Source organism: Nansenia antarctica (assembly GCF_963989245.1).
Source record: "Nansenia antarctica genome assembly, chromosome: 4".
Lineage (NCBI taxonomy): Eukaryota > Metazoa > Chordata > Actinopteri > Argentiniformes > Microstomatidae > Nansenia > Nansenia antarctica.
This window is the reverse complement of record NC_137689.1, coordinates 21,393,335-21,454,282: the sequence shown is the minus strand read 5'-3', so window position 1 is coordinate 21,454,282 and position 60,948 is coordinate 21,393,335. Positions and strand designations below refer to the sequence as shown.

At 47.3% G+C, this 60,948-nt stretch overlaps 3 protein-coding genes across 3 annotated transcripts in view; all 3 read right to left on the bottom strand.

The window, feature by feature from the left end:
* Positions 1-242: 242 nt before the first annotated feature.
* On the bottom strand, positions 243-31,998 carry ksr1a (kinase suppressor of ras 1a; the record flags this gene model as incomplete). The annotated part of the gene is made up of 20 exons (XM_080528366.1): positions 243-389; positions 727-862; positions 1,071-1,202; positions 1,819-1,952; positions 2,047-2,143; positions 2,280-2,476; positions 2,737-3,027; positions 3,174-3,237; positions 3,344-3,392; positions 3,829-3,870; positions 4,327-4,495; positions 4,767-4,876; positions 4,993-5,054; positions 5,205-5,288; positions 5,444-5,513; positions 7,219-7,376; positions 10,004-10,529; positions 10,647-10,794; positions 19,087-19,227; positions 31,789-31,998. 20 exons carry the CDS (start codon positions 31,996-31,998, stop codon positions 243-245), a joined length of 2,967 nt encoding a protein of 988 aa, XP_080384492.1.
* A 6,461-nt stretch (positions 31,999-38,459) lies between these two features.
* Positions 38,460-46,601, bottom strand: LOC308155583 (CUE domain-containing protein 1-like; the record flags this gene model as incomplete). Its single annotated transcript, XM_080528942.1, has 9 exons — positions 38,460-38,595; positions 38,831-38,900; positions 39,083-39,141; positions 40,786-40,882; positions 41,690-41,779; positions 42,936-43,179; positions 43,781-43,931; positions 44,578-44,711; positions 46,272-46,601. Coding segments are annotated over 9 exons (1,176 nt in total). The 3' UTR covers positions 38,460-38,594.
* A 12,288-nt stretch (positions 46,602-58,889) lies between these two features.
* The window catches only part of LOC308155391 (vascular endothelial zinc finger 1-like), a gene marked incomplete at both ends in the record, with an annotated part of 12,915 nt that continues 10,856 nt past the window's right edge, over positions 58,890-60,948 (bottom strand). Inside the window, 2 exons of the mRNA XM_080528709.1 lie at positions 58,890-59,209; positions 60,158-60,193. Coding sequence (XP_080384835.1) covers positions 58,890-59,209; positions 60,158-60,193 — 356 coding nt within the window. The remainder of the gene's footprint in view (positions 59,210-60,157; positions 60,194-60,948) is intronic.

Below are 60,948 nucleotides of genomic sequence, written 5' to 3'. Positions count from 1 at the left end.
CCCCCTGAGACTTTTGGATTAAAGACAGGTGTTGTGAGAGAGAGAGAGAGAGAGAGAGAGAGAGAGAGAGTGGTACACAGAGGGGGGGGGGGGGTATCTGCAATTTAGTGTCAGTATAGATTGTGCATTCATGATGTGTTATGCTCATCCCTCTACCACTGCATAATCGTTCCCTATGTCTTCCAACTGAACCCCCTTTGTTTAACCAGGAGTCGTCTCTCCGCGGTGTCCAGCCTCCGTCTCTAGGATACGTACTCTGCAGACTTCCAGAAGTGCCCGGGGTGGGACAGCCTCCGGTTGAGTTTGGGCAGCTTCTCCAGCATGTCGGCCAGCTGGGTGAAGGTGGGCCGCTCTCTCAGGTCGTACGCCCAGCAAGCAGACAGGATCTCCTGGAGAGAGAGAGAGAGAGAGAGAGAGAGAGAGAAGGGGAGGAGAAGCCACGGGAGAGGGGGACATTAATGTCAACACTCCACACACCAAGCCCCTTCGCAGACATGGACATTTACAGTGAGCTCAGCATTAAATGTCTCGTCTGTATGAAACAAGGTCAACCCCTTTAAAACCTCAGCATCAGCAGGGGTGGAGAAACAAATGGCCTCATCTGCTGTGGAGGATTAATAAAGATACAATCCCACAGGGGATTACGGTGGTGTGTAGTATTTCCCCACAGTTTCCTATGTGTCCTGGCACATCATTGCCCCCCACCCAGCCCCTCCCCCTCCTCACCGTGACCTCCTTGCCCAGGCTGATCTCTGCCAGGACCTTCTTGATGCCCTCTCCACTCCCCACCTGCCAGATGGTAGCCTCCACAGGCTGGTTGGTGATAGGCCAGTCCCTGGCTTGGAGTTCGTACCAAATGGTGCTAAAAGGGGGCAACAGGCAATATGGTCATTTTCCCTTGAGGCCTGGAACTCTAACTGATGCTGTCTCTGAGAGAAAAGAAGGAAAGAAAGAAATGCTATCTAGATGAAAGATAAGGGGTTTGAGAGACAGGTTAGCATACAGGCTAATCATTGTGTGTGTGTGTGTGTGTGTGTGTGTGTGGAGTCGTAGGTGTGGAAAGAGCGTACCCAAAGGCGTACACGTCTGCCGCGTTGGAGAAGGGGAGGCGGTCTTCGTTGTTCCCGGGGCTCATCCTACGCACAATCTCGGGCGCCAGGTAACAGATCCAGCCATGTGGTAGCTTCAGCTCGTTATCACGTCTGTGAAGGCAGGACCGCACACGCACACACACACACACACACACACACACACACACACACACACACACAGTTCAGTGATTCAGTTGAATCATATCTCAAACGCACTACAAATAGAGCAAATACAATTATCTCTGACCCCTCCCACCCTGCTCACCACCACCTGTTTCAACAGTTACCGCTACCGATCCCTGGCCACCAAAACATCCCGTTTCAAAAACAGTTTTTTCCCCTCTCCTAGAAGGACTCTCAACACCTGACTCACTGCACTAACCCTGCCAGATGTACTGCACTTTAATCTTGTAAATATTGACTATAATTTTGTCTTGTGGTTAAGTGTGTACATTGTCCATTGTGATAGTCATGTGTAATGTTTGTATGTTTGATGTATTTGACACTGCTGTATTGAGTTTTTCCATCTGCACCGACAACAAATTCCACCGACCTTGGTCGTGTGGTCATTAAACGATTCATTCATTCATTCATTCACACGTGCGTTTAACTAACCACCATTGAGGACCAACCAACCCACGATTGCGAAACCACATCCATTACCACTTCCTGATGTTGTGGTTTCAACTCATTGACAATCAAAGAGATCAAGATGGCGGATCCTCACCTCCCCTCCTGAACCACTCCAGAGATCCCAAACAGGCCGAAGTCTGTGATGATCACCTTGTTGGTGTCGTGAAAGACGTTCTTCGACTTCAAGTCCTTGTGAACGATGCCCTTCGCATGCAGGTAGCCCATTCCCTATGGAGATGGGGAAAGAGAAAATATCCAGATTACGGAACTATACACATGCTGTAAATAAGGAGGGGGCATTGAACAGAGAGAGAGAGTTTACCTTTACAATCTCTTGAGCAATTTGTCTGGTCTTGTTGATATCCAGCGTGTTTTTGGTGTCTCGGACAACCGAATAGAGTGTCCGCCCTTTACAGAAACTGGTCAGAAACATGTTTGAATGAACACAATGTCGACGAACAGTCCGAGTCAACTTTTTAGTCGACAGTCAACACGTTTTTGATCGAGTAGACTCGAGTAAACAGGCCTTCGTTGGGGCGGTATCCCGTGGGTTACCTGGTGATGATGGCGAGGTGGGGCGGGGCCATGCAGGCGCCCATGAAGAGGACCACGTTCTCGTGGCGGGTCTGCCGGTAGTTCATCACCTCTTTCTTGAAGAGCTTCAAGTGGTCCTGGTTGTTGCCGTCGATCTCCAGCAGGCGGATGGCCACCTCGCCGTGCCAGCGACCCTTGTGGACCTTCCCCCAGCGACCCTGTCAGCAAAGCAAGCCGGCGACTGAATGACGACATTTCAGCGACTTTGTCACATGAGGCCATGAGGAGCCTGACGCTCCTCTGTTCATTGGGATTTATTTTTCAGAGTTGGTTGACAATGAAACAATATGGATCATGGGATTCTTTCCTTCCCACAATTGACAGATTGCGAAACAGTGAATTACCACCCACCCGCCCACCCACGCCCCCGAAACAAGGCACACAGAGTTCCATACAACGCCACAGCACGTCCCCTTACCTTCCCTATGAGCTCTCCCAGGTCCAGCTGTTCAAAGGGGATGTCCCACTCCTGGAGGTAGACACTGGTCTGGCTGGCCTTGCGGGAGATGGGACCCTTCCAGTGACCCCCCCGCGAGCTGGGCAGGTCATCCAACTCATCGCCGTCACACTCCCCGTCCGAACCCCCATTCATCTCACCCTCGTCCTCGTCATCTTCCTCCTCCTCCTCGTCTTCCTCCTCCACTACTGGGTCTGGGTCGATGTCAGGCTCAACATCCTCCTCCTCCTCCTCGTCCTCCTCCTCTTCCTCCTTTGGGACGTAAATGCGTGATCATAAGTCAAAGTTGCACACGCCTCATACGCACGCACAGGCAAAGGTAAGCGTACACACACACAGGCAAAGGTACGCACACGCACTCTCACGCAGACACACACACGCACACACAGTTGTTTTACCTCTCCATCTTCATCCTCAGCAAGCTCAGCATGAATGTCATCTCCTGATGGCTCAGACTCACTGCTGTAACACAGGGAGAATAGAGATCAGTGGGGGGGGGGGCAGCGCACACACACACACACTCGAAAAGGAAGTGAATGACACCGAAATAAAGAAGGATAAGGCTTACACTGTGTCCTGTAGGACCTCTGAATGCAGCGCAGTGGAACTCGACACATCTGTGACGAGAAAGAAAACAGAGAGTATTCAGTATGAAAATAAGTTCATCGCAACATCATGGCGACTTTTCCCCCAGTCGAGCCCAACAACACCATCTCTCTCCTTTACCAGCATCAACACCACCACCACCACCACAGTATGACCAGACATGCAACACTCAGACTCCCCAGCAGGTGGCGCACAGATCTCCACATGACGGCAAGCCCAATGCAAGGAAAAACACAATCCGCAATCTACTGTGTATCTGTGTAAATATGTAAACGGCACAGCGAACAGGTCGTTCGAAAATGTCTCATTGGTCATCTACTCCTGTGAGCCTCCTATGAGTGCATACATGCAGGAGATGGAGAGGGCTGGTAGGGGTCTACGGGGGCAGGGTTGGGGGGGACAGGTGGTGTGAGCGTAACACAGCAGTCTGGGAACCGTCAAACTCACCAGGGAAGATAAACTGCTGTCTATGCTGAAAGTAGCAGGCAGCTTAGTGGAGAAACAAAAAAGGAAGGGGAGAAAACCAACAAGCACGGAGAGGAGAGAGAGAGAGAGAGAGAGAGAGAGAGAGAGAGAGAGAGAGAGAGAGAGAGAGAGAGAGAGAGAGAGAGAGAGACACTCTGGGTTAAAGAAGCCATTAAAAACAACCCCAATTACCCCCCCCCCCCGTTCCCAGAGAAGCTCTTCAGTGTTAGTGGTATTAACGAACAGGGAGAGGGGGGCGAGGGTGCTCCTTCCATTCCGCCCCTCACTAAATAGGGAAAAAGGGACTCAGGGAGACGGTCTGTGTAATCAAGACCAACACAATGCAACCATGCATCTTGGTTTGAGGATGCTGGCCTATTCCTGTGTTTAAGCGTGTGTGTGTGTGTGTGTGTGTGTGTATGTATGTGTGTGTGTGTGTGTGTGTGAATGTGTGTGTATGTCCTCCCAAAGGAGCCTCACCTGGGAAGTGGAAGCGTCCGTCTCGGTGGCCCTTGGGCGAGGGGTTGGGGGGCGGGGTGGCACTGGGGGGGTTGCTCTGCTGGAAGGGGGCGGGGGAGGAGGGGGTGGAGGAGGTGGTGGAGGACGGGTTGCTACTGGAGTCCAGCTGATTCAGCACAGGGGGGTGATCCTGGGGGAGAGAGAGAGAGAGAGAGAGAGAGAGAGGGAGAGAGAGAGAGAGAGAGAGGGAGAGAGAGAAACAAAACACACACACACTCTGATCAGAGAAGAACACTGTGCCCATCTGTGCAAACTGCACCGTGGTGCAAATCCACCAAGCTGTTTGTGAGTAAACACACTCTCTCCCTCTCTCTCTCTCCCTCTCTCTCCCTCTCTCTCTCTCCCTCTCTCTCTCTCTCTCTCTCTCCCTCCCTCTCCCTCTCTCCCTCTCTCTGCTGTACCTTCTTAGTGATGGCCTTTGGCAGCGTGCCAAACTGCGGCGCCTCTGCCGGTCGGTCCACGGGGTTGTTGATGTCGGACGGCACAGACTCAGTCCTCCGGATTTTGGTGACTGTAAAAGTAGACATTGGGCTTGTTACATGATGGATGGATGGCTGGATGGGTCCTTAAATCCTTAGATGCTACCATGGAGTATCATGGAGGAGGGGGGGGGGGTTAGGGGCTTACTTGGCAGAAAGGAGATTCTGCAGGAGGGAGCTTCTTTCGTACATTTGTTGTGGCATTTTAACCTGCAGGGAGAAAAGAAAAAAAGGAAAACCTCCAATCAAGAGAGAGCAGCACAGGAGTACAGAGAGCCATTGCGGAGCCTCAGGCTCTCTGACAGCCCCGCCCCACCCGGCCCCACCCCGCCCCACTCGGCCCCGCCCCACCCCACTCACCGACAGTGTTTGCACTTCACCCCGAACATCATGTTCTTCTGACACACCTGACAGGTCTGGGACAGCCAGGACTTGGTGGAGAACCTTCACACATCACAACCAACACTGGTTAAGACTCACACACATACACATTGTTTCACAGAGGGTCACTCACTTGTTCGTCAGAAGTGTCTATTATCTTATGACACGATATGAAACTGAGTGAGGCCTTGAGCCCATATAGTGTGGTAGTAACGCACCTGTGTGTGACAGCTAGGCCTATGTCTCTCCTCACTGCCTGGGGAGAGTTGCGGTGCACTCCCATGTTATCTAGAGAGAGAGAGAGAGAGAGAGAGAATTAGGAGGCAGTGTACATTTTTTACATTTTTGGCATTTAGCAGACGCCTTATTCCAAAGCGACTTACAATCAATACATTTGACTAAGCAAGTGAATCATCAATCCACCAGTCATAGCAGGAAGAGTAATCTAGCTCAGGCCCGGGGCCATTGGCAGTCTCTGTGTAGGGGTGGATAGAAGAGACAGAAGGGTATTTAAAACTTGGTCCCATTCAGCCAACGTTGTGAAGTGGTCATACATATCTGAACGCTCCCTAACAACCCCCCCCCCCCCCTACCCCACACACACACACACACCTCCCCAGTGACATTCTCAGTGCCATTGCTTAACCCTGGCTTCGTACCATTCACCGTGGGTGAATCATGTTGAAAAACACGACTGTGTTAGTTAACAAGTCAGAACCAATTAGAAGTCAGAACCAATGACGGTGGTTTAGGACTTGACTCACCTACTCAGAAAATCATCATGACAACACATAACAACACACAACAGACACACACGCTAGAGCACGCACACACACGCACAAGCACAAGCCCACACGCACAAGCACACACACGCACAAGCCCACACGCACAAGAAAACACGCACAAACACACACAGCTATGTGGGAGTATTACATTTCTCCTGTCATATGAAGTGGAGGATTAGTGTTATTTATGCTGGAGCAATGAGGTCAGAGAGCCATAACCACATCCCAGACATCAGGGTGAGCAATCCCAGCAATCTGGGTTTCCTGCTGCTCTGACCCAAACACTCCCCCGGAGCTCCTACTGTTAGGGCTTTCTCACCGCCAAGGGAACCGTTCCGGTTCGCATTCACGAACCAAGTCTGAACCGGCCAGCATGTTCAGACCGAAAATAAATTGGTTCGGAGCCTGAAAAGTTGGATTCGGAGCTGGAACCAGAAAATAGTGCTCAGCGCGAAAAAGCAGAACCGTGACGTCGTCAGTGGGTGTGTCATATTCTAGGATGCAAAGACTAGCAAGAAGGAAAGAGTCAAAATGTAATGTAATCTAAATCTAATAATTTATTCTCTCTATCTTCCTCACATGCTCAGAAAACATGCACGAACGCGAACTTCGTAAGTGATTTCTATTCCAATAATGGAGCAGCTGGTTAGTAAGACAACGTGTTTAGAAAGTGTCTTTTCTTTTGTTTATTTGAGATACTGTAGTGGAAGATATTATCCTCATTTCCAGTGAAGTAGCTGCCATCTTGTTGCTGCCAACGTTGATGACGCTGATGGTCCCGGTTACACTGGTATGAACGCAGGCTGGTTCGCCAGAACGGTTCCGTGGCGGTGTGAAAGCCCTATGTGTGTGTGGACCGCCTACTGCATCCCTAAACTGAGAGAGTGCTACTGGGAAATACATCTGGCGCACACACACATACATACACACACATACACATACACATCATCATCATCATCATCATCATCATCATCATCATCATTAAACTATAAAAAACTGAAGTTGACTAATAAGCATCCAATCAGATACTGAACTGAACATTCATTTCACACAAGTGGGGAATGTACAACAGAAAGGTGTGTGTGTGTGTGTGTGTGTGTGTGTGTGTGAGAACTCACTCTTGAGGCCGCTGTGGTGCTCCTCCATGAGGGTGGGGGTGCCTGGGAGGGTGTAGGGGGCGGTGGCAGGGGTGGCCCCGGGGGTGCGGGCCGACATGAGGGTGGGGGTGCCTGGGAGGGTGTAGGGGGCGGTGGCAGGGGTGGCCCCGGGGGTGCGGGCCGACATGAGGGGGGAGCGGGAGGGCGAGTCCTCACAGCCGTTCCCATTGATCTGGACGTTCAGGAACAGCTTATTCTTCTTGGTACATCTGGAGGACGGGGGGGGGGGGCAGGAGCAGGCACTGGGGTGTCAGTCACATTACTATGGCAATACATACATACATACATACATACCTACCTACCTACAGTACATACATACCTACCTACCTACATACATACAGTGGGGAAAGTAAGTATTCAACACATCAACCATTTTTAAATTCAACATATTTCCATTGCAGCTATTCACATGACATTTTGACCAGACATTGGTATTAACTCAATAAAACTACACAGCTAAAGAAATTGTCCATAAAAAATCGATGTGCAATAAAGTGCAATGACGCAGGAAAAAAGTATTGAACACAGTAAGAAAAAGCTCTAAACCAGCTTATGCCACTAATGATTTCTCCTACCTCAGCTGGGTTAGTGCATGTTGGTGGGTAAGTACTCCCACTCTGAAAAAGGGTTTCTCACCTCTGAGTAAACAAATCATTTTGTCACCAAGCTTTCCGGCAAGAAACATTTCATGATGGGTAGAGGCAAAGAGCTCTCCCAAGACCTTTGCAACAAGATTGTTGAGAAGCATAATAATGCATGTCAAAGCCAAAATTTAAAAGGCAAGGACAACGCTCATTGGGAGCCATTTGGGGCTCAGTGTCTTGCCCAAGGACACCTCGACATGTGGCCAGCCGGGGTTCGAACCGTTGATCTGCTGACCTTTCGATCATTAGACGCCAGCTCTACCTCCTGTGCCACAGCCGCCCCCATAGTCCACATTCCATGTCTGGACAGATGGATAGATGGACACGGTACTATTGTCTTCTGGGAGGAACATTTGTTTCACAGCTAGACAAGAAACATGTCATGTCACAACACGTAACATCAATGGCTGACACTTCAAGCCAATTATTTATTTTATTGGACAGATACAGTGAAGACAGACAGGAAAGTAAGGAGAAGAAGGGAGAGAGAGGGCATGTCAGCAGGGCATGGGTCGGATTCAAACCCATGCCGACATGGGCATATGTGTGCACTGCAGACCACTGGACCACCCCAGGCCACGCCAACAGTTTTTTTTGCTGCCCAGAGACTAGACTACAGCATCATTTGATGGATACACGGTATGAGCCAGCTTATGTAAGTAAATGCCAGAGAGAGAGAGGGAGGTATGAGCCAGCTTATGTAAGTAAATGCCAGAGAGAGATAGAGATAGAGAGAGAGGGGAGCGGTGGAGAGGAGAGGAGAGGAGAGGAGGCAGGGAGGCAGCAGGCCTTGGCACATGGCAGGCCGAGCCCCACCCTCCACCCCAGCACACGGGCCAAAGGGCTTAGTGTCCTCTGCCCTCTGCCAGGCACCCACTCAGGAATGCAGAGTGCTGATCCAGCAGCAGACAGCCCCCACCATGGCTGATTCGCTCTCTTTTTAAGCCTCACGTTCAGCAACTAGTTAAAAAACCGAAGGTGAAATTGGGTCTTTACTTCACAGGAACAAGGTTGGTTTTTCGTTCGAGGCCAAAAAGAGACTTGCTGCTGCTGCCACCTTTGTGTCTGTGCTGGACTCTGGCGATGTGTTCTACCTCAAGGCATCCTGGCGTTGCCTCCACTCGCTGCATACTGTCTACCAGGGAGCACTGAGGGTCATCACTCACTTTAAAGCCCTTACCTCACCATTGTACTGGGCTTGCTTGGGTTGGATGGTCTGCCAGGTCTGCCCGCAGACGCAACCACTGGCACATCCTTATATACGAGGCTATTCTTGGGCTCCTACCAACTTATCTGCGGAACTACATCCTGCATAAAAGTGCGGGCAACTATGGATTTCGCTCACAGGACCTATTCCTATTGACTGACCCTCGAGTCCGTACTGAACTGGGAAAAAGGGCTTTCAGGTATGTTGATCCCTCCGCCTGGAACCAGCTGCACAACTACCTGAACCTTCGGGAGCTGGTTTCTCTGGCTGCTTTTAAAAACGCTCCTGGGTCATGGTCACATGCATCAGAAATGCATTGCTACCACATATGAACAGGATGTGGATGGCTGTGAGTGTGTGTGTGTGTGTGTGTGTGAGAGAGAGAGACACAGAGAGAGAGTGTGAGACTTGCCCTCCTTTGAGTACAGGCCTCAGAAATGCTTCCTGTTTTGACATGACTCATAATCTCTGGGAATCTGTGGGGGATAAACTCTGACCATATACGCAGAGTATGGGAGCAGGCGGCAGGATGTGTGTGTGTATGTGTGTGTGTGTGTGTGAGTGAGTGTGTGTGTATGTGTGTGTGTGTGTGTGTGTGTGTGAGACAGAGAAAAGCCTGGTCCTTCCACGCACACTTGTACCAGTGACTTAAGACGGAAGCGTGTCCTCTATTCAACTCTGTCCTAAGTCGTTGCGTAGCCTAGCGTGGCTAACGGCCCAGACAAGGTCATGACGACAGCATCAGTCACACGGGGGGGGGGGGGGGGGTGTGTGACTGATGCTGTCTCCAGCCATTATAATCCCTCAGATTATAATCTCTCGTCCACTAGCGTTGTACCGAAACTGGACCAGATTTAACGATTTAACGACTTAACAACTTGTGACGACCAGACAGCATCGACCCCTTGACTTCACAACTCTCAGTGGAGGCTAGAAAAAAACTAAAAAAACTAAAAGAACTCCAGGAAGAGAGGAAGTGACCTACTTGTTGGTGGGCGGGTCCTCTATGCGGTTGCCCAGCTGGGACTCGTGGCTCTTGCTGCGGGTCAGGGTGATGTTGGGCAGGAGGTGGAGCACCTTGCGGGAGGGCGGCGGGGGCGTGCACGGCGGCTTCAGGCGGTGGTGGTGCCTCCTCTTGGAGGGCGGGGTGACGGGCGGGGTGGAGGTGTGGCTGTAGAGTCGCCCCGGGCGGCCCGAGGAGAGGGGCCCGGCGAAGGGGTCGGCGAGGGGGCTGTCGGCATACACGTACGCCCCCCCGTGGGCCTCCGGGAGGAGGGGGGCCGCCGCCGCCGCTGACGACACCGAGCCGGAGCGGGGCTGGTGGGCACAGGTGGCGCACGGGGTGGATGGAGTGGAGGGGGTGGTGGAGGGCCGGGCCAGGGGGGAGGGGCTGTGGGAGCGGAGAGGGCCCCCCGGGCCGGTCAGCTGGTCCACGGGGAGGAGGAGAGAGCCGCTGTCCCTCCTGGTGGGCTCCGAAAACCAGGGACCCCCGTCCTCCCTCAGTTCGCCCCCTGTAGGGTAGAAAAAGATGACCGTTAAAACACCCCAAATTCTCCCCCCACACCCAGAGACTGCAGGCTGACAGGTCAGCTCAAGGGGCCTCTCCAGACACACACACACACACACACCTGATTCAGTGGCACTCTTCAGGCAGGAGAGGGCAGAGCTGAGCCTGGCACACTCCTCTGAGCTGGAGCCCAACCTCCTCATGGTCTCTCGCACCTGAGAGCCGGGCATCTGCAGTAAGGCATCCAAGGACAGCTTCTCTGGCACCGCCTGGGGGGGGGGGGGGGGGGGGGGAGACAGAGAGAGAGAGAGAGACACACTGAGTCTGCACATTCTGTGTGGCTTGGATTGGATACATCTTGCAATACATACATCACAACTCATGACATATGACACAACAATATGACATGACGCAGTGACTTGATTCCATGGAAGTTGTGTACAACTGTCCCAAGACTAGTGGCAAAAAAAGCTCAACATGACAGTTCTCACTGCCCTCAACAACATTGGCACCAACCACAACCAGTCTAGACATCCCTGAGCAACAATGTTGCCCCCCCCGCCCCTCCCTCTCAGACTAGGCCCAGCCAATGTATATGGCACGAGGAGGACACTTCGAACAATGAGGGTCTTTGAATAAGAATCCGCTCCCCAGGGCTGAATATAGAGTGATTCGCTTCCATCAGTAGGTGGTGTGGCCAGCGTGACTGTCTGTGAGTCAGTAGACGATCCCTCCGTCTGGGAAAGGCCGGTGACTGTGGCCTGTGGTGGCCTGTGGCGCTGCATACAAAGGGCTGATATAAAGGGACATGTTTTTATCTGTACGACACCGGATATCTGACTGTTTACAAGACACAGAGTGGACATGTTCAAGAGATATCCAGGGTTTCGGTCATGCAACTGATGCGCGTGATGCCCCCGCCGCCCCCGCCGCCCCCCCCCTCCCCACCTCCAATATGTGTGTGGGGCGGACGGGTGACAGGGACAAGAAGGGCAGCGCGTAGCAGGGAAGTTAAACAGCGGCCACACGTCCCATGCCACCACCCTCCACATGCCAGTCAGACTCTAACCCTAACCCTGATCCTGGAGAATCATAATCCACCGGGCCATTTGGAGGATTCCGCCCCACACACACACCGCGGCTGGACATGTGACCCTCTTAAAGTAATTAAGCCCCACAGATGATGTGATTAGCTCATTTACAGACCTGTATGAGACAGGAGAGTTGGTGTGTGGGTCCACCTACTGAACCCAGGCTGTAGTAGAGTGAGAGCCCATGACTCAGTACTACTGTCACGGTACCTACAGTTCAACTGGAGCCCCTCGAAAGCCTCTTCCCAATTGAGAGAGGGGGCAATGAGAGGGGAAACGTGATGGTAGAGTTTAGTAAACGTCCTATGGTCATTATTGGTCATAGTTCTTGCGGTATTGGGATTCAAATTCTTTGAAAGTGAAGTGGTATCTACCTCCATCTTCAAATCATATGCTTAGAGTATGCTGAGATAATAATAATATATGCCATTTAGCTGACGCTTTTATCCAAAGCGACTTACATCGCAGTGAGTGCATACATTTCAGTATATATGGTCCCGGCAGGAATCGAACCCACAACCTAAGCGTAGTTAGCGCCATGCTCTACCAACTGAGCCACAGAGGACCGCGGTGTTTAAAATATGTTTACCTTGTGATGCATTAGGTAAAAGCACAGCAAGGAATCGTTCCGTCTCATACGTTATGGCAACTGGTGAGACTGGGAACAAGTCGACAACGACAACCAATCAGATTGTTCAGACTTTTAGCCTTCCCGGTTCCATGGGAGCCGTATCTAACGTTGTATTGTATCTGTATTCATTTACAAAATCTCTTGACATCTGCTCTTTTCAAGTGATGCATAAAGAGTTCTTCACTCAAAAACACAAGAGAGATATCGGCACAAATTTTAAAATCGTTGTTGGCGATATCTATGGGGGTCCGTACATCTCTAGCGGGTGATAACCAGCCTATAGCTCGAACAAGTGACTAGAAGTCAAGTGAACAACAAACCAGTAGGAGAACTGACGGGAGCTCAAACAGCTGGGTCGTGTCCATGGTTTCGGTGGGAAAACGCTATCGTATATACAAACACGAACCTCCCGCCACTTCAGCTGAAACCTTACCCAAACAAACCCCCTTCCTTATTAGTCACAGCGTAAATCCTGAAAGAATAAGATAAATTAAACGACAACAGGATAAAACCGGTTCGGTATTACACGTGTTATTATTACAAAGACGTTGGAGAAGAGTCAGAATAGGAGGTCACTTCTGGTCATTTCCACCAGCGAGTCACGCTGCATGAAACAGCTGTGCTTTAACGAGTTTCCCTGCCTTCTTCCCGCCCCACTCTTAGCCACACAATGTCTCCTTCCCTCCCTCCCTCCCTCCCTCCCTGCCATTCCCCTCCACCTCCTTCTCCATCCTCCAGTGCAGGTCCAAGCACAGCACTGCCATCAGCCTATGAGGGAGCGCAGCCACAGGGAGAGGTGGTGAGGACCTGGGGGGGGGGGGGGGGGTGGTAGGGGGGCAGGTGCACAGACAGAAACCTTAATAATGACACAAGGAGGCTACCGTCTGCTCCGTAAATCCCCCCTCCCCCTCCACACATCATGCTCTGGGTCAGGGTGATGACATCAGCCCTACTGCCTCTAGGCTCAGTGACTCATTGGCCAGGTTGTAACCCTGGTTCAGGAGGGGGGACGGAGATCAAGACAGATGTGGTCAGAGAGCCAGGAAGGAGAAGTCAGCTGCTGCTGCTGCTGGCCTGAGGGCAGGCTGGCCCCCTCCCTCCCAGACCACTCCTCATCCTGCCCATAGGAATGAACAGGACCTTACCAGGGGAGACTGGTGGAGGTAGAAATCGGAGGACGGGGCTCATTGTACCGCATGGGGCCGAATGACGAAGGGTATCAATCACGTGTGTTGGATACTAGGGGTGCAACGGTTCTCGGTTTTATATTGAACCGTGCGGTTCGCCATCCACGGTTCAATACGCACTAGTGAATTGTCGGTTTTTCGGTTTATATTGCGTTCCATTGAAAGTCGGAGGTCGAGTTTGTCTGGTACGCGGTTGTTTCTGTAACTTGTACAAATGTTTGTTCATGGTGAGCGGAATTGAGACCATGGCAACAGTTTGAGGAAGCCCCGGATTGCGACAAATCTTCGTTGTGGGGTCATTTCGGTTTTGGCATTGAATACAATGATGAGGGAACGAAAACAGTGTAAGCATTGCTTCATGCGTAATGCGCATATGGTCTAGCGTAAAGTGCACTTTTACTTTTAATTCTTCCTCTCCTATACCAGTAGTCAAGCCTAAGAGGCACTTTTACATTTGAAAGTGTTTTAGTTTTGTGTTGTGTTTTTTGTTTATATTTTCATTTTTGATTTTATACTTAATATTATAATATATCAGTCATATTCTGGATTGTGGCTGAATGTTAAAGTTCCATAAGTATAAGCCAAATAAAGTAAAGTAACAGTTTGTAAATAAATAGTAGCATTTTTTTCTCCTTACGCACAAAACACGTACCGAAACCAAACCGTGACCCAAGAACCGAGGTTCATACCAAACCGTGGGCCAACTGAACCGTTGCACCCCTATTGGATACCATTCCTCATTCTATTCACGACAATGAGCCCCATCCTCCGATTTCTACCTCCACCAGCCTCCACTGGACCTTACACAGGCAAAACCACAGTCTCTCTACAACAAGAGGAAAGAGGACCGGATCCCTTCAGAGCCTCAGAGAAAGTCTAGTCAACCCCACCCTGCCAGTCTCCCCCTGAACATAATAAACAACCCCAAAAAAGGCTCTAGACATGTTTAAAACATCTGAGCTTTAAATGTGCTCTAAATGGCCACGCTCAATTGGTGGTGATCAAGGAATGAGAGAGCGTGACAAAGAACGATCAGTAGAGAGTGCTGTTTGGAGGTCAAACACCAGGCTTTACGTACCTAACTTAACGTTTCATTTGCCGACAAGGACAGGAGCATGTTTGCCGTGCGTCCACAGAGGGTAGCAATGCACAAAACTAAAAACTAACCCTAACTAACGTGACTGGTGACACGCAGCGTGTGTAGAGACAAGGCCCGCCCGGTTGGACACCTTCCAGTGAGTCCCGTCACAACGCCACAAATCGTCCGCCTTGCTTTACGTAACGTTATGCAAGCGTTGCTTACTGTTAACGAACACAAAAGACACTAGCACCACTGTTGGCTGAGCGAGTACACCGCCCACCAAACATGTGAGCAGCACTAGTGGATTCCAGGCCAGCGGTTTGCCGGCACAGTTCACGCCAGGGTCAGTGAAGTGGGTCACACTGACAGAGCAGTGAGGATCCAGTCCTCGTGGACGACACCATGAGGAGGGGGAGGAGTCCTATCTCCCACCACGTATCAGCTCTGACACCACTGGAACAACGTCAGCATGTCGGACGGCCGTAGTAGAATATCATGCAGCCCCACTATAAATCACACTCAACCAGCAAGCAGTCATCCCTGGCTCCTTCACATGGCCTGGCTGCCCCTGGTGTGCTCGTGTGGTGCTTTCACACTGGAGGCACAGACACATCACAAGCCAAAGAGAGAGAGAGAGACACACACACACACACACACACACACACACACACACACAGAGACAGAGAGAGACACAGACACACACACTCACTCACTCACTCACTCACACCCACAACCACACCCACAGAGACACAGAGACAAAGAGACAGACCAACAGACAGACAGACAGACAGACAGAGAGCGAGCGAGAGACACAGAGTCTGCACATTCTGTGTGGATTAGGGTTGGCGGTGGTGGTGCTATATCTGTGGACCATCCAGAGTGTCAGGAATGTGACTGGAGCCTCTCAGACAAAACAACAGTGGTAAGTAAGTAAGGTAAGCAGCAGCACCACCACCACCACCCTCCCCCTGGCCTCTCCAGACCCCGGCCAGACCACAGCTCCACAGCTTCAGCCCCACTAGCCACCCTGGCAGGACTGCTCCAGCCTGAGGGACTGGATGGCCCTAATGAGAGCTCCAGCCCCAGAGAGGGCAGAGAGGGCAGAGTGCAGCCTTGCTGGAGCAGTGGACCTAGCATCTCTGGACTCCTCCTCCTCCTCCTCCTCCTCCTCCTCCTCCTGCTGGCCCACAGACAGCACATATGCACAACGGCATGTTAAGGGGTTCTTCAATGTGCATCTCAGCTCTCAACAACACACCCATACTCATGACACATGCACGTACACACGCACGCACCCACACACTCACAAGCACATGCACGCACACTATGCAGAAAAATGCAGTTGTTAAGCCCCTGCTAAATAAGCGTAGCCTTGACCCCTCTATAATCAGCAACTACAGACCAATATCAAATCTTCCCTTTATAAGCAAAATACTCGAAAAAACTGTCTACCAACAACTCAATACCTTCCTATCCTCTAATGACCTCCTAGATCCTTTCCAATCAGGCTTCCGACCCCAACACAGCACCGAAACCGCGCTCATTAAAGTTATAAATGACATCCGAATGAACACGGATTCAGGTAAAATCTAAATTCTAGTGTTACTAGACCTTAGCGCTGCTTTCGATACGGTTGACCACAAAATTCTACTGGACAGACTGGAAAACTGGGTTGGGCTTTCTGGCACGGTCTTAGAGTGGTTCAGATCCTATCTGCAAGATAGGAAGTTGGAACTACTTTGTTTCCATTGGTAACTACACATCTGACCAAACCAATATGACATGTGGGGTACCCCAAGGCTCAATTCTAGGTCCTGTCCTATTTAACCTTTATATGCTCCCACTAGGCCTAATTATGCAAAAAAACTAAATAGCCTACCATAGCTATGCAGATGACACCCTCTCATCGGATGACTATGCTCCTATAGACGCACTGTGTCAGTGCCTTGAGCAAATAAATTATTGGATGTGCCAGAATTTCCTCCAACTAAATAAAGACAAAACAGAGATAATTGTCTTTGGTGCTAAAGAAGAAAGACTCAAAGCTACTGTTCATCTCCAATCCTTATCTCTGAAGCCAAAGGACCAGGTAAAAAGTCTTGGCATTATTATTGACTGATCTGAACTTTAACTCCCACATCAAGTTGATAAAAAAATCTACCTTTTATCATCTAAAAAATATAGCAAGGATTAGAGGCTATATGTCCAAACAAGATCTTGAAAAACTCATTCATGCCTTCATCTCTAGCAGGTTAGACTACTGCAACAGTCTTTTCAAAGGCCTTCCCAAAAAAGCTATCAAACAACTACAGCTCATTCAGAATGCGGCTGCTAGAGTTTTAACAAGAACCAAGAAAGTCGAACACATTACACCAGTTCTCAAATCTCTACATTGGCTACCAGTATGTCATAGAACAGACTTTAAAATTCTGCTAATAGTTTATAAATCTCTCAACGGGTCAGGCCCACATTACATCTCTGAATTGCTTCTTCACTATGAACCCTCCAGATCTCTTAGGCCATCAGGGACTGGTCTGCTAATTGTTCCCAGGACCAAAACAAAACATGGTGAAGCCGCGTTCTCCCACTATGCCTCCCATAGCTGGAATACACTCCCGGAAGACATTAGATCTGCCCCTCCTTTGCCCATTTTCAAATCCAAGTTAAAGACCTTTATGTTTACTTTTGCTTTTAACTGCTACTAAACTACTGAAGTTTACTTTTGTTTTTAACTGCTACTAAACTACTGAAGTTTTAATTCTACTCAATGTTATTATTAATGATCTGTGTGTTATGGAAGGTCTTTGTAAGTAGAAACAGTTAGATGAAGGTACGTGGATGTGATTACTAAGTGATGGAGAGAACGTTTTTTTAATCGAAGGATTTGAGTAAGTGAACCACTGTGATTATGAATGTTTGGAAATGAGTTGATTGAAGGCATGAGTGGAAGTGTTATAATGGAGTCTTATAAATGTTCATGTGTGTTTTTTGTGCTATGCACTAGGGCTGCACGATTTGGGGAAAAAATCGAATTGCGATTATTTGGACAGATATCGCGATTGCGATTAATTTGCGATTATTATTTTTTTAAATAGCAAAAAAAAAAAAAAAAAAAAAAAGGAAGTTTTTGTAAAGTGTGGCCATATCTCCGGCTAGGAAGGTCGTATCAACGTGCAGTTTGTTTGTACGTCTTCAGGGGACTTAGAGGCTCCCTCCTCTAGCACCCCCACAGCCCGAGCTACGAGTGAAAGAACTAAACTTACATTGGGTTGCTTTAAAGTTGGGTTGCTTTAAAATCAAGCTTCAGATTAAAACATGTGATGGAGCATTACTAACCTGACTCAGGTGGTTTGTTTCACACAACCATCTAGGAAAGCTTAATTGGAAGCTGTTTGGAAAAGGGCAGGTACTTTCACGTGCGATGTTGTTGGTGTGCGTTCATTGACGTTGACGTTCATTGACGTTCACGTTCATTGTTGACGTTCATTGACGTTGACGTTCATTGACGTTGAATCCGACGCGCTGTATGACGTATCCCATACGGGTAGTGGTGGTCTAGTGAGTTGGACTTGTGATCGGAAGGTTGTGAGTTCAAATCCCGCCTGAAACCACACCACTACTAGTGTGCCCTTGAGTAAGGCACTTAGCCCTCAGTTACTCCAGGGGGAATGTCCCTGTAATTCGTAATTGTAAATCGCTTTGGATTAAAAGCGTCTGCTAAATAGCAAAAAAAAAAAAAAAAAAAAAAAAAAATCGCAGGCAAATCGCAGGCTTTGCGATTAGCTAATCGCATCATTTCAAATCGCGATTTCGATTTAAATTCGATTAATCGTGCAGCCCTACTATGCACTGCTTTGCTGCTTGTCTTCCAATGATTTTTTTTGTAAAGCACCTTGAATTGCCTTTGTGTATGAAAAGTGCTATATAAATAAATGTCACTTCACTATACTCTAGCCATTAGCCCCTCCTACAGCCCTGGCATGGCACAATAGGACAGATTCCATGTCACGTCACGAGAGCTTGAAGGACAAACATCTCTCCTTTGTTTGGTCCGTCGGCCTTTGGGTTGGCTAGTCTCTAGAACATTGGCATTGTGGAACATTCTTGGTCTGTGGCGCAAAAATTGAGATGTAAACATCTCTGTGCCTCGTACATCTGCCATTTCTAATTGCTGTTGGTTGCAACAGTACAATATAATTCCTGAGGAAACCAAATTGCATAATTTAAGACGTATGTCGCTGCAAAGCCATAAAACCAACCCCAAAACGTTTCAGTTTTCCCAAAAAGGGTCATTTGTAGGCGAGAAATCACCAATACTGCACTGTTAGCCCTTAAGCCACCATGATTCAGGCAATATACTAAGGAATTGATCAAACATATTTTCTTTTCAGCACTCTCACACACTGGCATTACCGACACAACAAAGACAAGACAACCCCCAACACAGATACAGCACTTGCATTGCACACGGATCAGAATTTTTACACTAACATCCTACACACCAGACCCACACCCACACCCACACCCAGACCCAGACCCAGACCCAGACCCAGACCCAGACCCACACCCACCTTTATGAGCTCCGGTCGCAGGTTGATGGTGCGCAGCCAGTCCACCAGCCGTGGGTAGCTGTCCAAGGCCTGAGGCCTCTCAGTCTCTGGCACCTTCTGCTTGCACTGCAGCTGCTTATAGATGTACTTCATCAGCTTCACCTGCAGGGGGCAACAGAGCACACACCAGAGATGGGAGGGGCAGGTTAGTGAGGAGGCCAGCAGTCTACAGACAGTATGCTGGGAATGGGGTTGAGGCATGCAGGGTGTCTCCAACACTTCTTGGGGTTGTGACAACCGAACATGACAAACAAACATGGCTGCCTTTTCGTGTCTTTTCTGGTGTGTGTGTGTGTGTGTGTGTCGTGTGTGAGGGCCGTGGTGGAAGACTGGTGCTGCAGCTCAGCCCTCTTCCCTCATCTCCCCAGACACACACCCACCCAGACCATCCTTCTAGAGCCTTCTCTCCAGACACACACCCAGCCAGACCATCCTTCTAGAGCCTTCTCTCCAGACACACACCCAGCCAGACCATCCTTCTAGAGCCTTCTCTCCAGACACACACACCCACCCAGACCATCCTTCTAGAGCCTTCTCTCCAGACACACACCCAGCCAGACCATCCTTCTAGAGCCTTCTCTCCAGACACACACACCCACCCAGACCATCCTTCTAGAGCCTTCTCTCCAGACACACACACCCACCCAGACCATCCTTCTAGAGCCTTCTCTCCAGACACACACACCCACCCAGACCATCCTTCTAGAGCCTTCTCTCCAGACACACACACCCACCCAGACCATCCTTCTAGAGCCTTCTCTCCACACACACACACCCAGACCATCCTTCTAGAGCCTTCTCTCCACACACACACACCCAGACCATCCTTCTAGAGCCTTCTCTCCAGACACACACACACCCAGACCTTCCTTCTAGAGCCTTCTCTCCAGACACACACACACCCAGACCATCCTTCTAGAGCAGGGGTCGGCAATAGGCGGCCCGTGGGCCATTGCTGGCCCGTCACCAATAATATTTGGCCCAGCAGATTATTTTGAGAATCCACTTTTTTTTTAATAAATAATAATATCGGACCGACAGTCCCACATATAGCGCCTATAATGTCCGAATAGAGAATCGAACTCCACCTGAATAATGCTTATTGTACTTTTATCCATGTTGAGAGTGAATGACACAGGGACAGACAATCAGGCAGCAAGGTGCACCGAAGCGCACTGACGCTGAACCCCTCAGAGTGAATCATAAGCAGGTGGACAACGCGTCACGGTGCTGAAATAGCCGACATACCGTGTGTGGTTTGAACAAAATAACACGAGCTCAGTAAGCCATTCAAACGTAATGTTTACGTATATGTGACTGCCACACACATATGAACAGTAACAACGCAAATTCTGTTTAATTTTCTGAAAAACATTGAAAACAAAATCGGCGAAAACAAAAAGCATCTCCCATCGGTCAGTATTTGCTTGATATCTGGTGATATTGACGTCACTTTAATCCACAGGCAGTTCTCAAGGTTTTTATGCATCCATCGATTCCTCTCGTGCGTCTTTATCGCATTCATTGACGAAAAGGACGACTCGCATGTATAGAAAGGGAACATTGTGAGCACGGAAAATGTCTCACAACGGCTTTGCATTGATGAAACCAGGTAGGATGAACGTATAGTTCACTGTCCATTCCTCTTTAAATGCCCTGTTTCCACCGTCAACTTTCCTCTTTAGACCTTTGGAGAGTGACATTATGTTTCTCTTGCTAGCAGGTTAAATGTTTGGCTAACTTCACCCGGCACGCAAACAACCAATCCAATAATAATAATGTGACCTTGTCTGGGAGGAGGGGGGAATAATTATCAGAATGAAACTATGTTACCTAATTATTAGAATAAGTTAGGCTATGCTACATCGTCAGTCCACACATTTATTATTCAAAAATATGGAAAAGTGTGAAACTACGTTTCAACGTTGTTGAGAATCACAACACAAACTCGCTAGTCAAGCCAAAATACTGCAACATAATGGATTGGACAGCTACCTAGTTAACTAGAACACTACTTTACATTGTTAGCAGGTTCACAAAACAAGCTGTGTTAGTTGACTAGCGATGTGTACAGTCGAAAGAAAAGTCAAAGCATTAGAACGTGTCACATTTTTAAACAATCAATTACTGAAATTAGCCTTTGATTATGTTCGGGCCCGCCATCTAGTGGCTCCCAAAAAAATTGGCCCGAGGCCAAACCTAATTGCCGACCCCTGTTCTAGAGCCTTCTCTCCAGACACACACACACCCAGACCATCCTTCTAGAGCCTTCTCTCCAGACACACACACACCCAGACCATCCTTCTAGAGCCTTCTCTCCAGACACACACACACCCAGACCTTCCTTCTAGAGCCTTCTCTCCAGACACACACACACCCAGACCATCCTTCTAGAGCCTTCTCTCCAGACACACACACACCCAGACCTTCCTTCTAGAGCCTTCTCTCCAGACACACACCCAGCCAGACCATCCTTCTAGAGCCTTCTCCCATAATGTGAGGAGAGGCCAATCTGACACATAAATTACTCCAATCATGCGAAGGCACATTTATTCATCCTCCAACGTGGCGCCTCCTCTCTCTCCCATGTTCTAGGCAGACAGAAATTCAACTGGATTGCTTTTCTCTTTTTTTTAACCCTCCTTTTTGTATGTGTGTGTGTGTGTGTCTGTGTGTGTGTGTGTGTGTGTGTGTGTCTGTGTGCTTTCGCCTCCAGCGAGCAGGGCTGTCAAACAGATATAAATAGCTGTTATTATTATATGGAAGGGAACAGCGAGCAGGCCTTCTCATGAGGGCGTCTGCAGCGCTGGCATGGCAACCAAGTGTCATTGGACCATCGCAGCCTGCTGAAGGCAGGGGCGCAGTGACATCACAGTCCTGGAAGACGCAAAGTTCACAGCGAGGGTAGCAGACAGCCACCCTGCCTCTCCCCCTGCATCAGCCCACCCTGTCGAAAGAAATAGCAGCCCCCTCCCCCCCTTCCCATCTCCTCCCCAGAGACCATGTACTGTCTATCAGTGTGTATCTGCTGTTCAAACGCTTTTCTTAGCGATAACCTAGGTATTAAATTAGATTTAGGTTCAACTTTATTGTCATTGCAGAGTACCAGACGATGACATTTAGCATCTAACCAGAAGTGTTAAATAGTGACAGTGCAAAGACACAATAGTGTAGACAAAAATAGGATAGTGTTACAGTTATGAAATGCTAAGTACAGTATCAGTACGAGTACATACTGTAGTGAGTACAGTAACAATTTCTTTCTGTACACCTTTCGGGAACCGTGGGATCACATTTATTTGTATGTCCGTGTCAAGACGTCATGAGGCTGTTCCCATAACAAACAGAACAGGGAGTGAAAAGCTTACATGGCAGAATGTGTGAAGGCAATCCACCGTGATTCCACTACAAACAAACAGAGCGTTTTGGCGACCGCATGGATTTTCCAGCTCTGGAGAGGCCGGACACAGGCTCAGGGTGAGAAGGATCTGGCCCCTCACAAGGAGGCAAGAACACCATCCAACTAGGCTTGGAATGTCTCCCACCCTCCTACTCTTCTCTCCTCTCCTCTCCTCTCCTCTGTCCCTGTCCCCCTCCCTCCCTCCCTCCCCCTCACTGAGAACAGGCTGTGGCAGTATCAGAGGGTTGTTGTGGCTGGTGATGATGATGCACGCAGACGGGGAGAGGGAGGACAGAGAGAGAGAGAGAGAGAGAGATGGACACAGACAGAGGGAGGGGGAGGGAGGATGAGAGAGGGGTGGAGGGAGAGAAAGAGAGCGAGAGAGAGAGGAGAGAGAGAAGGAGAGAGTGAAGGAAAGTGAGGGGTAAGAGAGAGGAGAGGGAAAGAGGAGGAGGGAGAGAGAGAGGAGAGAGTGAAGGAAAGAGAGGGATGAGAGAGAAGGAGAGGGAGAGAGAGGAGGAGGGAGAGAGAGAGAGAGGAGAGTAAATGAAAGAGAGGGATAAGAGATGGAGAGGGAGAGAGAGGAGGAGTGAGAGAGAGAGAGAGAGAGAAGGAGAGAGTAAATGAAAGAGAGGGATAAGAGAGAGATGGAGATAGAGGAGGAGGAGGACACCGGGGAGGGCTGGCCCACCAGCGCGCAGGACAGCAGCTCGCTGACGCACAGCATGCCCTGTTACCAGGCGGCCGCTGGCCATAAAGCCACACACACACACACACACACACACCAGCCCTTCCCCGCCTGCGTCTGTGTTAATCAGCACTTTAATGAGTGAAGCCTCAGTCAGCTAGGCTCAGGGATGCCAAGTCCACCTTGCCCACTGACCCACCCACCCACACCCACACCCACACACACACACACACACACACACACACACACACACACACACACACGGCCGCTAGGAGACAAGGTCCACACCCATTAAGTTACTCACCTGATACGCGCCGTACTGATAAGCACCGCTCACTCCACCTGTCTAAACAACCCAGCTGATACCACCGCTAAGATGGAGGCGCTGTGGAAACGATGACCAGACCTCAGGGGTGTCTGGGAGGCTTTCTAAACGGACATGACGGGAGATATTAGAGAGAAGAACCCATATCAGAAACCAACCAGAGAGATGGAGGAGCGAATGGGAGTGTTGTGGACGCACAGATGGCAACAGTCTGGATGACTGGAATCTAAACTCCCTCCCGCCATACCCCCCCCCCCCCCCCCCACACACACACACACACACACACACACACACACACACAAATACCAGGCTCCTCCCCATTGGCCCCACCCCTTTTCCAGGCCCACTATCAGATACACGGGGTCCGGTGAGTAACTCTTACAAAGCCGCGGTGTTGGCTTGCAGTGATCTGTGGCGCGGTGTATAGTGTGTCCTCCTTATCTGCCTCTCCATCTGTGAGTGTCCATTACCGCGCGCCGCCTCGGGGGCAGGGCCACCCGGCATTCAGATGGAGCGGCTTCACCGCCGGCTACCAGCTACCTCCGCACACACACCACTCACCTCTCGAGTGCCTGAGCCGCGATGAAGAGACGCGTGTCTTTCTCTGCTCATTCACGCATTCCCACACACACACACACACACACACACACACACACACACACACACACAAGACACACAGACACACAGACACACACAGACACACACACACTCAGGCACACAGACACACACACACACACTATATTTGACTCGAGAGCGAGAGAAAGTGAGGCCTTGGGTGGTAAGAGGCGGCTTGGCGGCTGCTAACAAAGCTCTCTCCACCGCCAGCGAGCATAAGCTACAATGAGAGAGAGAGAGAGAGAGAGAGAGAGAGAGAGAGAGAGGAGACAGGAGGCCGTCTGAAGGAGGACCTGAGGGGAGGTCAGGTGCGGGGGAGGTGGTGGGGAGGCACTATTAACACCTCACCCAAGGCCAGAGGACTCTCTCTCTCCGTAGAGCACTACAGCTCCTCTCCAGCTCCTCTCAGCCGCCTCACAAGTGTTAATTGTACTGAGGGCATTGATCGCCCTCCTCAAGAAGCTCTGGTGCCATTCTTCCCCTGACTGTGTCATGGAGAAGGGGGGGGGGGAGTGTGTGTTTGATCATGGAATGACCTGAGAAATGTGCCAAGGAGAGTCAGCTTGGGGACGTGATGAGAGCTTGACGGGCTGTTTTGATGCAGCCCACTTCAGTGATCCACCAGCAGCTTAGCGGTGGCGACGCTGGGCCAAATCTGGAGAAGGAGGGAACCAGGAAAAGAAAAACTGTCTCTGTGGCTAGTAGAGCCATCGAACCCTCCCTGGCAGTAAGCTACAGTACAGAAGGGAGTCACAGGTTCTCCTGTCTCACTTAAAAAACCGCTGGCCGTGAGGTGAAGAACCATATTTGATTCTTTACATTTCCAAAGTCTCTGGACTTTGACCGTTGCTTTAGGTGCCGGGCATGTGACCTTTGAGCTTAGCCAATGAGAGGAGCTTGTGCTGTGGGCGGAAAAGAGAGCCAGTGGGCTTTCTTCTCCATGAAAGAACTGTGGTGCCCCTTTGCTGGTGAAACGGGGGGGTTGGTAAGTGTCACGTCAAGCCACAGTCAGACATTTTCAGTACATTTCCCAAAAAAGAATACCCTTTTGATTTTTGGAAATATATGTATTATAAAGACTATGATGAGATAAGTACAACGGTCTGACTATCATTATGGAAACACTAAGGACATGTTTTCAACTAACTTCAAAGGTCCTCCTCAGACACTGTGTTGTAGCTGTGGTACAGAAACAAGACCAGCGCCTGGGTCTGGTACTGTGACTCTCCCCAGTCACACAGAGTGGAGTGTACAACACCATTGTGTAGTAGTGTGCAGCTGGGCATCAGACACCTGTCGTAACACACACACACACACACACACACACACACAAACACACACAAAGACAGACACACACAAAGGCACACAGACACACACACACACACAAAGACACACACACAAAGACACACACACACACACACAAAGACACACACACAGAAAGACACAAAGACACACACACACACACACCAAGTAGATGGGGATCACACAGGCAGCACAGTGAACAATACACAAGTGCAGGAGTGACGTCAGGTTACCTAGCAACCTCACTCCTGAGTCGTCAGCAGCATTTTCAGTGGGATTTTCCCATAGACATGAAACACAGAGTGGCCCGAGACAATACCACCTCAGCATGGAAAAGACGCTGAAATGGCACCAGAGACAGACAGACAGACGGCCCTTCAGTGACTAACCCTGCCATTATCACTCTTGTTCAGGAACATTGGAACACAGAGCATTCACTTGAATATGTTGCATGAGCATGATGTTGAGGTTAGATCTGCATTAAAAAGCAGCTTCACATTTTTGGAAGACCGTTCTTTTTACATTACGCAGAACCAACACCGTGTGGATAGATGAATAACATCAACACAAGTGAGATGGATGAGTTGGATCCTGTGGGGGTTTCAATTGATGATTTGTCTTATTAGAACAATTGTGTGCTGCTGGCTCATGGTGGTGGTGTGTGTGTGTGTGTGGGGGGGGGGGGTTTAGATCTGCAAATGGAGCTAAACAACACCATGGAAACGCTTTCCATGGGGAGAAGAGTGACAGCCGATATGACCAATAAGAGAGCAGAGCGACACCAGAGCACCTGTCTGTCACAGGAGACAAGTTCCAACTGTGCCAATAGTTTCCTCAGCAGGCCTTCTGGGACATTCTCTCACAGACCCTCAGCTGACGAGACCTACTTTGATGTCATTGCCAATGACAACATCGCCTCTCTGAGAACTGTGCAAGATTTCCTCTTTCCCAGGAAACTGTTCTCATACAATATTAGAAGAAGGTCATTTCATATTTGTCAGGGATGAAACGACCGGAGTGACTCTGCAGTAATAACAGGGCTCCTTCTGGGTTGTGTGACTCGTGTGTGTCCATTTCCAACGTGGCCTCAGCTCTAGACGTTGTATCTCTATATCATCCTGTGCCATCCTACAGTCCCCTCAGACAAGTGCTTGCTTACAGTATCTGCTGTGGTTGAGGTGGCCACGCACACAGAAATAGAATGAGTAGACTATTATTTTCTCCTATATCATTTCTAGACTGAAAAACTGTGGTTTTTTGGGGGGGGATATAAGCACACGTCGGGACACAATATTATCACCGTCAGGCACACAGGGCCGTGTGAACAAGAGAGCTTTGTGGCGGGTTTAACGCCTATAGCCTCATCTGTTCTTATCTGGTGGGTCCATGCAGTCTCCAGTAGCATTCACCAAATGTGGAGGCTCCAGTAAGCTGTCACCCTGAGCACAGGACTCAGGTCAGCTAGAGCCTGGCGATCCGGGAGATAATGGCCACGGCACATTCAGGCCTTTGTCATGGGCCTAAATGTTAACAAACGGCTGTGACGGCGCATATTAAGCAGCCCCCAGGTAATAAAATTAAGGTGCCACAAATCACCGCCCACTGACGCTGACAGGGAGGCAGAGGGACGTGGCGCTGGGTCACATGAGCCACGGGAGGGGGGGGGGGGGGGGCGTCTGTGGGTGACTGTCAGAGACAATGGCTCGCTGACCCCCACCTCCGTCATCAGTGGAGCTGGCTGACCCCAGAGGGAGGGGGGAGGGCGGGGGTGCCATTAATCCTCCGTCCTTATGTTGTGCAAGGTTAGTCCTCGCCCCAGCTCCCCAACACAGACACACACACAGAGATTATGGCTGACTGGCTGACAAACACGTATGCACGCAGGCACGCGCGCACACACTCACAAACACACAGACAGACACCAGGTTGCACAATATTAATCTCCCTCTAAACCAGACCTCCAAATGCACCAAAGCGTCAGGACAACCTAGCACAGAGGCAAACAGTTCTGTTCCAAAGAGTCCATGTCTAAAACGCCATGAGACTAAAGAGATGCAAAGAGGGTTGCATGTCTCACCCCCCCCCCCCCCCCCACCCCCATCTAAAATACATGCATACATACGCAACACGCTACCGCATCCCTTTTAGCCTCATCACATCAATTAGTAGATCATTGTTGAGTGTTTTGGGTTACATGTTGACATGTACGGGGGGGCGGGGGGGGGGGGGGCTAATGTGTGTTTGCTCCCGAGTTCCACTGTGAACCGACCATGCATTATCTAACCAGGCAAATCTCATAGAACAAAGAGTAGAGGGTTGAACCTGTCGTTACATCTGTAAATGGTTTAGGGGTAAAAGAAAAAAAAAGAAAGGTGTTCTAGTTCTCTGTTCAAACACCAAATGGGGATAAAGAAAATAAAGTTTTATTTTCTTTAAGTCAATTGTATCATTTGCATTTGTATATTCTTGTCCCTGACTTGTATGCCTTTGTTCGCCAATAAAAAAAATATTATAATAAAAAAAAAAAAAACATCTGTAAATGGTTCCTCTCATGCCGGTTCTGATACCATAAAACAAGAGAGTGGTATGTCCCATCTTCCCCTGGATCACACTGGAGGGAGACACATATACAACACACATGGACTAACACCATGCTAAATTCATTTATGTAGGACCCTACCATGCAGCTTTTTAACAAGAAACACCGTAGTTATATTAGCGTGTCTATATACTGTGTAGATAGATCAATAGATCTGATTTATAATGCCCTCAGTTATCAAATCATGTCAAATCAGTGATAACGGCAAGAGAGCAAGGATTAAGTAAAGACATTATTTTTTGTGTGTGAAAATCTCATTGTACTTGGGAGCCATGCAAATCCCCCTTTCCCACAAGTCAAATACTGCAGACCTACAAAATGACAAGATGCAAAAGCAAGTCATCCTCAATACGTTTAAGAATAGCTCAAAGGCAGCCCACTGGGGCCAAGCACCATGATTTCCACACCATGCAATCCACTCAGATTAGACAGCTCCACCAAGGCAAAAAGAGGGAACCGAAATAGGGTGGTTATTGCTACATCACTTGCTAGTGTTTCTCCTCCTCCTTCTTCTGCGGTGTGTCAAGCCATATTCTCCTCCCCGGCCACAGACAGACACACACAGCGGTTGCCATGTCATAAGAAGCAGCCCAGCTGATTGGCTTTGATTCCCCCCCCCCCTCCCCTTTTCCACCCTGCTCTTCCTCTCTCCGCACAGCCTCTTTGCGCGTCATTTGATTTTCTTATTTAACAACCAACCCTGAAAATGCGTAGGAAGAAAGACGTCTAAATATAGACACAGCCACAATAGCTCACGCCGCAAGCGCGCAGCAAACTCTTTCCAACACCATGAGAAGACAAAAACAGATAATGATGCATTTTCTATCTGCTGATCATTAGGTAGGATCAGGGATGGATTATCTACAGAGATAACGCGGTAAAGCATTAATCCCAAAGATCCACGGCTGAAAATTGATATCCAGAGACATTTAAGAGGCAGGGAGATTCAGATGTGGAGTTTTAAGTACTGTTATATGTAGGTAAAAGGTCACGTTTTAACCTATAGGATATTCCCTTTTGTCATGTTGTTGTGTGTTTAAGATAAGACAGAGTTTAGGGTGAGATACAGGAGGGTGTAAACTCCCAGAGAGCAGCTGGAGAATACTGGGGGCCGTTTGTACAAGAGGTGGTTGGGTACGGATGGTTTAGTGAGGGGATAATATCTCGGTCAATGCCATGGAACATTCCCTGACCACCAGCAGTCTGTAGGGCCCGGTCAGACAGACAACTTCAGATCCACAGTTGGAACACAACAGAGACACATGACAAAGTACAGATCAACAGGGATACAGAGAAAGAGAGACAGAGACCGAGACCGAGAGAGCGAGAGAGAGAGACACTCACATACACAGACAGGAGGGGGTGTGTGAGCGATGCCACGCGTCAGAAAGGGATTAGCGTGTGTGAAAACTGAAGCACCACCTTACGGTACTCAACTTGGAGAGCAAAGCACCATTATCTTCTCACCGGCAAAGGCACACTGTAAAAAAAAAAAAAAACAGCCCTGAAGAGGCATAATAAAGCTCTTTCAGTGAGAATCTAATGTGAGTTCAAACCTCTCTTGATTGCGCTCGAGTGCGGGTCTCCGGGAGAGTGACGCCCCTGTTTGCACCACAAGTGTGACGAGCACTTTAACCCCGTCGCAATTCAGTTTGTGCATTCATCGACCAAATTAACTAAGCAGTTAGGCCCTTTAGCCATATTGACAATTGATATTTTCCCACTTGTGCTGTTCTGCACTGTATCGTGGGATCACTTGCAGACCCCTATGGGAGTGTCAAACAGAGACATGCTTGTCAGATTTCGGCCTGGTAGAATTTCATGGCCGTGACAGATCTGGGAGACTCATCGTTAACAGTCTTCTCCCTTTCCAACTGTCACTACAACCCTCTCATACAAACAGATGGGGGTAATCTGACACAGATGGTTATTAGTTATGGTTTTTGTTAAATACTGACTAAAAAGTTATATTTAGATTTGGGACCATAATGCAACAAAGACACTTTCAAGCTACATTTTGATCAGGGGTGCAATATGGGATCTAACTTGAAAACCTTCAGAACTGGCAAATAAATTATATTTTCAGTTTTAGAATGTCCATAACCGTGAGCTGACCATATTGATATTTTCTAAAGGATCCTCTGTCCCTCATGGTGAGCCAGTGAACATTATGGATCCTCTGTTCCTAGTGGTGGTGAGCAAGTGACCATATTGATACGGTCCCTTGTGGTGAGGCAGTGGCCATATTGTCCCTCATGGTAAGACAGTGACCATATTGATCGTTTCCAAAGGATTCTCTGTCCCTCGTGGTGAGCCAGTGATCATATTGATCCCTCTGTCCCTTGTGGTGAGGCAGTGTGTTAGACATTGGGGAGATGGCCATCCTGAATTAACAGGAACCTCCACAGAGCAGGAAGAAGAAGTGAAAGTGGCAGTTTGTGGTAAACTAATGTGAGCATGAAGTGTCCCTCATAGTGTCCCTTTCTTATATGATACAACCCCCCTACCCCACACACCTAGAGATGTTCAGTACCAGTGTTTGTCTCATCACCGTCATGGCCACTCAAAACCCAATTTGTCATAAATCAGTGTTGAAAATGTACTAAACATGTTGGCCTTCACTTCCAAAACACATTGAGTGCACTATTGTGTTTCCTCAAACACAATACCTGAAAATCATATTCAAATGGGAAAGCCATTGCATCTAGAAGTAGGCCTATTTTCATTTCATTTGCATGAAAAGTATTGGCTATCTTGCAGATTAGAGTGTGGCTGAATGTGGCCTATTGGGAACGTGTCATGATGGTGCATCATGACAGATGAGAATGCATAGGCCTGCACAACGACCATGATCGCTTTAGTCTACACAGCGTACAATTTCCCTATTCAAAACAATATTTTCCTAGACCTTGTGCATATATTACGATTATATGTAGTACTGCTCCCATCACTATCAAAACGGCCCAAAATAGGCCATCGTCCTTTGCGCAAAGGACTGGTTCATCAGAATTGTTTGCACACGCTACCAAGATCCCACGACTGAATTGAATTTGCGTCTAACACAGGTGCAGGAACGCATTAATGCCAATGTACACGTCAATATCGACACTTTAGACGTAATCGGCCGAGAGTTATGGTTGGGGGAATTGATTCGAATTATTGGCATGAGAAGCATTGCCAGGGCCGAGAGAGAGATGCTATGCAGTTTCATTTTAACCCCGAACTTGGCTTGTCTGCAGAAAATGCGGAATCGTGACCCAAGTGCGGAATTTGAATAGAAGAAGGGAGACAAGACATGAAATTGACAGCCCTGAATGGGAGGAATTTAATTCGGCCCGTTTGATTTCCACCGCACGCAAATAGTGAGTGCTGCAAAAATATCCGGGGGACCCTGCCAAATATTTCACCTACAGAAAGAGGTCACAATAATAACCAGATCAAGCGTCAGTGCAAGGTCTATTTATAGCCAGGCATAAATAGTATAACGAGGGAAGTCACCGTTCCACGTTTAAATTCTCACATGTATTCTCCAAATAAGCATTCATCCATTGCATCGCTTTTCAGCAAACAACTGCAGTGTATTGTGCACACACACAAAAAGAGGAAACTGATGGGGCGCTTCGCTTACAGCCACCAGAGAGATGCAGCCTAGAGCTGAGGCGGACATACAGGCGAGCCTACATGACTCCGCAATTTGGACGTCCGTATTCATGCGTTTTTCGAGTGATAATTACCTCTAAAGTACGTATCTCTTGCTGTGTGAGGTCGTTGGACGCGGCGCATTTGGTCCGGAGCCCCTGTAGACTGGAGATGGAGATCTCGATCATGTTCTGGATGAGTTCGCACTGCTGTACCGCGGCCATCGCTGCGCCACCGCCACTGTCCCTCTCCGCCTGCTCATCGCTCTCGACCATCTTTCCACCTTTCTCAGACACACTATCCATTCCTCGGCATTGGGCACGGCTTTAGGGGGGTAGATTCAAACTGTATGTGTTAAAATGCACATGCACCAAGCGACGCAGTACTATGGAACTTCACAAATGTCCCGATATTAATCTTGAATAACTCTAAATTTGGATGGATAAATAAAAAGGATGCTCGATGATGATATCCCGGTCCAAACCCGATCCCAAGTCCACCAGCAGCGCTCGGGTTGTATGTTGTACCCGTTCTGCAGCCGAGAGACTCCTATCTCTCCCTCCCTGACAGCTCTCGCATAGGCTTTTACCGTCTGTCAGCTGTTGGAAACATCATGGGGCGCGTTGCAAACTGGGAAATGAAGTTCTGTAGTAGGCAATGTGGACATAATGACCCAGGGAGGTTTTGACTTACTATCTTGACTACTATTTTAGTCTACTAAATGAACATGTTTTCAATGACAAAAAGTTACGAGTGGACACACACATACACACACACACACACACACACACACACACACACACACGCACACATTGTCATGAAACAAAATTGATAGAGAACACAATCATTTTCATTTTGTCATCACAGTATTGTGATAAAGATCCTACCACAAACTGGTGCCACTTCTTGAGAGGTCGAGATACTCTGCAGTAGGCTACGATTTTCAGATATGATAGGGCAATGCCATAACCCTCCCTTGTAAACATGAGTCTCTGAACCTGCAAATTGCTTCTTATCAGTAAAATGACAGAGGGGGACTTAATAGAACAAAATAGGTTTGACTCATTAGTTTGAGAAGAGGGCCAGCAATGTTCTCTTGTGGTGTGTTCCTAGATCTCTACTCTCCTAGCTTTGACGCAGCACTATGAAGCAGCCAGCCTTGCTTGTTTCCCCACATAAGCTGCACCCCCTCTCCATCTCACTCACTGCTGGGTCCCCCCCCCTGCCCCTCCCCCCATACACCATGATCAGTCTGAGAGAAGAGCAGAGTGTGTAGTGTATAGTTCACACGTGTGTGGGTGGGAGGGGTGTACAGGTCACAGGGGTCTGCAAATCGATCTACTGGATCATCATCACACAAGTCATTATCGTGTTGTTGAGAGTGTGATGTTCCCTCTTTTAATACACACTGATTATGACCATTTCTGAGTCCTCTCCATCTGTCACCAGTGTCTCTGCTGCTCCTCCTGGTGTCCTGGGTGTGCTCCGGAGGGGGTGGGGACCTTCTCTTTCCCTGCTCACGCCAGGGGAGGCTGGTGGAGGTTGAAATCGGAAGAACAGGTTCATTGTATCAAACATACCATTCCTCATTCCATCCTATGCATTTACACTCAGCCCGTCCTTCAGATTTCAACCTCCACCAGCCTCTGCTGGCTGGCCACATCCACTCAAGTCAAGACTGCTGAACAAGTGAATGATTTCTTAGAGGGAGATCCAGAAGTGTTGGCACTTCCACTTTTTGTTGTTGTCATCTTGCTCTGTGCATGTAGATAACTAAATACCCCGCCTCCCCTCTGTCTCTCTCTCTCTCTCTCTTTCTCATAGATCCCACTCTCACCTTCAGGATATGTCGTATGTCCACCCAACTCTTGCTCTCAGCGGCACATGGCAGCGCAGACTTCAAACACACACGTGTGTCCTTTGACCCTGCCTCCTTGTCGCCTGTACACTCTGCGAGTCCAAATTCTGTTTCCAGTGACGTACTCCCCTTCTTGTTTGTGTATATTGTACGGTCCTTATGGCTACACCTCATCAATGATAATGCACAAAGAGGCCGTCAAGGCAACCAAACCAATATTTACAGTGAAAATTCACCAACTCACCCAAATGAACAGAAACAATTACGAAGACGTAGTTTGGGAGCGATAGGGCGGGGAGTGAGGTACCTGTCAGCTTGTCGACATGTCTTTCTGAGCTGAGGATAGACACAATGAGAGTGGCGTCTTAAGCTACTTGCACTATGATGCTATGGGCCAGTGAGGCCACTGCATCAAAGCATGGGGGCAAACCTCACAGCATTGCGTCAGATTAAAGTGATTGTGGTCAATCTGATCGCCTTGTCCTTTCGTGGCAGTGACCTGCTGAGCCAACCCTGCAGGTCTGTGGAGGATGGGCCTAGGATGAACCCACACAAGCTCCACAGTGAACCCTGTTTCATCACACCAAAGCCTGATTGGATGGACACTTGGAGTGAGCGTGTCCAATACACTGTTTGGATTATTGACAATGAATGAATGAATGAATGAATGGTCTTTATTGTCATTAATATAGTACAGGTACCATACAATGAAATTTGTGAGGGGGGGCTCCCCGGGTGCTAGGAAAAAAATACTAAAAACAAGAAGGGAAAAGAGCTGGTTTACATAAATAAAGGCTATATCCACTATCCACTATACTATACTATACAAATAAAACACTGTGCTGTACTCTATGCTATGCTATAAATATCCTAACATTTCCTATCTCTGAACCTTATGTGCATGAGGGTTGTCATATTGCACATAGTATTATTGCACATTCATTTAAAGTGTCGCAGTTTGCAGGTTTGAAATGTTCACAGTTGTGTTTCAGTATTGCACTTGATTACAATCTAGTAGCTGCCATCAAATTGTCTAGATTGTCCAGGGCCTAGAACCTAGGTCTTTGCTGTGTTCAGGGCCTGAATGGCCCTAGGGTAGAAGCTGAGCTTCAGTCTATTTGTCCTTGCGGACATGGTCCTGAACATGGTCCTGAACCGCCTGCCCGAGGCAAATGTGCATTTGCAGGCCTTATGACTGAATAATATGTATTATCCAGTTCAATCCACAGATTCCACACCCCCCCCACATGTAAAAGAGGACATTAGAACCAAATCAGACATGGAGGGGGAGGGGTAGAGGGAGGGAGTCCAGGCCCAACCAATGCAGCATAGATCTGAGAGACGGGTTGCCAGACTAGGCTTAGGTTAAAGCTCCATCTGCAGTCCCTACACAATTAGCAGGATAAAGGCCACCCAGTCTTAATCACCCCAACACACATGTCACACAGCCAGGCCCAGGGCCAGCCACTTCACCACAGGCCCCCTCCAGGATAGGGGTGGCTATGACCAGAGACGGACATAAAGGGACAAAGGAAGACTAAAACCCTGGGGAGGGGGGGGGACTGAAACAGAAGGGCGCGCAAGGATCATCCAGATACTATGGGCATTATGAGAGGTTTGCATGGTTAGAACGAGTGAAAACACTGTCATACAGTCCGATTGCTGGATACAGAGGTGGATACAGAGGCAAAGAGAGCAGAAAAAAAAGAAACACGTAGTAGGCTAAAGGATGTGGATTGAAGTGAAATAAATATGTGTAGGGCGCCATCTAGTGGGCAAAGTCGGTTTGGAGTTGAAAAAGTCGTCAGAAATCTGGCATCAGAGTTCCATTGACCTGTATAGGTCCCTAAAAACTGTGAAGGCCCGACATGCACACAGCTTTTTCCCCACAGCCATCCGGCTCCTAAATGCCACTGCCCCCCCCCCCTGACCTGACCCCTATCTATCTACCCTCCCTCCACCCCCACCCAGAGAGCTTTGGACTGTCTGGATATGAACACTTGAACACTTGATCTCTGCACTTTATATTTATATTAATTATGACTCTTGCACTATGATGTTGGTTTGCACTGTCTTGTCCTGTCTTGCACCTGTCCTGCTGTAAACCGTGCTCCACTGCCCCAAATCAAATTCCTAACATGCTTACATGTCATGGCAATAAAGTCTTCTGATTCTGATTATAGCACGGTCATATGGAGATAAATGCTAGTATAGCCAGAAATTAGATAGCTTCATTCGGCAGGATGAATTACTATCACATAGCAAATTAAAGTAACTGATTGTACAGGACGAGGTGTCAGCATGAACCTTGTCCATTCAATGCTGTGTTTCTAAAGAGTCTGGAACCACCAGAGCTGCTGCGTGTCTGGGACATTTAACTTGTAAAACAGAGGAAGGAAGCGAACAAGCCCTGACATAAAGAGCCTTGACATGACACTTCTAGCAGTCTTCAGTCAGAGCACTGCTCATGGCAACTTTGGCAGATCATTCACATACACTTACAGATGAGCAGGAGGAAGTGAAGACAATCCACGGAAGGGAAGGAATGTCAGCTCAAACTGCTATAGATACCGTCTTGTAAGGAAGGAGCATTCAAGCACAGACCAGCACATGTTAGAAACATATTGGGCCGGGCCACACAGTGATCCTGTGTGTTGATATGTGATCATGAAAAATGTAATCATCCCCCCAAAATAAGCAAACACTCAGGGTACAACACAATTTTATTATTCAAACAGCAAATAAAAGCAGTATAAGAAAAGGTTCACCTAAGAAGTTATCCTGAAAATGGGACAAACAAAGCTGTCAGTTTTATCCGATATATGCTTTGATGCGGGTTGAGTTGAGATTATTACTATAGAGATTATTCCATTTGTCTAGAGAGCTATACCAGCATGTCTTACAGATACACATTGTTTTGATCCATTTTAAAAAGCATTAATATTTTCTAATTTAAGCTGCAGTTAAATACAGAAATCATTGGCAGATACGTTTCTAGCATGTACGTGAATGCTTTTTCAAATATAAAAATATAGGAATACAGTCAAATGGTTACAATAAGACCTTCACTAATGAGAATTGGATACATTCTTTTCTCAGATAAGGTGATGATGATAACTCATAACTCATTTAGATAACAAGCTCAACGAGGTGTCCTCTAAACTGTTAATGCTCCACTCAGGGTCCTACACAGTACATTCACGTAAGACACAATCCTTTGGAAGGAGAAAGAGTAACATAGAAGAAAAAGTCATTCAAATCTCAGTGTCCCCTAAACATCGCACAAGAAGAATAACTTAACAGACACAGATAAAAAGTGCTCACAGACTGAAATAAAAGCCACCCTCTAGTTTTGGTATGGTTGGTCCACATCCTGCTCACTATACCATTGTGTAACCACCAGAGTTGCAAGTGGAGGGGAAACTGGTCTGATGCGGGTGATGGGGTGGCCGGGGTTCAACTCCAGGTCTCCCACGTGGAAGACACAAGCCTCTATCATTAGGCCAAGAGGATTCACAATTCCTAATCATCTCCAATACATTCATCCTCTTTTGGCCTCTGCCTCCTCAGAAGACCCATAACAATGTTACAAGCGGGGTTTGAACAAAATCTCCCAGGTGGAAGACACAAGTGTCTACCATTAGGCCAAGATGACATCCTCAATGTCCGAGGGTGACAATCATCACACAAATGTTAATCCAAATCTCCTCCGCTACACTAGGAATCAATGAGGAGGCATTCTATTTGTCAAAACAGCACTTTGCAGGGTAGAACTGGTGTTACAGTCCTGTCATTTGCACAGAGTTAATTTACTACATAAAGTTCTCTCAAGTGTAGCTAGTGCGTGCAATAATGTCCCAATTATATTGTACAAAACGCACAAAGATGTAACAAATAAATAAATAAAAATAAACATCAATCCATTTCAGAGTTTAATCAGTTGGGAATGATGACAAAGGAATGGGTCACACAAACCTAAAAACAACATGGAGGGTGAGTAAGCTTCCCTGAGCATTGAATATTTTCTTGCTAAATACATGTATAGTTGATATCCCTATGGTGGGATGATCCCCCCCATAAACCTTTCCAACCAATTCAATTCATACAGACGCAGATACATTCTAAATCAGCTTACAATAACTATTATACAATAACTATTATATCAGGAATTACTGGTATTCTCTATAGGATCACTGAGAGCATTGTTATCATTCAGTTTTCACAATGTCATTGTGAAACAGCCATTATGAACATATCACTTGGCCTCCAAGAAAGATGTGTGGCTGGCAAAGACAATTCATAAGAAAATGTCGGTGAAAAAAGTGTGAACAGGACTAAGTTAATTCTCTATGCATGTCCAAGTGTTCTTGAGAGGAATCAGTAGTGGCTACAAACACTATATAACAAGATTACACGTTGATAAAGTATGAGTGAAAGTGACGTTGCGCAAGAAATGATGACCGGTACAGTATCACTGAGAACGATAAAGGTAGATTCAGCTATATGAGGTTACCATGGAGAAGTGGGATGGGGGGTACTCTCGATGTGACATCCTCTTACTCCCAAACACACGACACAAAGGGCTAGAGCGTGACTATTCAAATGGTCCTGAGGTAAACATGGTGAGAAATGACCCATTCATATATGAGCAAAATGGTGGCCATAACTCCAACTTGAAATGTCAAAACACTATAACACCCCCCCAATATATTATCAATCAGGACTAAGTCTATGTATAATGACAGTTGTAAATGAATAATGATAACAATATAACTATAATCATAATAACATCAATATTTACAATCAATAACAACAATTATTATAATTATTTTTTAAATATTCAAATGCAACTTAAAGAATACAAAACATTGCCTAACTAGTTTGTTGATTTTGTGGGGGAAAAAAAATCGAATGAGATCTTTGTATCTGTAAGGATGTGGTGAGAGGAACATGGAACTGGGGACTGGCTGGTTCAGGTCAGGAGGAGTGGTGAGAGCCATGGATCCTCCTCTCCTCACAGAAACACCTAGAGTGTGTGACTGATCTGTGAGAGACATGGTGAAGACAGTTGTTAGTTAAACAAGTCTTAAAGAAGTGTCACAGACAATTTATGATAGTGGTAATGCGATCATTGCACTCTGACAGAATTCTATGATGTCCCAATGTTAGAACAGATATTTATATTTGTCTATATTTGTTCATATCTAAAGAGAAGAATGTTTGGTTAGTTTCTCTCAGTGGTAATCCTTCCTGTGCCAATGTCCAGTTGCAGCGCTCACCATGACAACACTTCCTGCTGGGGCACCTCCTCTTCCTGAATGCCTTGTCTCTTGAGCTTGCTGTCCTCCTCTATAAAAGGAGAACATACTTACACGTTAAGAAGATTGAAACAACCTATGGGACACATTTACCTGCCCTCTTTAAAGTTGTTCACAAGTATCAGCTACACTCTGCAGTACTGCAGTGCAATCCTTAGCACCTCATCATTTAACTTCCCTCATTGGGCTTGACATGACAACATAGATAATTACCACTCTGGGGTCCTTCCTCATCTTCTAAGAGGTTGGCAGTGGAGGCAGCGTTGCCCAGTCTGGGAGGGAGATGTTAAGGAAAGAGAGATGAGATGCAGCAATACACAGCAACACTATGCCTGCAGACTCACAAGCAAAGCCATGTCAAGGATGGGAGAGTACTTCACAGGGGGAGGGGGCCCCAGAATGACCAGTTCTATATCAAGTTGTCCTGCTTCTACAGCAAATGAGGACGTATATCCTCCCTCAAACCATCACTGCATCAAAATATACACCCTCCTCTGTCGACACATAGATATTGAGAGATCTAGCATGATTTTACTCATCATTCTACTCTACTCATATCACCAGTTCTATGAGTTGTCTTACTCCCACAAGAGTTGTCTTACGGCCAAGCTCCACCTGCTGCGTCGCGTCAACTCGCCATCGACGTTGCGTCAACTTCCCGTTGTCCAAGCTCCACCTGCTGCGTCGCGTCAACGTTGCGTCAACGTCAACGTTCTACTCTAGCTCCACTGGCATTTTTTGTATACAGGAATAATTTCACCCTTGACTGCAATTATGTCCACAACAATAACAACATCATAAAGAACATTTTCCAATCAGGGTAATATTTTATCTACATATTCCCAAATAGATAGTTGCTAGTTCAGTAGATGTTCAACTAACTGTCAACAACATTTAAACTAACTAACCACTAATCCTAAACCTTGCCCTAACCTTAAATCTAACCCTATCCTTAACCATAAATCTAGTTACATACAAACGGAGATAGAACCTTATCATTCTAAACGGAGATAGAACCTTATCATTCTAAACGGAGATAGAACCTTATCATTCTAAACGGAGATAGAACCTTATCATTCTAAACGGAGATAGAACCGTATCATTCTAAACGGAGATAGAACCGTATCATTCTAAACGGAGATAGAACCTTATCATTCTAAACGGAGATAGAACCGTATCATTCTAAACGGAGATAGAACCTTATCATTCTAAACTCCAGACATGTCAGATGATGATCATACCAACGTTTATTCATCTGATACATAGAGTATCCATTCCTGCAACAAGAGTTCACCACAGGTGCGGTGATTGACGCCCCACGGCGCCCACGTGGGGCGTCTCATTGTGACGTCTGCGTCCATCCACCGTCAAAAATCAAACTTTTTTGAAAGTCTACTTTGGACGCAGCCATCGGACGCAACGCTGACGCGACGCTACGCAGCAGGTGGAGCACCTTTCATTGATTACAATGCATTTGATCCCAATTTCGGACGCAACGCACATTAGACGCAACGCTCGATGGCCATGGTGGAGCTTGGCCGTTACTCTCCCCCCCCCCCACCACCAGTCCTAATGAACCCTCTATCACCTTCCAGCTGGATACTAATGGGACTTCCCCAGGGAATCAAACACATGGACATAAAAAACTAATCTAAACAAAGGCAGATATTAACAGCCCCGCACATCAATATGCAGGCAAAGTCTCTCAGGGATAGTTAATTACATCTGGAACAGTGCAAGCGCATCTGTTCCTTCCATTTGAGGCCCATTGTAATTTCTGCTGAGGACAAAGGAGCCATTGGGCACTAAAGGGACTCCTGGACATGGCAACGTGCCCAGGAGGGGTGGGGGATGGGGGTGAGGGGTGAGGGGTGAGGGGTGATGGGGGGGCTGGTGGAAGTAAAGTTGAAGGATACGAGTGATGCTGCTTCAGGAGGGCCCTCCTCTTGGTTTTTCTCCTCTTGGTCTTCTCAGAGAAAGCTCGGGCTATTTCAAAAAGCTTCTTTCGCGTCGCTGTGGAGGATTAAAGGATCACATCGTAAGTAGAGAATTTATCTATAATTCACCGTATATATATATATATATTTTAAATAAATATATATAGAATTTGTGCAAAGTGTTTTGACTACAGATGAATCCACTGACCTGAGAAAACAAATCTGTTTTAATTTCTTATTTCTCAAAATCAACAATCTCTCTTTGATTAAACCTGATTCATTTGGCATCGTCATAGCCTGATATGCACTTTTTTCTCCCCCTTTGATTTAAGAGCAGCATGACACTGCAACGAGGTAGGGGACTGTTCCTCCTCCAACTTTCTGGAGCACTGACTAAGGGGGTCATGTCCTCCAAATGTGTGTTGATCTCTCATAATGAACCTCACTCTGTATATAGACGCCATCCATCACTAAACACTCCCTGCCACTGCTGCACCTTTTCTGTAATTACAACACTGACAATGTCATAGGTTGCAACAATACAAGATGAATGATAGCGAACAAGTCAACATCCTTCTGTGAAGATGAGGACCAGGTAGTGACCGAGAGAGAGAGAGAGAGAGAGAGAGAGAGAGAGAGAGAGTGAGTGTGTGTGTGTGTGTGTGAGTGAGAGTGTGTGAGAGAGAGAGAGTGTGTGTGTGTGTAAGTGGGAAGAGAGAGAGAGATAGATAGACTGAGAGAGAGTATGTGAGTGTGAGAGAGAGAGTGAGTGTGTGTGTGTGTGTGTGTGTGTGTGTGTGAGTGAGAAGAGAAAATGAGAGTGTAAAAGAAAAGAGTGTGTGAGAGAGAGGGGTGTGTAGAGAGAGAGAGAGAGAGCTCTTACATTTCCCCATGTGCTTGAGTTTGTCACGGAACAAGGCCTCGTCTGAAGCTGTGGTACAGGCCTCCCCAGAGCCAGAGGCACAATTATCTCCTAGAACAAAAACAAGAGGCTTGAAACACACACACACACACACACACACACACACACACACACACACACACACAAAATCGACCCACCATCGACACACATAGTTCCTCTTCAGTGGCTTTAATGGCAAGATTCTCCCCCCACCCCCAGGAGCTTAATGCAGGCCCCACATGACACAAATGTGGACCTTCTCAGAGTGACAGAGGGACGACCGGGACGCTAGTGCCACGTCTGAGAGCAGATGAACGATAGGGTAATCTCCCTGCTTGTGAACCTCCCTGTGAAAGCTGGGCCCAGTTGTTAAAAAAACAGTAATCTGGATCAGAATGAATATCCAGGATCAGATCTCTCTGGCTGATTTTGAGTTGTATAGGGGAAAAAAAAGAATTAGGATCCATTCTGATCCAGATTTAAAGTTTTGAACAACCCGGGCCCTGGTGAATGATTGGACTCGGGGGGGGGGGGGGGTCCGACCGCGACTCTTACTTCAGCGCATCTAACACAGAAGAGAACCGGCGACTCGGTGTCCAGCGGAGGATGTGAGCGTGGAGGAGGAAGGAGGAGGGCAGGCTGGGCAGAGGTAGGAGAGATCGGAAACGGGACGGGGAACGGAATGCATGGAAACGGAACGAGGGAATGCTAGCAAACGCCGTCTCTGAGAGGAATGTTCCTCGTTGGCATTTTCCCCACGCGTCGCGATGAGGCCCGGCGTCCTCCGGTTTCCTACCTCCGCCAGCCTCCACTCAGCGTGGGGGTGGAGGGAGTGGGAGGAGGGAGGCGCGCGGCCGTGACCACCATGTGACTGACTGAGGAGGTGTCGTTTTAGATGACGGGAGTTCCTCCTCGCCTTAGATCGACGGGGATGAAAGCGTACGGAAGGGAGCGATGTCACTGTATATACACTACATGTGCACGTGTGTGTGTGTGTGTGTGTGTGTGTCTAGTTGTCATCTCAGATACACCGAACCTCATCTCTCGGTTGAGATACTGGGGGTGGGGGGGGGCGCAGGATGTGAAAAGCGCTGTTGCGAAGTTGTAAGCTACACCCCTCTAAACGTGTTTTCTCCATTTAAATGCAGAGTCAGATGAAGCGAGACTAGTCTAGATGTGAGTGTGTGTGTGTGTGTGAGTGTGAGGGCGCATGCGCGCGTGCCTCCACCTCTCTCAAGGGCGATCAGAAAGTCGCGGTTGCGCTGCAGCTCCCTCATAAACTCCTCGTTCTGCAGGAAGAGGGCGATGCGCTCGTCCTCCAAGTACTGCTTCAGCTGCCTCTCCTGCGCCGTCTCCATGCCAACCTGCCCTGCCCTGGCCACTGTCGGCTCGGCCGGCTGCTGCGTCGTCATGGACGACAGGGAGGAAGAGGAGGAGGAGGACGAAGGCTGGGTCAGACTGCTCTGAGAGCGCTGGAGGGAGAGACAGAGAGGGACCGGAGAGGGAGATAGAAAGAGAAGGACCAGAGAGAGAGAGGGAGAGAGAGATAGAAAGAGAGAGAGACAGAGAGGGACCGGAGAGAGAGATAGAAAGAGAGAGAGAGAGAGAGAGAGAGAGAGAGAGAGAGAAGGAGAGGGACCAGAGAGAGAGATAGAAAGAGAAAGAGAGGGACCAGAGAGAGAGATAGGGAGAGAGAAAAAGAGAGAGAGAGGGACCAGAGAGAGAGAGAAAGAGAGGGACCAGAGAGAGAGATAGGGAGAGAGGGACCAGAGAGAGAGAAAGAGAGAGAGAGAGAGAGACCAGAGAGAGAGAGAAAGAGAGATAGAGGGGGAAACAAATGCATTAGGAGGTGTGAACACACATGACCTCTTCTTCGAAAATCATTGATATCCTGTACAGACGAACATTCTATACCAGAGAAATCAATAAGATGTCAGAGAACGGATGGATGGATGGGTAGGTATAGGGATGAACTGCGGGGCTGCTGGTCATGAGGCCGGTCTGTACAGGCGGTGATACCAGGGTGGGTTAATGGTCCATTAAGGGAACCAGCAGCCATTAAACACAACCCACCGGCAGACTGTCCAGCTGCTGAGGCAGGATCCTCAGGAAGTCATCGGGGAGGTTGCCTAGTAACGGTGGGTTCCAGTTCCTGTAGCTGCCAACCTGGCGTTGACCGGTGGGCGGGGGCGCGGGCGGGGGCAGGGGTGGGACATCCTCAAACCTGGCAGAAAAGGTGGGCGATGGTCAGTAACGGATGCCTCCCATTAAGAATGACCAGTACTTACTTGTGTGGTGTTTTGGTCCCAAACCATTATGTGGCTATGTTCCACGCATATGAATACCCGTAAAAAAACAAAAAAAAACGTGCATTTTACTTTTCGGCCGCTCCATATCTTCAATTTGTTATACATAGGCCTATCCAAAGAATCAGATTTTTCTCTCTTATGATTCTCTCCCTGGAACTGTGTTCATATTTACAAGGGCAGTGAAACTCGAAAACATCTGTATGAGATTAGATAAAGATATTAGACCTAATATCGGCCCGGTTCGCACGCATACAGTCGTAGTTGAATAAGGAGGTTGCAGCTCTCACAGATCTAACAGCCGCAGTAGCAGCTGTTTGACAGCAGAGGGAGCACTGAAAGCGTCAGCCTCTTAAGCATTCAAAGCACTCGCAGTGTCCTCCCATCTTCCAGATAACCATATTACTCATCATCATTGGATATCGAGATAGCGACCTAAAGCATCCATCGCTCTATGAGTCGTTCATCAAAACCACACTATTCTAGACATCCGTAATTTTTTCCTTCAAGTGAAATCAGGTCAGAGAGTCCCCCCCCCCACCCCCCCCCCCGTTCCCCTCTTGCCTGGGTGGCGGTGGCGTGGGCAGGACCTCGTCTGGGTACTTCCTGTCATAAATGTGCATGTCATAGGAGGGCGGGGAGTAGACCGGCGGGGGCTCCTCGTCAGAGCTGTCGGGCTCCAGTGTCCGCTCCAGGATCTACAGAAGGGGGGGGGGGGTCAGAGGTCGTGAGAGCCATTGACACCATCATAAAGCACTTGTCAACAACACATCAGAAAACAAGATGGGAGCACATGTAGCCACTTCACACAGCATATCAAATGAATAGTGATTTAATGTATTTTTCGGTGCCGCATTGGGGAGGATTGTGAAGGGCTTTGGCATGAAGCGGTTTTATTCCATTCCAGCAGTGTGATTTGGCCTGGATCCGGCATTTAATCCTGCATTTAACGGGTTCAATCAATTAAAACCACTTGCCAAATAAAGAGCCTTGCAGGTGAGGCAGAGTGCCCGACGCTATGAGCACTTGGCTTATTCGATTTATCAAATTAAAGCCTCTCCACTCCTCTTGATGGTCTTTCGGAATGATCAACCCCCCCCCCCCCCAAAAAAAAAGAAAAAAGAGTTAATATCCTGCTGCGGACACAGACACACTAATAAAAACAATACATAAATAGTCCGGCGACGGAGAGACCTGCAGTAATTTAATCAAACACGGAGCAAGTCGCTTTGACGATCCGACACTGCACTTGATACAATCTTATTATCACTTCCCCTGGTGACAGTTACGGGGGAAAGAACCAGCGCGGCAGGTTGGACAATCGCTCTGCTATTGACGCTGGATGTTGTTCCTGTGTTGCAGCTAATAAACCCAGCGGAAGGCAGACTGACACCTGGGGTGGCTCCTTCCCTGCACCTGAGACTCCCGCGTTAACACACGGCCCTCCACAGTATGGTTTGGTTTGTTTATTTGGATCCACCATTACAGCAAATATGCAGTAGCTATTCTTCCTGGGGACCTGATCACAGCGGTCAGCCCCATGGCTAGACAGCATCGTTGTACTGTAACTGGGTATTGTCAAGCTTTCCATGAAAAGCTATAGACAGCTTCTCAAAGCCTTCTGTCACCAATAACATAGTATCATTCAGCACAGTGCTAACCTTACACACCCCCCCCCCCCCCCCACCCCAAAGAGATGCATGTCATCCACTACAGCTGCATATGAACAGGCTAGTATCAAAGCCTTTTCCCACTACCCCCAAAAGCAACCATCTTGTTTTCACGTGACACCAAAGCCCCAAGATGGAGAAATGTAATACCGTGCATGAGTGACTGTGAGGGTGGCGACATCTATGTGGTGCTGCTTTAACACTGGAGGACTGAGGAAGCCTCAGCCTTTGGATCAGCATGCCCCCCTGACCTGCTTTTGACCTCTGACCTGTCCCAAACCGAGGCCCCTGTTTGAAACCTTTAGAGATGGACCCTTCCCTTCCTTTCTCCTTTCCTAGCAGTAACGAAAGAACCGTTATGGGACGAGTCAAAGCCAGCTCCCCCCCGCTGCCTTGCTTTCACCAATCTGAGTCATTTCTGATCAGTGAGACAGTGACTTCTACTTCTTTGAGGAAGGAAGGAAGGAAGGAAGGAAGGAAGGGAGGAAGGGAGGGAGGAAGGGAGGAAGGGAGGAAGGGAGGAAGGATGCATTTTCAGTTATGGGAGTGTTGTACTGGAGTATTAGGTAACAGGGGCCCCAGACTGACCTCAGGAGGGATGCTGTCCTCCGAGTCGGAGCTGTCGTCAGACCCGTGTCCGTCCAGGCTCATCTGGAGCAGCTGGTCGATGGTGGCGTCCACGGCGCCCTGGTTGGCCCGCAGCACGCACTCGATCACCTCCTGCTCCATGCTGGGGAACATGGTCCGGAAGTCCTCCATGGCCTGGTTGAACTCCAGTCTCCGCACCTGACGCCCCCCCGGGCGGCCGCTGTTGTTGTTGAGCTCGCCCGAGGCCGCGGGGTCGCTTCCGTGGGCCACGACGTCGCCATGGTTCCCGCCTCCTCCTCCTCCGCTGCGGCGGAACAGGCTGGTCATCATCCAGAGAGCCTCCAGCCTGCGCCCGGCGCCCCCCCTCCTCCGCGCCGGCAACACCACCCGCGAAATGGTGGCGGTGGCTCTGCTCGTCTGGTCCGAGCCCACCGCCTTCACTCACGCCTGCAGCAGCAGCAGCGGTAGCAGCAGCCTAGCCTGGTCCACCTCTGGGCCCTCAGCACTCAGCCGCCCCGGGGTTATCCACTCACCATGGCCCCACAGACGAGTCACCGGGACGGGGGAGGAGAGACTGCATCCACTTCTCCCTCTTCTTCTTCTTCGTCTCCTCCACCTCCTCCTCCTCTTCCTTCTTCTTCTTCTTTTTCTTCTTCTTCTTCCTCTGCTTTTGACCCAGCTGCATCCAATGCGGTGAGGATGTGGTGGATGATGTTGTCCCCTCCGGGCAGTGTGGATGGACTCACGATGGATCAGCGTCACCGCCTGTGACCGAAGGGACAAACGGAGGAGGTTTGTGATGCGATAGGTGAAGGTGTGTCCAAGATCTTATCGAATGGTTGAATTTTAAACGTTTTTTTAACGCATGCTCACACTCAAAGTCACTCACTCACTGACTCACACACAAACACACGTACGCGCACACGCACACACGCCTGCGCTACACTTCAGCGGGGGCCTCTTGCTGTCTGATTACATTACTTCTCCACCCCCCTCCCTGTTCTCTGCAACAGCCCCCCCCCCCCCCCCATCGGCAACCTAGGCATCCGTGTTCCCATGGCAACGCATATGTCCCCCCCAGGGCATCAGGGATAGCGTCATCCAGGTCCGGGGGAGTGAGAGAGTCTAGGAGCTGGTGGCCTCGAGGCTGGAGGCAGGGGTCTGGAGGCAGGGGTCTGGGGGCTGGGGGCTGGGGGCAGCGGCATGGGAGCTGGAGGCAGGGGTCTGGCGGCTGAAAGGCACCACCCTGCCGCCCACTGCACAACCGTGACCCCCAGGGCCGCCTTAAGTAGGTTACAGGAGCTGAATTAATCAGCCTGCCACTGAGTAAACACTCACACGGATGCGGCAGTTTCACAGAGAGACACACACACACCGACGACGGTGGCGTCATGTGACAAGTGTCAGTGTGACATGAGACTGGTGTCAGGTGACTAGGGGCTAATAAGGGTTTGGCAGAGACGCCGTGGCTGTTTCAATGGCCGTGGCCCGAGCCTGGGAGCAAGGTGGCGTGACTGAACCTAAGAAGAACCCTGCTGCATTCATACACAAGGAGAGAGGGAGAGAGAGGGGCAAGACTGTCCCATATCAGTGCAGGTGCTGTCCCAGATCTAACGGCAAGTGAGAGGCCATTTGTAAAAAAAAAAAACTAAAAAAAAATAAAAAACATAATGAAGCACTCAGGATGAAATAGGGCAGTGTGACGGAACCAGTGAATCACAGTGCTGCACCAAGGACAGACTGGCCCACGCTCTCTCCCTCGCTGCCTTTCTCCCTCTCTCTCTCTACCTTTCTCTCACCCTTCCTCTCTCTCTCTCTCTCTCTCTCTCTCTCTCTCTCTCTCTCTCTCTCTCTCTCTCTCTCTCATGGCCACTGAGAGTTATACTCCGGCACTGATAAAAAGCCAGGTTGTCATGCTCCCAATTCTCTCCGAGATGCCACGGCTAATCCATTAGCCTCATCATTTCATGTGAAATAGAGAGACATCATTCAGGGGATTTAAAAGGGTTCTGTACGACTCGGGAACAAAGACAAATATATTTTTAGATCTTTGCCAGGACAAAATGCCTTTGCTTGCTCTTGCTTAAAGATGAACAGAGGGCATCTCGTTGAATAAAATACATACTTTTCATATATTTAAAAAATAAATAAAAAATAAGACCGCTCTTGCCTTGGCTAGCTAGTCCATGAAGATAGCTACGAGTACGACCTCTCAGAGAATCCAAAACACCCTGCATCAGCTGGAGCCTGCCACCCTGTCTGCTGGTGGAGAGCCCCATATATTGTCAAATCAATCATCTCAGAGCTGCATGATGTTCCCAGCACACTGATCCTTCACTTCTCCCCAATTCATCCCTAATCCGCACCTACTACCACGTCTATATTTAGCACTGGAATCCACAGTTTTTTGTCCCCCATGTAGGCTACATAGGCTAGTAGCTGTAGCTCTGGAGCCTGGGGAGGGGACCGCTGTGCCCTTGTGAAAGACAGAACATGCAGCATAGAGCTGACGTCACCCATAGCTAACGCCTGCTGCCGGACAGGCCGTGAGCTCATTATCAATAGTGAAGTGACTTTTTTGGTTTGTTGATGAAGCTCTGCGATGGGCAAAAAGGACGACCTTACATTTGGGATCAAGCCTTAGACATCCAGGCCAAACAGGACAAAAAGGAAAGGGCATATCTGTAAGGCATCTTACTGAAAGTTCTACTCCTCCTAAACTGAGGGGGGGGGGGGGGTCGTTGTGGTCAAAGGTGGCTGATTCAAATCACCATAGAATGACAGTGTGCAGGCCTATCCTACACGGTCTGATGTTGTTGGCAGTACGGCAGTGTGGCCAACTCCCCTGCAGTGAAAAGCTCATTACTGGAGGTCTATGACGCTCGGCCCTACCAGTCCAATCGTTGCCAATACAATTATAATTCTGTCAGACCCCAGCTCCATGGCAACAGGCTTGACAACACGCCGTCTGGTGGCACTTGCCAGTGTCAATCTGATTAGGTTAATCCTGGACACACAGCAACCAGCCAGCCACAAACTCACGACACAGGACAGGTGGCGCCTGTATCAGCATGCATGGCGGAAAACAACTGGCCTGTTCTGTATGCAAGGTTTGAGCTCGGTCATACAATGTCAAACTGGTCTTATCTTCTGTATCTTTATCGATTTTAATATCAAGGTGCCTCCAAGGGCTTTTTTATAACAGTTAGGCTGGGTTTTTGAGACAGGGCCCACACATAGGGCTTTTACACCGCCAAGGAACCTTGCCCGTTTCTGTTCTGGAACCTCCGAACCTTGGTGCTGTCTGGCGAACCAGCCTGCGTTCATACCAGTGTAACCAGAACCATCAGCGTCATCAACGTTGTGTCGGGATAGACAAAAATGTCACAACAAGATGGCAGCTACTTCACTGGAAATGAGGATAATATCTTCCACTAAAGTCTGAAATAAACACTATTTTCTATGAAAAAAAAGACACTTTCTTACTAGCCAGCTGCTCCGTTACTGGAATATAAATGCTTTACGAAATTCACGCGTGCGTGTGTTTGCTGAGCATGTGAGGAAGATAGAGAGAATGATGTAACTTTAGATCATTTTTGAAATCACTAATGATTAGATTTAGATTAGATTATACTTTGTCTCCTTCCTTCCTTCTTGCTACTAGTCTTCACAGCCTAGAATATGACACACCCACTGACGACATCAAGGCTCTAGTTTTTGGTTTGCGCTGAGAACCACTATTTTCTGGTTCCAGCTGCGAAACAACTTTTCAGGCTCCAATTATTTTCAGGTTCCAGACTAGGTTCGTGTTCCCGAACCCGGTTCCTTGGCGGTGTGAAAGCCCAAACAGAGTTGACTGAAGACAAGAAGGATTACCATCCAGTATAAAATGTAGCAAGGATAGGCTAATGTCGACAAATTATTTTGAGGTGGATGTTAGTGCCCACCAGTCAAAGCTCACAGCTGCTTCAAATGTTCCCTGACCCTGATCCCTGGCACAGCTAGACTCCATCCAAGTTTCCACTCACTGCTTTGCTCAAATGATATTCCCATGAACACAATTTCAAGGCAAAACATTTCAATAGAATAAATGATAAGCTCTGACAGATCCACCGTCAGGGTTGAGATAAAAGCAGCCAGATTCTTATTTTCCAGGCTGCCAAATCCCCATCCCTCAGAGACACTCAATAAGATCTGGAGAACCGTGAAACACAGTCAGTATTAGGGCTGCAACTAACGATTATTTCAATTATCGATTAATCTACCGATTATTTTTTTGACTAATCGATTAATCGGACAAATGAAAAGAACAGATTTCTTTTGATAAATTTTTTTTTATTTAAACTTTTTTTTTTATTTTTTTTTTTTACATTTGTTTTATACATATACATGTGCAAAATAAATAAAAAATAAAAAATATAAATAAAAAAGGCTTTGCTACATCAAATAGGTTTAACAACCTAGATTGTTTCAATAGAAGTAGTTGAACGTAGTTGAACTCTAGCTAGAACAAGAAAATGCTAGTTTAAAAATAAAAATAAAGTGTTCTTGTGTCTCAGTGGTTTTCAAAGTGCTTTCAACCAACAATTTCAACAGTCTCAACTGCACAACTTGAACCTCAAGTCTGTCTAATCCACTCTCCTCTTTCTACAGGAACTTTGCATTGCAATGCAGAAAGGTTAGCATGTCCACATGCTCCTGGCTAAGACTAGCTCTCTTCTTGGAAGCTATGTTGCCTGCTGCGGAGAAAAGCCGCTCAGATGGTGTTGAGGTGCCAGGGATGCATAAGTAGGACTTTGCTAGCATAGCCAAGGTGGGATATCTATCCTGGTTAGCCTTCCACCAATGTAATGGACTTTGTTCCTTGGCAAGGGATTTCTCTCCAAAGTATGCGAGGACTTCATTCTTCACTTGGCTGGTGAGATCTTCATTTTCCCGCTCTCTACTCTCTTCTTCACTGCTGTTTTCAGAATCGAGGAGTGAGTCAAGTAAAGAGACATTTTTAGGTTCAGCAGCTGTAGTAGAACTGGTGGTGGAGGAGGCAAGGGTTTGGTCGCTGAGACTGTCATGCTGCTCCTGCTGCTGCTGCTTCTCATCCATCATCTCCCTTCTCACTAAGAGTGCCAGTGTTTGGACTTTGCTTTGCACATTCAGGACTTCTTCAGGTGTTAAAAACTTAAGTCTCTTGAACCTCGGGTCCAGGGCAGTGGAGAGGATCACTGTGTTTGGTGCCGTGCCTGAGAAAGAAGTCTCCCTCTGCCATCGCTGTTGGAGCTGCTCTGTAGCAGTGCGTTGGAAAGCCTGCACCGGAGCTGACTCGATGGTTGCACTCTGGGTGGACTTCAACAACCCCTTCACAAGTGGAGGTACTGCAGAGATGGTGATGTACTTCTCCCCACTCATGAAAACTGTGGCGCATTCAAAAGGCTCAAGGGCTGTGGAAAGCTCTCCCAGCAGGTTCCACTGTTCTGGTTTCAAATCCAGGTACCTTTTGCCCCTCTGAGTGACAGATGAGTCCGACAGCGTTGCTGTGACAGGCCACCTTTGCTCAAGCAGTCGGCTTATCATGTAGAACGTGCTGTTCCATCTTGTGCTTATGTCCTGGACAAGCCTGTGCTCAGGTGCGGCCATTTGTTGCTGTTTCTCTCTTAGCTTAGTGCAGGCTAGCTCGCTTCTTTTAAAATGCTCCACCAGACACCTTGCAGCCCCAATAGCTTTGTCAATGCTTGGGTGCTTCAATGCAGAATTGATCACGAGTTGCAAGGTATGGCCAGTGCACCGTACGGACATCCACCCATGCTTCTCCTCCAGTATGTTAGCTGCAGCCACAACATTGGCTCCATTGTCATGCACAATGGCGATGATTTTGCTAGGAGGAATTTCAAACCTGGTGGTTACTGCCTCCTCCAACCACTCTGCAATGTTGGATGCAGTGTGTCTGTCATGCAGTGGCATGGTGGTGAGGCAAATTGACTCCATCTTCCAATCATCTTTGATGTAATGACATGTGATGCCGAGGTATGCTTCAGTGGCTACACTTGTCCACACATCAGTGGTGAGAGCAATTTTGCTTTTGTTGGCCTTTATTGCAATCTTCACTTCCTGGGATGTCTCTTCATATTTCTTCTCCATCAGCTTGGTAAAATGGGTCCTAAATAATAATAATAATAATAAATGTATTTGTAATGCACTTTACATTCTAAACAAATCTCAAAGTGCTACAGAGAAAAAATGTGAAAATGTAAAAGTTAAAAGTTAGAAACCCTACCTTGAGGGTAGAGTGTAACCAGGGTGGAGGGTCTTGACCATTTCTCTGAAGCCGTTATCTTCCACCATTGATAGTGGCCTCATGTCAGTCACTATCATCTTGAGGACAGATAGTGTCAAATAAGCTGCTTGCTGTGGTGTGCATGGAGCTTTATTCCCAGTCAAGTAGCCAGTCATAGTGAGTTGTTTTTTTCTGAAATGAGACAGTATGCGTATGCATAATATAGCATATTTTAAAACTCAATGCATGCATTGTTTTAGTTTGTTGTATAGCATGCAATGTTGAATTCATGAATGCGAGCAAACACTCACTGGCTATCGCATTACATTAGTCATTTAGCTGACGCTTCGCCAGACCTCACAAGTGCGTCTCCTCCATACTAATACAAGTGACTATGAGCATACTCCGGTGCTGAAGGCATAGAATGCGAATAGCAGCAAGCTAAAAATACAATAGGTCATTAAGAGGGAGAATCTATTAGATAAACGATAAGAACTAACAGCCTACAGCTGTGCCAGTGAAACGAACGATCCTCACTTCAAAACGCAACGTAATATAATTACCCTGCTGAGGCTGAGCTGTCTTCATCCATCACTGTCACGTGCTTTCTTTTGAGGTGTTCTCGCATCACCGTTGTGCTCCCGTGCCATGAAAGGTCGGTTTTGCATATGTTGCAGCAAACACATTTTTCTGGAGCTTTTAAAGTGAAGTGCTCCCACACCTTGGACGTCTTCGTTCGAGTAGTTTTCTCCGCCATGATTTAAATGGAGCCGGGTCGAAAACTCCGGTACTTACACCGCCGCGACACACCTGGCACTGATTGAGATGAGATCACTTCTTCTTCAGGGCAGGCTACGCAGTACGCAGGCTAATGTCGCGCAGCTGCTGCCTCTCTGTTGGACTCCGCTACTGCACGTTACTCACGAGACAGCTCCGCAAGACACAGGAAGTAGGTTTGAATGAATGAATGAATGGTCTTTATTGTCATTGCTATAGTACAGGTACCAAACAAGTTGAAACAACGACATTTGGGAGGAATGGCTCCCCTGGTGCTAGGAAAAAGAAAAAAAAAACGAAAAACGAAAAAAAAAAAAAAAAAAAAGTTCTGTTATGGAACAAGACCCAACGAATCGATAATGGAATTCGTTGCCAACGAATTTCATTATCGATTATTATCGATTTAATCGATTCGTTGTTGCAGCCCTAGTCAGTATATGGCGTTAAGAGAGCTGACTTAACAGCACTTGACTGGCTACACCGGCCAGCCAGGGTAACAATACCTGCTCTCTTCACGCTAAGGGCTAGCCTGCACCGACCACTGCCCCTGCAGGCAAACTTGACTGAGCTGTTCAGGTGCAGCTGACCGGTGCAGGGGTAATAGGACTCTCTCTCCCCATCCCCCACGGGACACACAGAGATGGAGCCAGCAGCAACAGAGCTGCTGCACTAGCCCTTGATATGAGTCGCGGTGATGAATTCTCTTGAATGAATAGGTTTTCTGTACTATAGTACAAACTGTACTATAGGGGCTAGACCATAACTTCAACCCTGAACCTAAAGAGGTGTCTCAGAGGTCTTCTTTGCCTCTAATCAAAAGGCCTTTTATCTACATGCAGTGTGTGATAAAAGACTGCACTTAGGCTACAGTAAGATTTTATGTAAAGGCCAATAGGCCAAATCTGGGCCATCTGCCAAACGAATGAGAGCAGAAGTTTGCTTCCCTCCCTGGGGAGAGATAACACACACACACACACACACACACACACACACACACAGGAATTTCTTAGATCTCCCGTATTGAGGAAAACAGTGGGTCACATTTTCCACAACAACAATCCCACAGCTCTCCCCAAAGCATTTCTCAGTTGAGTCTCCAGCCTCTCCTCCGGGCAGCAAAGCACAGGGAGGAAACTTCCTCTAGGCTAAACCTACTCTCTTTCCATCACATTCACCATGTCAGAAGAACACTCCTAGTTTGATTCTTAGGCAAATAAAGAAACCTATTTCTAGAAGTACCACAATGTTGCGCCCAAAATCCAAAAAAGGTTAATATCAGAGCTACTTTAGTACTGTAGGTCAGGGCATGTCAAATTAAATTGAATTGCTCATCTCATCTCATCTCAAACCCAGGAACTATCTACCCTCCCTCCACCCCCACCCAGAGAGCTTTGGACTGTCTGGATATGAACACTTTTGAACACTTGATCTCTGCACTTTATATTTATACTAATTATGACTCTTGCACTATGATGTTGGTTTGCACTGTCTTGTCCTGTCTTGCACCTGTCCTGCTGTAAACCGTGCTCCACTGTCCCAAACCAAATTCCTAACATGTTTACATGTCATGGCAATAAAGTCTTCTGATTCTGATTCTGAGGAAGTCAACAGAGCGTCTCGACACCGTTATCTGGTGACGTCACTAGCCAACTATAGTAGCCTATCTGTGATGGGCTAGCCGCACTAGGAGAGCCAGTAGCCAGACAAACATCGCGATAGCTTAGCTATGTTAGCAGCGAAATGTAAACCTTGAAAAAAAACGTGAGTGACTTTATGTTAACAGATTATTCATGTGACATTTCAATTCCTCAACATGACCGAATGCCATTGAAATGTAACCTATCTAGCAACACTTCTCTGGCTAGCTAGCTCGCATGTAAGTAAAATGCCAAATGGAGTGGCTGCATCTTACCTGGAGAGCGGGAGCCACATCTGGAGTCTGCAGAACAGATAGCTAGCCAAGCGAACCCCATTCGCAAAAACCAACCGGTATTTACACGAATGATATGTACAAATCCATCGTATAAAGTCGTATTTCTCCGGGTACACAAACTGCGGCTACGACCGTCATCCAATGATGCTCCTGTCCTGCTTGCCACTTCTTCCCTCCCCTGCCTGATCCCGTCTGTCTGTCAGTGGTTGGCTGGTTACAGAGCATGGATGGAGTCACAGAGCTTTCTAGTGGAGAATGATGAGAATCACACCCAATAAGAAAATGTGTTCTGATTATGATTAAATAGGGCATGACCTTGGATTATTGGTTAAGTGTGCTATATCTGGTAGTATTCTTTTCTTAGTTAGCACTACTTTAGAGCTTTGAGAATGTGTCTGTAATGACATCAAAAAACATTCATTCATAAATACCAGAAGTTGGATAATCATGATTCATGAACAATACATGGCCTCTATGAAACATACATCCTCTTTTTGGAGCAGAGGGGGGGACAAAAGGCTTTGAAACAAAAAAAAACAAAACAAAAAAAACCTGCCCCTGACAAACTCCCCAAGCATTGCTTTCCCCTGTGGTATACAATTCAGATTTATGAGCTATAAGAATGGTCGTCACGCTTGAATCATTGTTTTTTTCGGTTGGGTAATTTATGATTGGATCTCAGACTGATACGGTTACAGCAGAAACACGTATATTGTGGTCAACCGATGTCTCGTGAAATACCACATGGAAATGGTGTAACGGAGTGAACAGTTACTACCCAATGTGCATTTATTACATAGAAAATGTGCAAAAAGAAATCAAACCAAGATTAAACACATTGTAGCTAAATAAGGAACATTATTACTCTCAGCCACCTTGCACTGACAGAGTGGACAACTGAATAGGAGGGGGCGAATGACATTCGACCTGAATTAGCAGCACATCACTTCATTTATTCACAGCTGGCCATGAAAACTAGAAAGGTCGTTCACACACCATAATTACATGTTGGACAGCAATAAATCTAACCCAACAGTATGAGCGCCTACCTACAATATATACAGAATAGACATTCTGAATTGAAATGTACCAAAACGTTCAACTTTTCTATTTGCAATTAGTACTATTACTAATACTACTACTACCACTAATTATGGGGTCTATCTACTATGGGGTAATTGTGTAAACACAGCAAGAGTGGAAGAATCAGTTGACTTATCAATGACACACAGACACAGACCACCCAACCATCATCATGTTTTATAGTTTTCTTTTATTTAGACAACCCAAATAAAAGGCACATAAAACATTGCCCATGTTTACGTAATAATTTGACAAACATACATTTAAAAAATGTAGGAATGTTTTAACCCTCTGCTAATCAGAAAGCCTAGTCTTCATATATACAAAATTACCGTTGTTAATGTTCTAATACAAAATATTTATAAAAGGTTATCTTTCACATGTCTATTGTAACTACCACATCCTCAGAACTAAAATAGTTTTGTACAAAGATATACATTCAACTGCCTTCACAGGGGTCCAAGAATTTCCAATTCATAGTTTTTTCCCCGTTAAAAATGAAATGTTCCATTCAAAATGTTAAATGCATTTCATAAATTGTATCCAATTTGGCAAAGAGAATAGGCAATCATAGAGCATCTACTCAAATGCAAAGGAAAACACTTGTCATTGGGACTTTATTAAAATAAAAAATAAAATAAAAGTCACATGCATCTTTTATGTTCCCTTCAGGGCAGAATGTACATGCCCAGAAATAAAACATGTTCGTCACGGTGATAAGGCATTCACCAAAGAACACATGCGTATCTGGTTTGGTAAAACAGCCGCAGGCTCTGCCAAATAGGAGGCAGCGTATTGACTCTAATGATGAGTATCTACGTGCCACAATAGCCACAATGTTTGAGAGCACACAATGTGTAGCCAAGCTCATCGAAATGGTGCACTGAGTTGGCAGTTTGCACATAATTTAAAACGAGTTTCGGGAGTCAGAACATAGAACCAAGTGTTCTATGTTCTAAATCTCAAGGCCCTTTTGACTGCAGCAAAACCATAACATGATCAATTTCTTTATTTGTATACATCTTCTCAAATATCGTTAGTGTTTTTTTTTCATTTTCTTTTTTTTCACATTACATCCATCATCTAATCAATAACTCATCATGACACAGGCAGAGACTGAACTGGATATTTGATCAAAAGTATTATTCAAATGGACGGCTACGTTTGCAAAATTAAGAGTTCTTGGATCCCTAGTATTTGAAGGACTTCTATTTTTTTTTCTTTTAGCAAAAAAGGTACATGGTGAGTTCAATATTTACAAAGTAACATGGGAAAGTCCAGGATCAAGTTACGTGTTATACATTAATTCAATTAAAAAGAAAACAAAAAGAAAATGTATTTACTGGGCTACTCTCAGCGAGTTTCCTGAGCAGAAGGTCCATACTATCAGGGTCCTCACAAACAAAATGATAAGAGTAAAAATAAGGGTATAAAATATTTCTAACAAAACTAGAATCCATCACCAACATTATAATTATAGGTAAAAAAAAGAAAAAAAAGAAAAAGAAAATAAGAATCTCAGTGAACAGTAGGACCATTCCATCAATGGCATTTGTAAGCCACTAGATGGCCCTGTTATATGTAGGCTGGTTACCTAACACTCAAATTTGATCTTTGATAATACTGCTGTTCAGTTACACACGGGATATGCTTTCAGTGCAAGACTCATTCCCCCCTCAGTTCATGAAAAACAAGCAACATAAACTGATGACCAAATAAAAATGCACACCTCTGCCATCCCTAACAAAGAGGAAAAAAAACAAAACAAAAACCTAAATTGTACACATATTTAACAGTCAAGAGGGACAATGTCCAGATATCCACTTCAACAAAAGAATACAGAGTAAATTGTTGATGGTGAGAATACATTAACATGACAACTGTACAAGTTAGTCACTGTACCTCAAGAGCATACCTCCTTATTGAAAAACAAAGTTATACAGCCGTGAAAAAAAAAAAGAATAACCTCCCATCCAAACGGAAGCCTTTGTCCCTTTTGTTGAACTCATCTCCTAAAACATTAAATACTGATTAGCAGGCTATAGTTAAAAAAACAAATATATAAGAAATACCCAACTGCTTTGCAAGAGAACTTGTGGAGCATTAAAATCAGCAATTCATACTTATTGCATTAGTCCTTTTAAAAATTCTCTTCCCGATTGCAAAGGTATGGGTGTTCTGCCAGGTGTGAGAGGAGTCCTCTCCTCTTGTTCATCCAACCCCAACTGTTATGTGGACATCACTGTTTAACACTCTTCATTGACTCAGTCACTACATCTAGATTTGAAGTCCTTCAGATAATAAGACAAAACCCTACCTAACTTCCTAACACAACTGTTTTGTTCCTCTTTTTTTGTGATGCCACATTGATTGGGGCTGGTGCCATGTGACAGGGAGGTGCCCCCCCCCCCCCCCCCCAGCTGCACGGCACAAGAAAACGTTCATTTCCAGGCTGGGGTGGGGGGTGGGGCAAGAGTCTGTTGTTTTGCTTCATTTTTCCCTTTCTTTCTTTCATCTTCATTTCATTATTTATTATTATTATTATTATTATATTTGTTTACCAGGGTTGAGGTTGAGGCAGGACTTGGGACAGAAAAGGCATGCTATCCATGGGCCTCATGATGTTGAGGGGCCCGGCCAGGTTCATGGACATCTGGCTGGTGATGGCCACCGGGTGGGCGATGTTGACAGGCCCGGAGATGGAGACGGGATGATGGAGGCTGATTGGAGAAGTGATGTTGACAGTGTTGGTGGTAATGTTCATTTGCGCCGCTATGGTGACGGGGTGGTTGCTGGAGATGCCCCGGTGCATCGTGGTGATGGGGGCGGAGGTCGTAACGGGAGTGGCTGAGACAGAGTTGTGGATGTCATTACTGTCTGGAGAACAATGGGCAGACAAGAGGACAGGGTGTTAAAGCTTTGGTGTGCACTTATCACCTGTCCTTCACTTTCATCAAACACACAACACAATGTCATGCACTGATAATTCCACACATACACCATACTTACTGGTTACTGGTAAGTACTGGTTACTCTCCATCAGTTAGGGGATTGAGAAATTATGTCTACACACAGCACAAACATCTGACCTTCAGTGTTAAAGGGGCAATCTGTAGTTGGTACATCAATTTTCTGATTTTTAAATCAATTATTATAGTTATTGAATCTATGACTTAGAAATGCCTCATGAGCTTGGTTCAACTATCTTACCCCACCAGAACCCAAAATAGAAGCTTGTTTTACATTTTAACTGTAAAGGTAGACAAACGCTGTACAGTTTCAAAAATGTATTTTGATCTCATGGATGGTCAGCCATGGCATCCATAGCTCTGTCTATGAATTATAAAGAGTGGTCACATTTCTCAGGTCTCATCCCCCTCAGCTCAAAAAAGTGGCAGGGAGACAGCTTTGTTATCGTTCGAATCCCAGATTATGCCCCTGTAACCTCAATGACTATAATACACCGAACCATTCTAAAAATGCAGACAATCTAGTGTCCTAACCACAACTCAGGAGAAGTAGGTGAGTGTAGGGGTTCACAGCCAAAAGGGAAAAAAAGGTGGTCATTCTTGTTCCCCTTAATTGACAGAACAGAGAAACTCCTCCGAGATGACATTTCCAGGGATGCAAATGATGATGCAATGTTTGGAAATGAAGCGACATGAGCTTACCAACAGCCTGACATGTCCTTTTTCTATCTGTGTGTAACGGTGCGTGGGCTATTTAGGGGGGTTGGGAGAGGGGGGGGGGGGGAGGAGGAGGAGGCAGGGGTGAGGAGGGAGGGGTTGGGGGGTTTGGGTTTTTCACACGAAGCTACGTTGTTACCTTTTCGTCCCCCTGAGGAGTTCCACTGCCAGTCGCCTATTTGGAAATAGACACACAGGGGTTATAATGGCCTGCAGGCAGGGCAAGGCTGCCGCACTAAGGGCTGGGTGCCTCCCCTGTGTGCCCAGGGGGCTCCACATCAGGGTGGGCAAGGAGGGGGCACACCCACCCTGCTAGTCCCCGGGGGGGAGAGGGAACTGGCCATAAGCTTACTGGAGGTGAAGAGGAGATACTGTTTGTTTCTGTGATGTTCCCTGTGCTGTGGATAGTGTAGCATGTGCTCTGTGTGGTGGGGCCCTGGGAGAACAGTCATTTATTCTTCAGTGACGGCTAATGAATGAAGAAAAAATTACCATATGATAATATCTACTTCCCTGCAGCTAAATCTATGTGTAACTGAAATCTTAGGGAAGTTGATTTGTTGTCCTCGGCTCTGACTACACCTCTGAGCGCGCTGAGGCCTGTGTTATGTCTGATGAGATGATGCAGTGTTCTCCAGATGGGAGGGGATTCCAGGTGTTCATGTTTGACATGAAAGCTATAAACAAACCAAAAATGGGGGAATGATCTAAAGCAGGAATATTCAAAGACAGCACTTTCACAAATGAAAAAAAAAAAAAAAACTCACAGATGAATAAACAAACAACAAGAAATACAAACGCTGTGATAGCACAAAGGGCTGTGGAAGGAAAGAAAAAAGTTATCGGGCCGTTCCAAACCTTGACAACCATGTCGTTGAGTAGCATACATTTACGTAGCATACTTAAACATACCTAAGCCTTTTCTAAATT